The sequence below is a fragment of the Chelonoidis abingdonii genome, chromosome 7, assembly GCF_003597395.2.
Source record: "Chelonoidis abingdonii isolate Lonesome George chromosome 7, CheloAbing_2.0, whole genome shotgun sequence".
Taxonomy (NCBI): domain Eukaryota; kingdom Metazoa; phylum Chordata; order Testudines; family Testudinidae; genus Chelonoidis; species Chelonoidis abingdonii.
In genome coordinates, this window is record NC_133775.1 from 94,355,694 (window position 1) to 94,427,782 (window position 72,089).

The window sequence follows — 72,089 nt, forward strand, 5'->3', positions numbered from 1 at the left end:
ATGTAAAGGGCCTCGTTGTCTGGACAGGTGCAGCATTAAATCAGTTTAACTCTGCTAAAATCGGTATAAACACGTAGTGTAGACCAGGCCTAAGAAAGAAACACTGATTATTTAAAGTAAAGAGTAATATAGTTTGTATTTGTATATTTGCCTAAATCTATAACAATCATAACAGATATATAGAAATATATCACATTCCATCCTCTAGAACTGCTTTAAAGACAAATATACAAACTATATAGAGGAATCAGTCTATGTATCTATAGTGTGAAACGTGGAAGCTGTTTAACAGCACACAGCAACACTATGCAATAGTTTAAGATAGTAAGTGAAGAATATAGTTCCCAGCTGAAAATTAAGAATTTTGAGAAGGAGAATATAATAATCTGAGTTGGAATTTGGCTGGGACATTTGAGTGGGGAACTTTGATGACTACAAGTGATCAGGATCTAATTTTTATGCGATACCCAAAAGACAACACATTCCAGCAGCATAGTGCTCTCTAACATCACCGCTGATTCAGAAATGACTGGGAGGGAAAAGTGCCATATCCTGCAGTACTTGGTGTTCTTTGGCAGTTTCATATTTACATCCTGATCCAACCTGACCCAGCTTATATTATGAGAGAGGAGCAGATCACAGCATATGGTGCTATTCCTGGGGAACATTTACACTAAGCCTTATGTACATTTTAAGGCCCCTTTATACTACCAGAGCACTATAAAGGAGCCTTATTATAAATAAGAATCAGACACCAACTCCAGTAGACAAACTCTGGCTGTTGCAATCAAACCTCCAATCTAAACCTGTGACATTTTCTTTTCACAGAGAAGCAAAGGGGTACTTGAATGTGTGAGCTCCAAGCTGCTCCAGAGTAATGTACCTTTAAATCAAATAAGTTGTTCTAGAAATGTTTATCAAAAGCATAGTGCTCACTTTCTAGCACTCAGCAGTCTTCACATCACTCAGGGAGCTTTGGAAACTGAGAAAGAACTCCAAGTTCTGAATATGACAAGGAAAGGTACAGCAATGAGTTGAAATAATAAGTTGCCTATTGATACAACAGTATGAGTTACATATGGTAAAAGTCTCACCTGCTGAAACTCAGCAATTCTTGTGAATGAGAAGTCCTAATAAAATCTTTCACTTTGAAAAAGCTACATAAAGAAACATGAAATGGCAGACTTGTCCCAGAAAAGGGCTTGCCAGCCAATAAGCTTCAATACCATAAAGTACAATTCATAAAAAAAACATAGGCATTATGAAATTCTGCTGTAGATCTTTTATTCATATGCTGAGTGCATCATGTATGTCCATCAGAAGAGAGAGAATAAGAATGACTTTTACAGCTGCTCAGCATGTGGGCAAGGTGTAAGGGGAGAGAGCCTACAATTGAAATATGGGATGTGGGAAAACATTGTTTCGTCGCCATGTAAAATACAGGATGTGCACAGCTTCTGCAGAGAAAACTGCATGCTACCTTTATTAACCACCATCCAAAGGACAAACATATCACACAAGGCCCATGTTTTCAGAAACTGACCGCAAGGGGAGGCATGTTCAATCAAATTCAGTGACTGTCATTGCACATAAGACAATATTTCAACCAGGAACTGATGTATCCTTTGTTGGGAAACATGTTAGGATTGTCTTCATTTGTTTCTTCATTCTGTTCAATAGAACAGTGTAAAACCACAACTGTGGGCACAAATGGTCCTGTGTGTACGTGACACAACAGCATACCACTGCACAGACCAATGAGTAGACAGAGACCTCATCCACATTCACACAAACACCCACAGATTAATTGAAACTGTAAAAAATTGTCCTGTTTATCATCTAATTACCCTTTTATAAGGCAGTTTTATTTTATTTCTGTTCAAAAGTATTTCCTTATCATACCCCTTATCTGACAAATCCTCATCTGATTTCAAAGCCCTCTTAAGATGTGACATATTTATCCACAATAGAGCTAAGGGTGTTGTTCTGCCTTTGGTCCAAATTCTCCTTTAATTTACACTAGTGCACCTCACTGAAATCAATGTGGATTCAACTGATACACGGTATTGCAACTGAGTGAGAATTTAATCCTCAATGTATAGTAGATGTTTGTACAGTACATAATCTCATGTTAATAAAATAGAGCCCTTTTCTCCCAACATGGGAAAAAATCATGTGTAGCAATGAAAATGCCTTGAATGCTAATTCTTGCAGGGAGAAGGGCAAGCTTTTTTCTCCACTGCAGAAGTGACAGAGGGAAAGACCATGTCTCTTGGGAGATCATCTGTAGCTTATGGACCGCTCCTTGCTTCTGCTTGACTACCTGGTTCCTGACATCCTGTGGCTCATGGACACAGAGATTTCCCTATACTCCCTCCTCCCCATCCCCCAGAATTTCCCCAACACCTGCCCTCCTCAATTGTCAACTAGTTACATGCAGTGTTGTCAATTTAGCCATTGGTTAGAAAATTGAATTAAAATTGAAAACATTAATACACTTTCAAAGTATATACAGTATATGATAAAATACCTGTACTTGAAAGCATAACAGGTTTGAAAAGTATGAACAAAGACTAGCTTCCTCACACAGCTGTTTTTATGACAATGTTGGCACATTTGTTTTGGTGATGTTGGCCAACCTAATAATTTCAAATTATGATGTGTAAGTAATGTCTAAATGAGCTCTCCACTGACAGCTACTGATGAGCCAGGTGGTTGGGGGGAAAGGCTTCAGGACTAGACTGTATTTACATCAACACACCTCTTCTACCTAGGTATCCAGCAGACAGAGCTATGTTGCCCAAGTGATCAATTTTGTGTTGAATGTGACGGTAATGAAATGTTGTTATCCCTATTGTATGAGTAAAGAGCAGCAGAAATGTGCTTAGCCTCTCCTGATTGAGGGAGTCACCCTCAACTGAAATACTTGCTGAGCAGGGGGTTCAGATGCCATATTTTAGTGGAGAGCAACAGGGTGGGGACACGTGTTTGACTTGCCCCTTTCAACTGTTTAAAGATAGAGGTGATTAGGCTCCACAGAGATTTTTGTTGTGTTAAATGACCACTGGAATAGAAATCATTGATAATCAGGTCTAAGTGCATAGACCTGTTGTGGGACAGTGTTTCTGTAAAAGGGACTAGCAGTGATTTTTCCTCCACTGAGAGCTGAAATCACTGAGAGCTGGTTGGAACCTCAAGAGACTAACTCACAGAGCTCACAGTGGCTGGTGGCAGCAAGTGACAGTGCAGGGACTTTGGCAACACAGCAGTGGAATGAACAGTGGCACAACAAACAACAGTGGCCAGAATGAACGGTGAGTGGCTGGAGGAAAGAGCAAGGTGCCTTCTCCCTCCGCCCCCTCCCCCTGGAGGTGAACTCACGTGAAAGCACCTCTGAGTCTACACTGATCAAGGACAACAGTGAGTGGAGTGGGGTGGGATGGGGTGGGGTGGAGTGGAGGGAAAAGCAAGGGGCACATTAAAGGAACATTTGTGGCATTGGCCACTGTCGGAGGACAGGATACTGGGCAAGATGGACCTTTGGTTTGATCCAGTATGACCATTCTTATTTGTTTATTGGACTATGTTTTAGTGACTTTGCTCCAGAATGCTAGTTTTGTGACTGGGAAACTTATTTAAATACATGTTTCCTAGTAGGCCAAGATTTTTTAAATGCATTATTTGCCAAGGTCGTTATCGCACATCATTTCTATCTTGAGAGGTCATTATCTTGGGGAGTTTCTGAACTAAACACTTATTATTATAATAATGTTTACATAAGAATGGCCATAATGGGTCAGACCACCTCTTGCAAGAAAGCTTCCAAATGCTATAATTGGTAAAAGTGGAGGAGCTTGGTTTGCCAGACTGATCAGCAAAGCCAATGCTGATAAACTATGTGAAAAGGCTGCAAAACACCAAGCCTCTGGACTGCATCAACATGCAGAAATGAGGCTGTTAAGAATGCTAAAGACATAACACAGTTCATAAGAACAAACATGGCTGAGGCATTATACTTTCTATTTAAGCAAGAGATAGCACACTCTGCAAACTGGAGGGCAATGTTAAGCGCATGTCATTTGTTCATCCTATAGTTGGACACTGGTTCCAAACAAGACCAGCAAATGCTCACAATCTTACAGCAAGAAACTCAAGTGACTGGCTAGAAGCATGTGGTGCAACAGCAAAAGACTCAGCTGTTGAAAAAGTGAAAAACTCTCTCACAACATTCAAAAATTTTGCATATATGGCTGATGAATGCACCGATGCAAATAGGTGTCAAGTATTAAGTCATTGCATACATTACCTTGATGTCAGTGGTAGGCCAGTAGATGCATTTCTAGATGTTCACATTAGAGAAGACACATCGGCTGTATCTGTGACAACCCACATCTAAGAAGACTTAAATGCTTGTAAATTGGACCCCAAACAGATAACTGCTTGTGCATTTGATGGAACTGCAAACTTCTCTTGAAGACATGGAGGAGTACAAACTTTGCTCAGAGAAAAGTGTACCCTAATCTCTCTTACACACACTGCAGAGGCCATCTACTCCAACTAGCACTAGAACATGCTGCAGACTCTTCAAAAGACATTTTAAAAGCCATAAATTTAATGTCTTCATTATATTCTTTTTTCAGTAAGAGTCCAGAAAGACTTAGCATCTTGGAAAAAACAGAAGATACACTGAGATTGAAGTTCAGATTAGTCCAACCTGGAAAAACCCACTGGCCTTCTCATGAGCAATCCTTGGCTGTTGTCTTAAAATTACTGCAACCATTATTACTGGCTTTGGAAAGTATCTACCAAGCTGGGATGAAACTAAGTAGTGAGGCTGGTGGACTACTTTTGCTACCTCATTCAGAGAAGACCATCACCATTCTCTATCTTGTAAGTCTACTGTTAAAACTACTTGGGTCATTAAACAATACCATCTAGGCATCTGCTACAGCAGCAGTAGATCTTTGCCCAGCAATAGAAGCTATATTTGGATCAATCAGAGAGCTATCCGTTGAAAACATACTGAAAGAAGCAAAGACTTCAATCCAGAAGTTGACTAACAAAGGCATTTATATTGAATCCTTAAGTGAAGAGGACAAGTGTTTGTTAAGAGAGCTGAAAAAGTACACAAACTTGATTCTTACAAATCTACAATAGCGACTTCTAGATTCCACTCAACCTCTATATAGATTTTACAGAACCCAGTTGTGATGTTGCAGTCTATATGGTTTAATAAAAATATGCTAATAAGTAAATATAAGGTTATGCTTCGTGCAAAAGGTCTCTTGTAAGGTATTATTACAAAGCTTATAATCTAGTGAGTGTGATCATCCTATTTGCATAAATGTAACACTCTTGTATCTGAAACTAGAAATATGAAATATAACTCTGAGGGTCTATTGTAATTATGCAAAATGTGGGCCATTAATGGTGATTTGGAATCTTGATGATTCTCATTAATCAGGATAATTGACTGCAGATGGCTCTGTTTTACCTGTAAGTCTTCCTGTATACGTGTGTGCTGGCAAGTGGGCAATGAAGTCTTGCAGTGACATGTGATCATGTCACCTGCACGATCCATCTTTAACCTGGTGTCTTTCCATTGAGAAGGAGGGGATGGGAACCCAGAGAGGGACAAAGGATTCCCATCTTATGCAAAAGATATATAAAGGGGTGGAACAGAAGCAATCATGAAGAATCCCCTAGCTACCACCTGAGCTGGAACAAGAGCTGGACCAGGGGAAAGAATCGTGCACAGGCCTGGAAGGCGTCCAATCTGATGAAAAAAACTTACCGAAGCATCTCTGAGGGTGAGATTATCTGTGTTCAGTTTGATTAGACATAGATTTGCACATTTTATTTTATTTTGCTTGGTGACTTACTCTGTTCTGTCTGTTACTAATTGGAACCACTTAAATCCAACTTTCTGTATTTAATAAAATCACTTTTTACTTATTAACTCAGAGTATGTATTAATACCTGGGGGAGAAAACTACTGTGCATATCTCTCTAACAGTGTTATAGAGGGCGAACAATTTATGAATTTACCCTGTATAAGCTTTATCCAGGGTAAAACAGATTTATTTGGGTTTAGACCCCATTGGGAGTTGGGCATCTAACTGTTAAAGACAGGAACACTTCTGTTAGCGCTTTCAGGTAAACCTGTAGCTTTGGGGCAAGTAATTCAGACCCTGGGTCTTTATTGGAGCAGATGAGAGTGTCTGGCACAGCAAGACAGGGTGCTGGGGTCCTGAGCTAGCAGGGAAAGCAGGGGCAGAAGTAGTCTTGTCACATCGGGTGGCAGTTCCCAACAGGGGTTCTGTGATTTAACCCATTACACCGGTCCTATAGAATACCAACAGTTAAGTGGAGTGAGGCACTACCAGCAATGGGACTGCCATGTGATCAGGACAGAATAGAGAATTTGAACACAGAGTGGAATATCATGTGATGAATGAATGAAGATTTGACTTCAACTTCTCTTTTATCACCACTAGTGGCTCAACCCGATCTTTGTGCTATGTTTCCTGAGATGAAAGAAGTAGAAATTCATCTCTTGCTACTCCCAGTCACAACAGCTACAGTTGCATTTTTTGTCATTGAATAGAATTTTGTGTTAAGAAGTCACTTTCTGCCTGATCATGTGAATGAACTAATGCACATATCAATTGAAGGAATGGAAGTACTGGACACATGAGAAGCCACTGAAAATGAATGTAGTGCATTCTGTTGCCTGATTTATAAGGTTAATAATATTAATTTGAATAGTATGGGTTTTAGGCTCACCAGTCTGTTTGATTAGAAGATAATAAAGTTCTTGTCCTGAATCAGGCTCCACAGAATTTACAAAGGACCCTCGGGACAGGAAGCTCACACTGAGACAGATATAACCTTAAAGACTTTTTATTAAGATAAATGAAGTAGTAATTAAATGGTAAAATAATCAGAGTTACAAAGTTACAATTGTATTACTGCTACCCAAAAGATACATATGGTATTATGCATAAAAAAGCTTTGGTTAATATACTCACACCCTTCCTTGATAACCTGGTGATGAGAGAGACAGGACCAGCCTCACCTCTGGCAGTTCAGGTTCCTCAATCCTTGAGTGAGAGGTGCAGAGCTTAGAGGAAGCTAGAGTTAGGAGCTATCGAAGCTAACTTAGAGTTTACTTAACTAACACACTTAGGTTTTAATTTTAAGAACAAAAGCTTAGGGAAACCCAGCTTAGTCTAGTCCCCTTGGAACTTAGAAAGTTTAAGTCAGTCCTTAGCAAGATGGGTCACCTCTTTTATAGGGCTCGGGTGTCTGAAATCCTTCCTCCTATGCCCAAACTTCATTTCCCATCCACAAAAATGTTAGGGTACGCTTACTCCATAGGCTAGTATGTTTGTACGTATTGATGACATGTACATACATATTAATGATATTAGATCATACACACGTTATTTTTGTTCTCCCAGTTATTTTGGTTCTTCCCTTGTGATGTACTTGTTAAGTTTGAGGGTACAGACTTGGAAACCCCCTATGCCATTCTATCATTATCTGTCTATCTAGGTTAAAGGTCTCAGGCATGTGTGTGTGTTGACTTTGCTATCTGGGTGAAAGGTCCCAGACAGATATGCAAACTTTGTCTTAGCTCAACATACAGGATATGGCCTGTAGGTTCCTTGTATTACAGCCAGACTTACTTTAATATAAATCTTTAAACCTTTTACAATAAACCAAATGCTTAAACTATAAGAAAAGATATATATATATATATATATATGCAAGCAAGCAGGTTAATCTTATAGGCTACAATTCAAGAAGTTCATTAACAGAGTTGCGCAAAATTATAACAAGAAACCAAGAAGGATGTCGATGTAGTGCGTTATAGAAGGCTTGAGTAGCCAACTTTATTTGTGTGATGATTTTAAAACATGAGTTAAATCTAATAAAATGGTCATGAAACATTTTTCAGCTTTTACTATGGTGCCATACAGCCTTCACCCTCACAGTCTCACCCCTCATTCCTCCCCCATAAATTCAAATCCTCCTCCCCCACCCACCCAATTTCAATTCCCAGGAAAAATACTGCATTGACAGCATATGAGCCTTGTTATGTGTGGCTTATTCACAGGTGGAACAAGCAGAATTAGAGAAGAATGCCCAGTGGTTAAGGTCCTAGCCTGGGACTTGGAACACCCAGGTAAAATGCCCAGTCCACCACAGACGTTCTCTATGACCTTACGCAAGTCATTCAGTCTCTCTAGTCCAGATCCTCAAAGGTAATTGGGCACCTAACTCCCACTGATTATGGGAGTTAGGTGCCAAATGCCTTTGAGGATCCAGGCCTCAGTCTCCCATCCATAAAAGGGGACAGTAGTACTGCTCTACCTCTCAGGGGTATTATGAGGATAAATATATTAAAGATTGCGAGGTACTCAGATACTACAGTGATGTGTCACACTTATATAAGAGAGGGAAATAGTAGATTCTCTTTTAGCAGCCTTCTTTCAAAAGACTACTGACTGCTATTGCCCACATAAAGAAACAGTAGAGAAGGGGAAAACAAACTACTGCAGATTCTGTAGGGGTGTCCGTCCCTACTTCTAGAGCAGGTTCCTCAGGGAGACGTTTTGGGAAAAGAAAGGAGCATGTTGTGATCTGGCACGTCCCCATTCTGCAGCTGACTCTCCCCCAGCAAGAATTCAAGGACACATGATTTCCTTGACTGAGAGGAGCACAACAGTTTCTCTTTCATCCTCTGAGGTAAGAAAATTAATAGCTGCAATATGTTTTTAAAACACCAAAGTGGTCTGGTTGTGCAAGACAGGCTTTTGAAAAATCAAATACTTTATTCTGAAATAAGGTCAGAAAATCCCCAGAAAGACCATGTAAATGATGGCAACTTGAAAGCAAAGGCCTGCATTAGCTTTATACGATGGCAAATAAAAGCTACTTTCAACGGATGATATTTTTCATGCACCTTTGAGGAAATGATAGAATTAAAAGAAGAAAAAAGTCAGAGAGAAATGACAATCCATCAGTCAAAAATTAAGAGTATTGTCAAATCTGCCATTGAGATTTACTGATAAGTTGAACATCTCAGATTTGCTTTTAGGTAAGAAGCATCTGCATTGTATCATCCAAATTACCCAAATTAAAATCAGTATAAAATCTAAATTAGTCAACACAGAAAAAGAACTTTAACAATAGAGCCTATTCCTAATGAGCTTCTGAAATACGCACATGCAGCTGGGAAAAAAGAAACAGACTATTCATAACAACCTTCTTGAAATGTGTGTCCGCAGAAAGGGGTACAGAGCTGAGGTTTGCAGCACACAACTATCTGTCCTTTTATTTTAGAGACCAAAGGGGGAATTGTTTTGTTTGGAACTATGTTTTTGAGACAGAGCATTGTGTGTGCTTGGTAATAGTAACGAGAAAATATCCCAATTAAAATTCAATTTCTAATTCTCATGCATGGAGTCGGAGTGCATGGGGCTACTCCACTGCAGCTCTATAGCCCACTGGGAGGGCCCCTCCCCATCCAAGCACCTACAGAATTCCTAGCATACAACCCAACCACTTCAGCTGGCTGGATTCTAGGATTTGAACCACAATGCGGTGTGTTTACCAATTTTGGTGACTGTCATCATGGCTCTTGAAGTGGTGTGGTGCAGCAGCACTGCACCGCCATCTTACAGCAACAGAAAGTACCAATAAAGGACAAGAGAAGAAAAGTATCTGAAGGAGTTCATGTCCCCATGCAGATTTATGTACAATGGTAGTGTGTATGTGTGTGCATGCACATGTGCCTCCTTGGGTAGGGTCACATCCCTCATCACACCATTTCCTATAAAAGCATCAATTAGGCATGACCAGAACAGATAGATAGTCTATAGTGACAGAAAAACAAATAGATATAGTGATTCGGGGAAGGTCCGTCCTCAGAAATTTGTGAAATATCCAATGAAATGTCCTGTATTTTAGATTTAAAAACATTTCAAAATGAAAAAGCTATGCAAAGTCTCTATGTATTATGTATCATACTGGTTCTGTCTGCTGGTGTCTTTCCCCCATTGGAGAGAGGATACTGGTGGTGGCAGGTTTCCTCCTTCTCTCTCCTTTGTGGTGGATAGTTATTCCTGTGGAGGTGCACAGGGCCTGCAGATCATGCTGCTCCACCTACTGGCAGGCCCAGAAACTTCTTAACCTGGCATCAGCTCCCCCTGCTGCTCCCACTTCAGTAAATCCTCACCTCACTAGCCACGGAGGAAAAGGAACACTGGAGGAGATCAGCTCCACCATGTTAGGCAGAAGGGGAGAAGGGAGACATCTCCTACTGTTCCCGCCTACATTCTATTCTATTCAGGTTCATATACTGCTTTCATCGCTGTGATACCTTTCTAACGCCTGATACTGATCCATAATCCTTCTTTTGGCAATTGGCAATACCTGGTGCTTCATGAGATGGTGAAAACCTCTCCAATGCACCTAGCCAACTGTGCATTGCTGCACATAAGAATGAATTTCTCCCTAATCATTGCAGTGGCCAGGGTGCGCCCTGGAGTAATGTCATTCTGCCTAGTGCAAATTTATCGCGTCTAGTCTAGACGTGATAAATCGATCCCCGAGTGCTCTCCCGTCGACTCCTGTACTCCAGCTCAGCGAGAGGCACAGGCGCAGTCAGTGGGGGAGCAGCAGCATGGTAAGTCGATCTAAGTTCATCGACTTCAGCTACGTTATTCACATAGCTGAAGTTGCGTAACTTAGATCGATCTCCCCCCAGTGTGGACCAGGACCAAGATAATGAAAGCACTATCCTGACCTGCAACTGTAAGCAGAGCCTAATAATCTAAATTAATCCAAACAGATTTATGACCACAGCAAATTTAATCACCAAATCACAATTAAACGGTATGCAGACTGAGATTTGGGATTGGAGGCTCTTAGTTGACTGTCTAGTGAACTGTAACAATACAAAATTGAAAAAAGCAGCCTGCACTGTGGTTGCTGATCTGTCCCTATCTGTGGTTATAATTCCGGCACTGTTATTCCATTGTTTCCACAGACACAATGCATACTTGATACAGGACTGGTCTTAAGAGAGCCACCATTTAGATTTCATTGCAGGGCGTGTCGTATAAGGAAGATTTGATAAAAGACTTCAATAGAACTAAAATCTGAATACAGTAATCTCACCAAGAAATCATTACATAGAGGAGAGCTTCATAATAAAATAACTGAACATATTCCAAAAATGGAAACGCAAGGGCAAAGAAAAAGATGCACCTATTTCAAAAATAAAGGCTCACTTTTTCTAAAGCTCATGTGCCCAGCTGGCAAGTGTTTAATCCCAATGTGCATATACAAGTCAGACTCACATGCAGGGTAAGTGCTCAATTAACACATTTTCTGATCCTTATTACCATGCACTTATTCAGCAATAATAACAAACCTGCAATTATGATTCATATAATTATGAGTTCTCAGCTAAACTACCTCAGCTGGGGGTTTCCCTGTCTCTGCCCACATGGAAGCCCATCTTAGTCAGCAATGAATGCCTGCGTCCTCCTGTACTAAATAGCTTTACTGGAGAGCTCATAAAAACAAACCCTCATTTACACAGTCTGAGAATATGTCCCTTCCAGGGCCCTACAGTGAAAAGGAGGAGCAAATGATGACACTGGAAGAAGTAAACAGAGCAACTGGCGAAGGAATGCAAGATAAAGCTCTGAGGACAAATTAGCAGCAGGCCAGCTGCTATACAATTTGAGAGCACTGGAAACATACAGAACTATTCTACTGTTGTGTCTAACATTCATATATAATTACATACAAAAACTACTTTAAAAGAATGTTACAGTTGCAAAGTTCAGCACTCCAAAATTAAGGAATGGTAGAGATAAGATTTCCTGTGCAAATTCAGTCCCTTTGTGCATATGCATTATGATACAGTCTTTAACTGTATGATCACATACTTTTTTCTTCCACTAGACCATCTCTCCAAACTTGACCTCTTCTCTCCCTGGCCCTCCAGCCTGTCCATTTTCCTGCCTGTCTTCCTCCAAGCCTCTCTCAGCTCCTTGTCACAGACTGTCATACCCTTCCCCACCCCTCCACTGGCTCTTTGCCCCAGTCCCCCTACCCCTACGCACACCTTGTCTTCTTAGATCCACATCTCAGTTCCAGTCCCCCTACCCCCTCAGCCACTTGTCCCAGTCCCCACTCCCGACTCTTTGAGTCTCCCTCATCTACCCCAGGTCTGGCTCCTCACGGTCACAGTTTGGAGTAACTACACCTTCAGCAGCCCTGATCAAGATATTGTATCATAGCTTTATCCAGTAGATGAATTTGGAGGGAAGTAAATTTTGGTATATTTTAGGTAGCAATTTTAGCTTAACCTAATGGAGTTGCAGGAATAATATATACAGTTCTTTATGTGTTAGGACCTATAGATTTTTTTCTACTGACTCCAAACATTTATATCTAAGTTTAATAAGAAAACTGTGTATATCATACTGCAAATGGATATACGCTTATGTAGAAACTTAGTTATAATAGCTTGTATTTTATAGTGAGCGATTCATCCTCAAGGATCCTAAAGTATTTAACAACAACAAAACCAATTATCCATCAAAGAATTGCTCTCATTTCTGTGGCGGGATACAACAACTAATAAGTACTCAACAGCAACCCCGTAAGAAAGGAGGTGAAGGACAGAACTAATTGAAGCTGCAGAGAGAATTTAAGAAGGCAGAATGAAAACAAAATTGAATTTTGCCAGTACAAGAGCTAACAATGGAATTTTGCAAGTGGTGTGATATCTTCAATAACCAGAAGTGATTGGGATATAATTTTATCTACTCCAAAATATGTCACCTCTAACTGAGCATGGACATTATGTAGGAGCCTTGGTTCAGTGCTATCACACAAGGAGCAATGTCTCTTTTCCAACCACCACCTGCTACCACCCCCTTTCTGCAATGTACGGAGTTTCCTGAGAGATCACCGATCTAAGTGCTAAACAGATTTCACTCTACTTAATTTAGGTCAGCAGTTCTCCAATGATAAGGCATGCCTCCCAAGGGTGGTACAGGAATGTGTCAAGGAGGTGTGAGCTGTGTACTATTTTTTTTTTTTTTTTTTTTTAAAGAGCTTTGGCTGTCAGCTCTGGGTAGCTGGGGCTCATGCAGAAGGACTGTGCACACTCAGGAGGTGAGGATACAAGAGACAGCCAGCGCCCTGCCACCCAGGCTCTCCTCTCCTGCCCCTCCATGAATCCCTCACCAGGAGGCAGCCTGGGCTCAGGCTCTCCTCCCCACCCTGTCCACAAATCCCTAACCTGGAGGCAGTTGGGCTCCAGCGGTCAGTCCCAGGGTGGCAGCTGCAGTGCAGAAGTAAGGGTGGCAATGGGGCACTAAGTCTGCTCTGAAAAGTTATATTGACAAATATCACTTTTCACATTGCCACCCTTACTTCTGTGCTGCTGCTGGTGCGACACTGCCTTCAGAGCTGCGTGCCCGGCCAACAGTCACTGCTGTCCACTCAGTATTCAGAGCTGGGTAGCGCTGTATGTACTTTCTGGGGGGGAAGGAGGCAGTAAACAACTACAGACACAAAGAAGGGGGAGGGCACTGATCAAATAAATTTGAGAACCACGTATTTAGGTGCTCTAAGGCTAGGAGATCATAACCCAAGGTGGCACAGCTGTAGGTAAAACAGGTTCATGTTACTAAGCTGTGAACTTCAGGAAAAATATGTCAAATTAACATGTATTTATACAAAGTATACAAGCCGTAGGGCCAAATCCTGCTCTTCTACCTAAAAAAAATTCCCTTTTAAAGCCAATGAGAGTTCTATTTGACTAAGCAAGAGGGATTTTAGCCATACTTTCCCCCATAGTTACACAGGATGTAACACCACCATTCAAGTTTGGTTTGGTTTTCCATTTAATGAACAACAGAACAAATATCCTGGAGAAGCAGAGACTGTTCACAACAGAATAAAGTTACTTAAAAAAAAAAATCCACAGCAACCTCATATACCTTAACATTAAACTGGAAACCTTTCTCTCTTGTGCTGTTTGTGCTTATATTCCATAGATAAAACCAAATGATAAAAGTTGATTATTGCAATATAAATAAGCATAAGTAAGTAAACATGGTGAACTTGGCACATACTATAAACCTGACAGTCTGTGTATTTTAGCTTCAGAAATTAGATTAAAAATTAATAAAATCGTTGCCAAGAATTAAATTCACATCACCCACATAAAGCCTAAGCAAGCTGGCTTTACAATAGTAAAACAGAGCAGGAGAAGCATTAAGGAGGTAAGCCATTGCCAGGCCGTGAGGTTACAACACATGCTTCCAAAGCCTCTGCTCCAATACTCTAGACTATGGGCTGGAATAGCTATCCCAACCCTTCGACTCCAGTTGTGTAGTGTGGAAGAAACACTGGATTCATATAAAGCAGATCCCATGGTCCCCTCCCCCTGGTCTGCCCCAGACACACTGACCTACGCTCAGGCAGGGCTGACATGGATAACTCTTCCTGCACAGAGGAAGGTCCTCTTCCTGCTTAAACTGGCATATTCACTCTCCACCACCCCAGCAAGGGGCTTCATGGTTGTGGCAGGCTTGCGCTGACCCTCCACATCGGAGTAATACTACCGCATGGAATTACAGTTACCAACATTAAGCTTTACATTTTAATCCCAGCCCTAATTAAATAGGTCAGTAAAATAAAAAAACCAACACTTAACAACACTTTACAACTCCCCTTTCAGATAAGTGAGTATTATTATTATTATTATTCCCATTTTACAGATGGAAAATCTGAGGCCCAGAGAAGTTTATGATGCAAATCAATTAAGATTTCTAAAGGACATAAACCCAGATTCTCAAGGATATTTAAGTGCCTAACTCCCATTGAGGTGGGCCACAGAGACTATTAATTATTCTTTATTATTTTAAACAACTGTTGGAGCCTGGTCTTGCATTACTTGTGTATCCAAAACTTCCATGAACTTGGGTGAGATTATTATTTATTTGTACTGCAGCATTTCCTAAAGACCTCAACACCATTGTGCTAGGCACGTTACAAACACACAATGAATAACTAAAGCAGCGTTGGGTTCATAATGAGCAATAATTTTGCAACATATCATAATATATAAGATGCCTGCTTTCCATTGATGCATGGGAAACGGGGAAGACATAAAATTTCATTAATAGGAGTTATCTACAGTAGACTCATGCATCAGCAGAAAAACAGACAGCTTTGACTTCTTCATGCTATCAAGTATGAAAATGAATTATCAGTAAGTCGTGGGGAAAAACCGACCCAGCTCTGAGATCTCTGAAATGTAAAATAATTAACATTGACTATATGTTATATGTGTGCGTGCATGACATTCTGGAAACATGATGTAAAATTAATCTCCAAATGCTTTATTAAACCACTTTGTATTGTGTTTTCTATTTCTTTACTAGGTACCGAGACTTGACACTTTACCATATCTCTCTGTATGATTGCAAAAAACAAAAATTAAGTCCTGTAATTCAAACTGAAAGTTTAAAAAAATATATAAAAAATAGAAAGATTTTATCAGTTTGCAGTATCTGCTGTTCAAGATTATGTGATCCTTCTTACTGACACACTGAATTATGGGAAAGATGGTGTCTACACCACTATAAATCAGACATCTGCAAATCCCAAACTCATCCTCTGATGGAAAATGGAAGATTTAAACATGCAGTAAAAACAGGCAAGACATATTGATCAAAGAACACTCTGCAACATCCATCACACTGCATAAAACAGGAGGAAATAACAATTCCACATGAACACAAACATTCAGGTGTTTTAATGGATTCACAAAAAACTGTTCCAGGCAATGTCCCATACAAAGACTTAAATCTGGATACAAGTCTGTTCTTGGCACATTTTGATTAATAAACACTACCATTTCTGACAACCTCTTACTTCCATGAGCAGTAGCCTCACTGTTTTCAATAATGTTATTCACATGAAGAAAGGTTTGCAAGATTGAGTCCTTTAGTATCCACAGCAACATCAAAAGAAAACTGTATTCTTCACTCATGAGGAATGGGGGATCTTCTTTCAAAATACTGGCATAAAATATCACAGTAAGTCGCTAAAATCATTATTTAAAAAATCTTTAATACATGTATCGCCTGTTCATCCCTGAGATACTGCCCTTACATGTTATAAATCAGCTATTTCAGAAACTGAAGAAAAACTGAACCAAATACTACTCAGTAGAAAATATATTGACTAAAATTTTCTTTAAATTTCAGTCACTAACTATACACACAGAAAGAAAATCACAATGCCTCATTAGCGGATTAAGACAAGACTTGAAATGTATTACAGTGATACCATTCACAATACTGCACTTAAAAATCTCTCTGGCTTACTATAGACCAAAAAAATTTTGATCATATACCCAGTCAGTTCAATGGGAGTTTCAAAGGCAACCTCAATAGCAGCAGAGTAGGGGCCAAGAATATTGAAAGCATTATAATTCTGCATTAAAAGTCTCCACAGGATTAAATTTCCAAGCAATTCCTTAGTGCAGGAGGAGATTTGTGTATAAAATGTAAAGGGGAAAATGTCAGTTGTAGTTTTCCTGATGAGTTTTTTTTTTGTTTTGTTGGTTTTACCAGGTTAGTTTTTGCATCTACAACAGCAAAATAAAAAAATTATGCTTTATGAGGACAATTGTTCTTTTAATACCAAAACTTGTGATTCAGTAACCTAAAAAATTAATGAAATCTAAAACCAGGCCATTTCAAGCCATTACATTTTAAGAAAAACTCTCCATCGACTTCAGTGGGGTTCTGCTTATCAGTTGAAGGCACACTATTTCCCATGACTTCTTTTTAATATGAAATTGCCAATTATTGAAAAACACCACACTTACAGACAGACAGGATCTCTTAACCTGCAGGGTGATTTTTGTTGTTGTGGTTTGAGTTCTGTATAAAAAATGATTGGTGAATTTTTTTGTTTAAAGAAGGTCATGCATGAGGTCAGATACAAAAGATGATCAAAACAATCAATCTTATATATGATGCATTAGTAAGTAGAATGAGCCAGTGGTATAAGCACAGGCTTAAAAATAGACACTTCCGAGTTCTAATTCTGGTCCTGATGCTCACCTGTTTGCCTAAATTTCCCAGTCTGTCAAATGGAGATTAAAAAAAATTCATATACCTAGCAGGTTTCATATGAAGATTAACTAGTTACTGTTCTAACATTAGAATACATATTGTTATTAAGTGAAGGGTGAATTTGTTAAAGCTAGATGTCACTGTTATTTTTTGTCTCATTCAGAACAACTGCTCCTTACCATCTATTTAATGGCTGTTTTATAGCCTATTTGGAAGGAGTTAATGGCATAATATGGGAAAGAATTAACATAAAAAATATCACCACAGTTACTAATTGGTATGCTTATTGGCAGCCTCAGCAAAGATTCCAAAGAATGAACAGGCAAGGAAAATAAACTAATCTCTATTTCCTAGATGTGGTCCCACCATGTCAGGGTTGTGGCACATTGGTGGAGACATCATGTGGGGGAAGCTTGCTCTGCCACAACACATGCTATACCTTTGCACAAAGATAGGATTTCTGAGCCTGGTTCTGATCTCCTTGTGTAAGCCAACAATGCCAGTGTGGTTACACCAGTGTGAAAACAGCCTTGTGATCAGAATCAGGCTTTCAATTTCCAGTTATGTTAATTTTGTCAGCACTTGATTCACTTTGAAAAGTGAAAATAGCCACTAATATTGGCACTGTTGTTCTGGGTCTCCAGATTGCAATGTTTACATATTAAAAACATCTTTGTTTACAATATGTGACAAGACATTAGATGAAATGCCCACAATCCCATTGGTACAACCAACGTTTTCATTGTGTCTGTGAAAATCTCTTCCTAAAAAAAAACAAAAAAACTCTCTCCAGGGTTCCTATTATGGAGACTGTATTGGATCACCAGAAGCTGCAGTTAGTCCTGATAATATTGTATCATGTAAGACTAATACAAGCTGGCACTCTTAAAGGAAAATACTGAATCCTGTTAAATTCTAATGATAACCAGCAAAAATTTGTCTATAAGATAGCACTGTGGGAAGCAGTAGCAAAAAGAACACTGAGCAGTTCTGAGCAAACTGATATATATATATATACACACATACACACACAGTAGTGATAACATGTAGTGTTACCCTCCTGTGAAAGTTTACTGTAATTCACATTAACTAACATTGTATAAAACATTTTAGATCTGGAATCAATCTTTTTTTTTCAGCTATTAAATCTTGTTTTCTCCTATGCAGAAATACACAATGATTTTTCCATCCTACTATTTCATAAGTGCTACCATCTCATAATAAGTTAATATGTTCAGTCACTCATGGAAAAATACAAGCAGGTAAATGAAAAAAATAAAAGATTTTATAAAAATCAGCATGTTTTGAACCCAGAGAGTTAGATTATTAACCTTCTGAACCAATGACTCTTGTTATTCTTTTAAAATCATGGAAAGTACAAGAAGTTTGCAAAAAATATGATTAAAATGAAGAAAAAAAACCCAGAAACCTAGACTACTCCTCCCTGAAAAAATCAAGCAGAGGTGGGGGGTGAAGTCACATGCTTGCCCAGATTTCTGACAGGGTTCATATATATATATATATATATCTTTTTTCAAGGGGAGTGGGTTCAGAATTGTGCCCCCTCCCCCCAAACAGTTATGTGTAGCCTCTGCAATCACGTCAGCTACCATAGACAAATCTCATTCCAGTCATTAGTAAAATAATGAAACAATCACAGAGAAAGGAAAGGATACCAGAACAATAGTAAACCTCTCCAAACAGGGAGATCCATTGGGCGGTGGAACATTCTCAAGAGAAGTCCCAAAACTTCAGTAATGTAAAAACAAGGTGAGCAACTCATACCACAGGGAACAACCACCAAGAACTTTGTTTATGCAATATTGTCCCCCAAACAGTCGTGTATCTCAGCGCTCCCTTTCCCATTTGCAGACATACTTTTAGTACAGTGTGGAGCACTGGTTCAAGCTGGACGTTTCCATTCATTTTCGCACAGCTAGAAACCTGCGTGCGAGATGGGGAGCCGGGGTGCCGCAGAGAGCAGCGTTAGGTGAACGCCCAACCCTAGCACTAGAGCCTACTATGAACAGGAGCGAGCCCAGAGCCATGAGGAGCGGGACCCAGACGGTGCCTGGCGCCTCCCCGAGGTGAGTGCACTGACGAACTGAAGCCGGGCAGGAATCCCAACCCCCCGAGCTCCTGGGCAGCCTCCGCCCGCCCCCAGTCCCTGCTGAAATGTGTTTCCAACGAAAATACACCGAGGGGCAGCCAACGCCTCCTCACCCACCCTCCCTCCATCCCTCTTCCCGCCTTCCCCTGCTCCCCTCCAGAACCCCGCTCTCAACCCCAGCACCGTAACCCTGGCGGTGCCAAACACGCTCCACTGCGCATGCCCAGCCGGCGCCACCCGAGAGACGTTACGGTCCATGCTTAGTCACTCGAAGGGCTAGGGGAGAGCCGGAATCGCCGCTGCGCATGCTCTGTCCCGCTTGATCCGGAAGCGGTTCTTTTGTTTCGTGACACGTCGCACCGGAGGAGGGTGAGGGGCGGCAGCCAGGGGGATTCTCTCAGCGCTGCGAGGAGGGGTTGCCAGGTGAGTTTGCGGAAAGGTAGGGGCCGCCCCCCTGACCCCGAGCTGACAGCAACAAGCCCCTTCCCCCGCCCAACCCATTCTCCCTGGCGCTGCCCCGCTTCTCTCCTAAGGCTTCTCACCACAGCTCCGAGCCCCTGCCCCCCCCGCAGGAGATTGAGTCGGAGTCCCTGCTTTCCAGAAGGGGAAACCGAGGCACAGAGGCGTGAGCTGATTGGCCCCAGGTTACTGGGAGACAGTAGCAGGAACTGGGGATGGGGCCCGACTCCGAGCGTACGGGTTGGGGGGTCAGGACCGTGAACCTGCTGTGTGGGCAACACACATTTTGTTGTTACTCAAAGCTGCGCCTCGTACTTGTAATGTTGAAAACGCAGCGAGGTTTGTGGTGTAGCTCCCTGGCTGTATAGTGCCTGTTGTTGCTCGGCCCGTTTGTTAACACATCTCCACTGTAGCTATTAATCATACCGGTGACACATTTAATTTATGTATTAGTGACTGTGGAAGGAAAACACTAGTCCTATATCCATTATAATCTACATCTTTTGAGCTCTTACAGTGCTGTAAAATGTTATACATTTACACCCAGAGAGATGTAGACACAATTTTTAAAGTATTGCATATATCAGAGGGGAAGCTGTGTTAGTCTTATCCACAAAAACAAGGAGGAGTCTGCCACATCAACAATTTATTAGAGTTGTATGAACGCCAGAAGCCAAAGTGACCCTTTGTGGCTCATACAAGCTTTGATGTTCTTATTTTACAGATAATTTGCAATGTCTGGGTTTGACAACTTCCATACAGATTTCTACCAAACAAGTTATAGCATTGATGACCAGACACATTCCTATGATTACAGTGGAAGCGGAGAACCATACAATAAGTAATTTGTACATTTTTTTTTCCATTCTCTAACTTGTATAGTATTAGTTTATCCTGTGTATGATTGCATTTCTTTACATCTCTAACACTTAAACACACACTAACAACAAAATTGTTCCAGGTAAGAATGGCCATACTGGGTTAGACCAGTGGTCGGTCCATCTAGTCCAGTAACCTGTCTTCTGACAGTGACCAATGCCCAATGCTTCAGCGGGAATGAACAGAATAGCAATTATTGAGTAATCCATCCCCTGCCATCCTCTCCCAGTTTCTGGAAGTCAGAGGGTAGGGACACCCAAAGCATGGGGTTACGTCCCTGACCATCTTGGCTAATACCCATTGATGTACCTATCCTCCGTGAACTTATCTAATTCTTTTTTTAACTCAGTTATAGTTTTGACCTACACAACATCCCCTGGTAACATGTTCTACAGGTTGACTGTGGGTTGTATGAAGAACCAACTTCTTTTTGCTTTAAACCTGCTGCCTATTAATTACATTGGGTGACCCCTGGTTCTTGTGTTGTGTAAGAGTAAATAACACTTCCTTATTCACTTTCTTCACTTCCATTCATGATTTTATAGACCTCTATCATATCTGCTCTTCGTCATCTCTTTTTCAAGTTGAAAAGTTCCCATCTCCTTAATCTCCTCTCATACGGAAGCTCTTCCATACCCTTAATCATTTTTGTTATCTTTCTCTGCACCTTTTCCAGTTTTAATATGTTTTTTTGAGATAGGGTGATCAGAGCTGCACACAGTATTCAACATATGGCTGTACCATGGATTTATATAGTGGCATTGTGATATTTTCTGTCTTATTGCTCCGTTTCCAAATGGTTCCTAACATTCTGTTAGCCTTTTTTGACTGCCACTGTACATTGATCAGATGTTTTCAAAAAATGGGGGAAGCAGTAGATGTGGTATTTCTTGACTTTAGTAAAGCTTTTCATAGTGTCTTGCATGACCTCATAAACAAACTAGGCAAATATAACCTACATGGAGCTACTATAAGATGAGTGCAGAACTGGTTGGAAAACCATTCCCAGAGAGAATTTATTAATGTTCACAGTCAAGCTGGAAGGGCTTGTCAAGTGGGATCCCGCAGGGATCGGTTCTGGGTCCAGTTCTGTTCAATATCTTCATCAATGATTTCTATAATAGCGTAGAGAATACACTTATAAAGTTTGCAGATGATACCAAGATGAGAAGGGTTGCAAGTGCTTTGGAGGATAGGATTACAATTCAAAATGATCTGGACAAATGGTCTGAAGTAAATAGGATGAAATTCAGTAAGGACAAATGCAAAGTACTCCACCTAGGAAGGAAACAATCATTTGCACACATGTAAAATGAGAAATGACTGCCTAGGAAGGAACATTGCATAAAGGGATCTGGGAATCATAATGGATCACAAGCTAAATAGAAGACAACAGTGTAACACTGTTGCAAAAAAAAACAAAAAACCAAATATCATTCTGGGATGTATTAGCAGGAGTGTTGTAATCAAGACATGAGAAGTAATTCTTCCACTCTGCTCCACACTGATTAGGTCTCAAGTGGAGTATTGTGGCACCCAGAACTGGACACATTTCAGAAGAGATGTGGACAAACTGGAGAAAGTCCAGAGAAGAGCAACAAAAATGATTAAAGGTCTGGAAAACATGACCCATGAAGGAAGACTGAAAAAACTGTTTGTTTAGTCTGGAGAAGAAAAGACTGAAGGGGGACATAATAGTTTTCAAGTACATAACAGATTGTTAAAAGGAGGAGGGAGAAAAATTGTTTTCCTTAAACTCTGAGGATAGGACAAGAAGCAGTGCGCTTAAATTGCAGCAAAGGGCAGTTTAGGTTGGACATCAGGAAAAACCTTCCTAAATGTCAAGGTAGTTAAGCACTGGAATAAAGAGCCTAGGGAGGTTGTAGAATCGGTCAGTGGAGATTTTTAAGAAAACCTTTCAGGTATGGTCTAGATAATATGTAGTCCTGCCTTGAAGTGCAGAGGACTGAACTAGAAGACCTCTCAAGATTCCTTTTAGTCCTACAGTTCTATGATTCTATTAAGTAGCAGCAACGATTCTAAGATCCTTTTTTTTTTTTTCTTGAGTGGTAACAGCTAATTTAAATCTCATTATTTTGTATGTATAGTTGGGATTGTGTTTTCCACTGTGCATTTGTCAACAGTGAATTTCATCTGCCATTTTGTTGTCCAGTTATCCAGTTTTGTCAGATCCCTTTGTAACTCTTCATAATCTTCTTTGGATTTAACTATCTTGAATAATTATATATCATCTGTAAATTATACCACCTCACTGTTTTTATTCCTTTTTCCAAATCATTTATGAATATGTTGAACAGCACAGTCCCAGTACAGATCTCTGGGGGACAGTGCTATTTACCACTCTCCATTCTGAAAACTGATAATGTATTCCTACCCTGTTTCCTGTCTTTTAACCAGTTATTAATCCATGAAGAGGACCTTCCCTCTTATCCCATGAATGCTTACTTTGCTCAAGAGCCTTTGGCGAGAGATCTTGTCAAAGGCTTTCTGAAAGTCCAAGTGTACTATATCCACTGGATCACCCTTGTCCACATGTTTGTTGACCTCCCTACTCAAAAAATTCTAATAGATTGGTGACACATGATTTCTCTATACAAAAAGTCATATTGACTCTTCACCAGCAACTCGTGTTCATCCATGTGAGAAGGCATGTAGGCTTAGAAAGGGGAATTTCTGTGTGGGTGGGGGAAAGCAGGTAGGGAAGAGAAGTAAATGTATCAGTGCACCTTCAGGAGGGTCCAGAGGATCACAGTGCTGCAGAGATGTCTGAGTTTTCCTTCCATAGGAGTGGAAAAGGAAATTTGCTTGTTAGGGTCCCTTCTGGGCATGGGTTTTGAGCAGATGGAGAAAAGGAAAAATACAGACCATTGTGTCTCTACAGTCTTGGCAGTTTCTTTCATTGATGTGCAGAAATAACTTATTAGCATTAAATTAGATAATGTGCTTACACAATGAGTGGAGAAAGAGACCTACTGAGGAACAAGACTATTAGACATACAACATAACAGTATTTTCATGTAACATCTATAAGAGAAGGTTTCTCGGAAGTGATTAGGTACCCCTCTGGGTGTCACAGTAGTGATTCTTTGCAGGTGAAATTTTGCAGCACTAGTTTCAGGCCACCTGTGAGATAGTAAAGTGTTAATATCTTTTTGTTTTGAAGTGTGTGGGCACAACCACACAGTTCAAACAGCTTGTATTCAAAAGTCTTCTGTGACCAGAATTTGAGAAAATTTGAGTTAGAAACTGAAATATTACTAAGGTTGTCATCTGCATCAGGTCATGATGTTAGATGTCATAATGTGTGCTTACGCTCTGAATGTCATAATCCTCATCACATGTATGGTAAGAGCGGTGTCTGATACAATTGTTATATGGGAAGGGGGAAGATATTCAATTTGACTAGGTTGTCTTTTAACTCTATGAAAATATCACATGGGAAGCTTAAACAATATGAAGACTTTTGATCTTTCAAGATTGAGCACAGTTAAATATAGGATTTGAGTATAAATTCATGCTGTCATTTGATAAATTATAGGAATCAGATATACAACTGAAGGGGCTATATTTGAATTGACAGATACCTTTTGCTAGTCTTCTGTGGGCCCAGTCTTGTCATATTTTCAAATTAAATGGGCTTGGATTGGTTTTGGCCTGAAAATGCTACTGCACCTCTACCCTGATATAACATGACTGATATAACACGGGTTCGCATACAACGCAGTAAAGCAGTGCTCCAGCGGATCAGCGTGTCAGCTCTTAGCCGCGGCGCTCCGCTTCCCGCCGTTGGTGAATGCGGGGAGGTTGGGGAAAGGACGCCCCCCAGTACTCACCTGTGGCAGGAAGCGGAGCGCTGCAGCTGGGAGCTGGCGGAGTGGAGCGGGCTGGGGCCGGGCTGTTCTGCTTCCCACCGCTGCCAGTGAGTGCCTGTCAGGGGGCGAGGTAGGGTCCTGGGGTGATTAGAGACAGGGGTCTCTGGAAGGCGCAGTTAGGGGACAGGGAACAGGGGGGCCAAAGCAAGTTCAGTATAATGCTGTCTCACCTATAGTGCGGTAAGATTTTTTGTCTCTCGAGGACCGCGTTATATTGAGGTAGAGGTGTACTTGTAGGCTTCTAAATTTTCTTATCACTATGTGATATCTGGTGTAAAATCTTATAAACTAAGCAAGATTTGACCAGATTACTTAAATTAGAGACCTGGGGATAAGGAGTCCATAAACCCATATACCTTTTCAAGTCACACTTTACTCCTTGTGGTGGGTCGGGGTGGATGCATCTATGCAGCTACACATTTAGGGTGGGAGGAGCAATTAACTTCACTTAAAAAGTTAGCTAAACAAGATTGTATATTGTATACCAAGTTGTTATCAAAAATGTCTTATGTGACTGGGGAAAGGTTTAAAAAAAATCTGTTACTGCCAATAATATTATGTTATTCTCTACAGACAATATAGTGGCTATGACTACTCTCAGCAAAGTGGATTTGTCCCTCCAGAGATGATGCAGCAACAGCAGCCTTACACAGGGCAGATTTACCAGCCAACACAAACATACACTCCAACTACAGCACAGTCTTTCTATGGAAGCAATTTTGAGGATGAGCCGCCCTTACTAGAAGGTATAACTTGTTCTTTACTACTCATCTCCAAATCTGCCCCTAACTTGGGGGTAATCTGAGAAGTAAGGAATGTACTCTATAGTTAACTTAAAAAAAAAAAATTAGAAGTAATTGCATCTGTCATGCCTGTCTGAGTTCCCCTGCCAATTTCTCACTTTATAGTCACATTCTTTTTATTTCTTTCCCCTGTTGGTCTGTGAAAGTCACACAAATTAAATGGGAAATTGACTGTACATGACATTATGTCAAATGTGGGAATAAAAGCACAGATTTTTTTCCTCAGTCTGTTATAATAGGTGTTGTTTGCAACAACAAAAGGTTACTTTTTTTTTAAATTGATAGTGCCTCTTCAATTATAAATAACTGACTTTTTTTGACTTTTTAGAACCCAAATTCTAATTTCAGGAAGGGAGTAATAAACATGTAGGATATGTCCTCCATAGAATACAAGGTGCCGGAATTGATAGATATTGAGAATACTTGGACTGATGGCTGGATTTTTCACCTTCTCTATACATTGTTATGCTCTCAATCAGAGTTTAAGGCAAATTACCTTTCTTGTTACTTATGACAAGAGAAGTACACTTTGGGTGGAAGCAGATCATATACATTTTATTGCTAAGCAAAATTCATTTACTAATCTACATAGTGTCCCACTCCTTGAGTTGGTAAATCAAAGCTGTACCGTGCAGAGGGGCAGTCTTAGAAGCAATCCTGTCATTGGGTCTGCCCAAGGGGGTCTGATTGCAGAATGTGGGCCTTAGAGACTAGCAGTCCCTCACTCCTGAGTAGTTGAGAACTGGAGTGCCACAGAGCCAGTGCGCTCAACCCCCTAAAGGAGAGATGGAATGTCTTCTATCATTCTTTAGCCATCTAAAGAATGGCACTTGATAACCTTCATTGTCTTGCCTTCAGTCTGGAGCAGATTTAAAAGTGACGGGGCAGGAAAAAGAAATGGTGAAGAAAATGGGGGAAAAGGAGAAAAAGGGAAACAAATCTGCATAATTCTTTTCATGTAACCTGTAGAATTAGGGATCAATTTCGACCACATCTGGCAGAAGACACTAACAGTGCTACACCCATTAAAAGTAGCAGATGGCAGCATCATGAATGAGACTGATTTGGCAGGACCAATGGTCTTCTGTCTTGCCTTTGGAGCCACGTTATTGCTGGTAAGATACAGATTGCAAAATATTAATGTGTTAATCATAGTCCAAAAACACTGAGAAAAGCTAAATTATCCTTGGCCTGGAAGTCACAAAACAGGTCTTGACCAAGGATTTGTGGCTCATTAGTACATGATTTGAGGCCTGATTCAAAGCCTTTTGATGGAAGTCTTTCCATTGTCCTCACCATGCTTTGGGTCAGGCCCTTCAAGCTCAGTATGTAATGTGCAGTGTTGCTTTATGTAGTGACTTCTTTGCATATCTTCCTTTTGTGTAATATGGCTTCTATTGTCATGAAGACTGAGGACCATAGTCACTATTTTTGGGGGGGAAAAATCAGATGGCTCATTGTCCTTGGTTTTAAAAAGTTAAATCTACAATTTTAACCATATTTCAATTTCTTCTCTTTGTGCAAATCAAGATGTCTTTGATGCCAGAAACACAGTTTCAATAGAATGTAATTGTTTTATTTGCACAAAATATTTTAATTTGGTTGCTTTATCTATGGTTTTGGCTCTTGATACAGATTCCATTTATACATTTAGTAGATTTTTCTTTCATGCCAGTTTCTGATGCATTGAAATTTTACTTTGGGTTATTCTAGTATTTCTTTGTTAAGTATACTTAGACGTGGTCTATACTGGGGGTGGGGGGAGGACGGATCTATATAAGTTATGCAATTTCAACGTAGCTGAAGTCGATGTACTTAGATCTACTTACCATGGTGTCTTCACTGCGGTAAGTCGACAGCTGACACTTTCCCATCGACTCTGCTTGTGCCTCTCGCCCTGGTGGAGTACCGGAGTTGACAGAAGAGCGCTCGGCGGTTGATTTATTGCATCTAGACTAGATGCGATAAATTGACCCCCACTGGATCGATCGCTGCCTGTCAATCCAGCCAGTAATGTAGAAAAGTCCTTAGTTTATTGTTGGTGGTGGTCTTTTAGCTGATTCTGTTTAAGAAAAAAATTAAAGGAGGTTCACAATTATTCAATTACTTTTTAAAATTATATTGCTATGGTTGACATTAGACTTGATGGACACCATCAACAACATCAGCATTATTAGACATGATTTACCACCAAAATCAGCAAAACAATAGCCAAAACTGTTAATGTTTGCTGATTGACCTATAGGCTTCAGTGGGAACAGGCCTGTGGACTCCAATCTTTTTACACCCAGGATCACTTTTTGAATTTAATAGCACCCAAGATATACCCCGCCCCGCTCACTCACTCTCCCCCTCTCTGTCACTCGCTGTCCCCCACCCTCACTCACTTTCACCGGGTTGGGGGAGGGGGTTGGGGTTCAGCAGGGGGTACAGGCTCTGGCTGGGGCTGAGGGGTTTGCAGTGTGGGAGGGGGCTCTGGATTGAGCCTGGCACAGGGGTATGGAATGCAGGAGTGAGTGAGGGGTGGAGGCTCTGGGAGGGAGTTTGGATGCAGAGTGGGGGGGTTGAGGTGCTGGCTCTGGGAGGAGGCTCAGGATTGTGGTCAGCCTCCCAGCTGGTGGCACTCACCTTGGGCAGCTCCCTGTCAAAGGCGTAGTGAGGCTAGGGCAGGCTCACTGCCTACTCCAGACCCACACTGCTCCTGGAAGGGGCCTGCGGCCCCTGGGGGTAGGGGGCATGTGGCTACACACGGTGCCCCTCCCTGCAAGCACTGCCCCTGAAGCTCCCATTTGCCACAACTCCCCGTTCCGGGCCAATGGGAGCTTTGGGGGCAGTGCTCGCAGGCAGGAGCAGTGCACGGAGGGAGACCTCTGGCCCCTGGGGCTGGGCTGGCTGCTTCCGGGACAGGCAGGGAACCTACCTTAGTGGTAGCCCCTCTTCACTACCAGAGATCATGTTCAACTGGGAGATTCTCTAGAATCGACCAATCAGTCGCAGCCGACTGGTTGGTGACCACTGCTATAGGTGTTTTGCCAATTAAGCTTAATTGGAATAAGATTGACCTAAAGTTACTGCTTTTATCTACCGGGCTGAAAGCAAGCATAATTTTTCATCATTGGTATCTGTGAAGTATAAAGCAATATTTAGTTTTCTGAAGCTTAAATGATTTAGTATATGACAAAGTAGGAACAAGCCAACTTCCAAGTCATTGTACATTTCACCATTTTTAATAAATTTCAACTTTGCATGCTTATTTTTAAGGAAAATGGAGCCCTTAGGATTGAGGGCCCTCGTATTGTGAGGAACACGTTCTCTCTGTAATGGACAGTTCATGAGGTGTAATTTTATCTTATGAATGTCCCATTGTCTCCTTGCCATGCTCAGCTACATTTTATTCAATCAGTCATCAGCAAGAATATTTTAGTTACTTAAACTTATCTATTACGTTGCATTACCATTTGCTTTTATTTTATAATATTAACCAATTTAAGACTCAGACTTTAAGGTCAGAAGGGACCGTTGTGATAGTCTAGTCCTGCACATTGCAGGCCCCAGAACCTCACCCACCCACGCCTGTAATAGACCCCTAACCTCTGGGGTCACTGAAGTCCTCGAATCATGGTTTAAAGATGTCAAGTGACAGAGAATTTACCATTTACACTAGTTGAAACCTGAAAGTGACTCATGTGCCATGCTGAAGGAAAAAAAAAAAAACCAGGGTCCCTGCCAATCTGACTTGGGGAAAATTCCTTCCCGACCCCAAATATGGCCATCAGTTAGACCCTGACCATGTGGGCGAGACCCACCAGGGAAAGAATGCTCTGTAATAACTCAGAGCCCTCCTGCTCTAGAGTGAAGAAAATAACCACTTGTATGTGTTACCAGTTTGAGAGTGAATTGAAAACTGATCTGAAAATGGCCATGTGTACTGTAGGCATAACAGGTAGGGTTAAGACAATAGGAAATACACTGAAATGAAAACAGCTGAGAACATGGTATATGGGAGGATATTACAATGGTGTGTATATCAGTAAAACTCAGGATTCTGTTTATTGAATATCTTGAATTTTTGCAATATCAATCATTTGGCTGATACTGCCTCTGAACAGCACTGCTTTTGGGTCTAGAACTCAGCATGTCACAACAGCCTGCTTTTCCCAGCTATCTCACTATGTCTCTGTAGCACTCAATCATTTGGTACAGTTTTTTGCTCTGTCTAAAAGTTAAAAAATGACTTCCCAGTGCTTTGAACACTGGAGTTCAAACACTTTCCTATCTTCCAATCTAATGCAGTCACAAAGTTCTGTCCAAAGTGGATGCATTCTTAAGCTCTCTCTCCAAATCATACCCTGAGAGGATACATGCCTAAGTATCATGGAATCAGATTTTTAAATAGTGTATTAACACTATTTTACAAGACCAAAAATAATTCTAGATAGGAAACAAAAAACTTGAAATATTTTATGATGATGAATTTATGCTGTGCTGTAGCTGTGCCTGGCACTTCACAAAAAACAGTTTACCCCCTTGAGGCAAGAATCTGAATCATTGGTAGAGATGCAAAAAGTTGTGTCACATGCAACATTTTTCAGTGCATCGCTAATTTACATTTTTTATTTAGTAGTTGATCATTTCCGCAGTAAAGGTGCTGATAAAAAAAAACGTTCAGATAATCTTCAGAGTAATATCAATACGCAAATATAATGGAGTAAATCAAGCAGAGTTCTTAAGATTTTGTAGCCCAACTAGAACTACATTACCTAAGCACACTAAGTTTGCAGCTGGTTAGATGCACCACTTTTTGTAATTGAAAACTGATATGGTAAATACGCCTATTGGACATTTCAGTATACAAGTAGTCTGTTTGGATTGTTTGTGGGATGCCTTTCTTAATCCTCTTCATCTTTATCCCCTAAATTCTGCTTCAGATTCATCACTAGGTCAAAGATTGTGGTAATCTTATACTCTCATTATTATTTGTAAAATGCAGTATTTAGTCAGTTTTAAGACAAAACATGTTTAACTTGTGTTACTCCTCTCATCTTTAGGTTGGTAAAATTCAGTTTGGGTATGTGTATGGAATTAGTGCAATTGGATGTTTAGGAATGTTTTGCCTCCTGAACTTAATGAGCATGACGGGCGTCTCATTTGGCTGTGTTGCTAGTGTCCTGGGATACTGTCTTCTTCCTATGATCCTGCTTTCCAGTTTTGCAGTTATATTTTCTTTGCAGTAAGTATCAATACTAACTATTTACAATAAAATCCTGCTTCCATATATTGTGGATTTTTCTCCCATTGAGGGGAAGTTCTGTTAGATGGAATTTATACTATATTAATAATGGATTTGTCAAATGAAGTAATTGCTTATACAGCATGAACACTTATTCACACTGTCCAGTTTCAGTTATTACAAATTACTTTTAGATTCAAATTATAGCATACTTCAGAAATATTTACTTGTCAAACTCAAACAAGTTGTATATCAAGATATAGAAAGCTAAAATAATTTAAGAAATATAGATTAAATTTTAATTAATGTTGAGTCTGAAAAACTAAGTTAAATGCCCAGCATAAAAGAAAATCATTAACTTCATTACTCATCACAGAAAGCTACTTGTACAGAAATACAAAGGAACACTTTGTTTTGAGTTTACTCAGTTCTAAACCTTTTTGTACATAGAACTTAATTTGTCTCTCTTTTTAACTAGTGTCATTCTAAAATCTTTACTGAATAGTAATACTAATTTTATATTTACTGAAATTTCATGTACTTTTTATTTAAAAACTCTCAATGATAAAATTCAGTATAAAGTTTAAAAACAATCAACCTTTGAAACATATTTAACTTACTAGAAAATATTCTAATTCCTGCATTCGTCTAAGTGTACACACACACTCCTAACTTTTTAAACTGTTCTTTTCTTGTATGTTGCAGGGGAATGATGGGAATTATTCTCACTGCTGGAATTATTGGATGGTGCAGTTTTTCTGCTTCCAAAATCTTCATTTCTGCCTTAGCAATGGAAGGACAACAGCTTCTAGTAGCATATCCCTGTGCTTTATTATATGGAGTCTTTGCTCTTATTTCTGTGTTTTGAACTGACTTCTGATTACTGGACTTCAGTGGGCCAAACTGAAGAAAAAAAAAATCAACTTGGAACACTTAATTGGGCCAGCAAACATCTACGTCGCTGCTATCAAGCAAACTTAACTCTTGAATTGTCTGATGGAGCAATGGAAACAAACATGTCTCATTCACTTTTATAGGACTCTTGAATACTGTTTGAATTGACCTGCAGTGTCTATAGCTTTAAGTTTTCATGCTTATGCAGTTAAAAATGTAATGTTTCTTTACCATTTCTACAGCCTTTAGAAAAGTAACTTTGGGAGGGGGCGGGAAATGGGGTTGTAGTTATATTTGGTAGGTTTTTAATCAGCAGAAGTAAATGAAACTACAGACATTGCAGTCTTTATTCAAAAACAAAAAACAATCTTTGGCCAACCCAACTTCTGTCACCTCTATTGCAAAGAGTTTCTCAAGCAAATTGAAAATTGCATATTTTCTGTATTTTAACAAATACTCTTTAAGCTGTTATTTATACAATGTGTTGGTATTTCAGAATTTGATATGCAATTTAAATTGTTTAATTTGAAAACAAATCCTTTAGTCAAAAGTATACAAATAAATTTCAAACTTGAAATGTGTATGTGTTTAGATGTTAGCATCAGTTTAAGTGGCTATAACTTATCTTGGGTTTCTCAAGATTACTTGCAGGAGCTTGTTCTAATAATGCACATATTAATGGCTCAAGAGTAGACTACTTTTTTTTAAGTATTTACTTCTAGGGAAGCATATTAAAGTGTCATGGTTGTCAGTATTGTGGTTATTGTGAAGGTCATTTGATGCATATTGATTAAATTTTCCCCTAAATAATTTTGAGATGATACTGGAGTTCAGTTTCTAACCCTCTTTCTGCTTTATGGTTTTGAATGACCATGACGACTAGAGAATTTCAGCTATTAAAGTGAAATTGGAACTTTCACATTGGAATAAACCACGCTTAAATAAAAGAGCAATACTCTTCCCTTCTTCTGGTTACTCTTTTGATACATTTGAATTAGTTTTTTACTCTGCTTAATCTTACAGTAAAAGCTTAAACTTGTTTTTGGTGACAGTCAGCTCTCAAACTCAGCATTGTCATAATTTCATGGAAAAAATAAGTAGGAAAGGGAAGATGGGTAGTGTTAGCTTATACACTTTTTGTTTATTTTCAAACATGCGTGAAAGAAACCATTCTAATTTTGTTTTACACACTTGTGTTTACGAAATTCTTCTTTCTATGGGTAGAGTCTGGTTTAAAGATTTGAATTCTGTCCCTGTTTCGAAAATATTGGTGAAATGGTAAAAGCTCTTATCAAATACAAGTTCTTGGCTGAGATTTTGCTCTTATTGTGGTGTAAATCTAGAGTAACAGTTGACTGCATTTTAGTTACACTGGTATAAAACTGGAGTAACTATCAGATAGTATAATCTACTTGTACAGTTTTAGAGTTGAATTGCCAATCAGATACATGTAGTGTTAAATACTTTTTGATGGGACTAAAAGAGGGAGAATGAGTTACCATTCAACTAGCTCTTAATATTATAGAGAGAGGTTATAAACATACTTTACATAATTTGAAATTTTGCATGTCTGGAAACTACAGTTCACTGTTTTGAGTAGCCATTGTAAAAACTTGTGTAACTAAAATATTTTCTGGTATTCTTTCACTAGTCTTGCACAATGACTACGAAAAGGTCTTCCCAGAAGGACTGCTCTATGTAAACATCAAGGCCAAGTTACTTATATATTCCCTGGTGAGAAATATTAATGCTACTCCATCTAACATAAGCAAAGCTGTAATCTATTTTAATTTAAATGATTGTTCCACTTTTCCTTCTCTGCCCTAATAGTGTTTACATTTCAACAGTTAATGCTCAGGTGCCAAGGTAATGCAGTCATTCTGGAAGTGACTTCTTAACAAACTGGCTGCACTTTTGAACCTTTTTTTCTTAAATGCAGTTGTTGAATACACAAGGGACAGTAAGTTCTATGCTTGCAATTGGTCTTATTTTAAAGGGAGATTTAATAAAGCAATCAGGTACTAAAAGCTACTGCCATTTTCAATGCAAGCTCTGATCAGAACATTGCAAGTGTCTTTCTACTGTTGCATGGATGGTGAGTTTTAAAGGGACAGTACAAGAGACACTTATTAACCCTTCTCCCACTGTTATGGGAAAGTGAATATAGGTAACCATCTCACAGTAACATCCATGGAAGTTGGGCCTGCTCTTCAGAGGTGCTGAACATCCCCATATGCATATCCCACAATGGGAACTGGATGCTCCCATATCCACAAAAAGTAAGGAGAGAATTTTATCCTTAACTGATCACTTACTATTAATTCAGTGTGACAGACTTCTCAAAACTGAAGTGTCATATAATACAGTATACCTATATGCTATGAGCCATAGTAGATACATATGTACACCTCTACCTCGATATAACGCTGTCCTCGGGAGCCAAAAAAATCAAACCATGTTATAGGTGAAACTGCATTATATTGAACTTGCTTTGATCCGCCGGAGCACACAGCCCTGCCCCACCAGGAGCACATCTTTACCATGTTATATCCGAATTCATGTTATATCAGGTCGTGTTATATCAGGGAGAGGTATATATGCCTTAACTTTGAATTTCTTTTCATGAGAGTAGTTAAGATTGTCAACATAATCTTATCCTATCAGTGCCTTATTACAAATTATCCAAACCAATATTAGGAAAATCAGTTTTCTTTGTCAAAGTTAAAAACATTTTATTCAATATTTTCTAGTTGGTTTTCACCATAGATGGAAATACCACAGCTGCCCCAGTGCACAAAGTTCCTACTCTGTTTAATGAAGAACATTATCTGCTGATGGAGCACAATGTCCTGTGTTTCTGCAAATAAATTAAAGTGATTACCTTTTTAAATGAGAAGTAATTAATTACAGAACTGTTCCCCTAATAAATTTCAGAGCTCAAATACTTTGTGCACATTAGGTTCTAAAACTCATATTGCATTTTTGAGAGCTACACTAATTAGTCCTATCTTGAATACATAAATTGTTTAATGTTTTAAAACTAGCAGTAAATCTGCAGATAGCTGGCATGGTGATTAATTATGCATTAAACTGTTTTTAAATAGCTTTTCTGACACTGGCACAATAAGAAAATTAAGTGCGAAGAAAAACTCTCTTGTTCCAGTCTACTAGCTGTCTTCTTTTTATAGAAAGGGAAAACTTAAAAGCAATAGGAGAAAATATTTACAATTTCTATACCACATTTTTGTAGATTCATAAAACATAGGTTTTGACATTTAGAGGGACACTGTCGGAATAAAAGTCTCCACAAAAACTGTTTTACCAATAAAGTCTAATTCACTTTTTGCATTTTGCTAAGCTCAGACAGTGAAATTAGACTAGTTACATTCAATAGGTAGTTCCTGTGGACTAGTACTAGCAAATTGTGGTATCAGGGTTCATGTTGCTACAGAAGTGAATTTTTAAAGTGTGTACAATTTGAAAAAGGTTCAGTTAAAATTCAGTTTTAAAAGCCACACTTAAATTTTGGGCCTAAATTAGTTCGACAGGCATTACTCTTATTGTCATGAATTTCCAAAAAAGAGTAGGTATTATGACTCCATTGAGTTCATTTATGTAACTGTCCAAAATGAACTGTTTCCCATAGTCAGTTTCTCTGTCACCCCACCCCTGAATTCCTTCATATAGCTTATCTTAGGGTATCTTTCACAAATATATAGGAATGCATGTTCACACTAACATTTGAGGCCTAAATGTTTTAGCATAGTACTTTAAAACAACAAAAAAAGTTTAGATCTTATGTTTTCCCCATCTTTTCAAACTCAGACCTGGTCTACACTACAAGGTTAGGTCGACAAAGTGCCTTGCAGCACCCTACCAGGGGAAGTGGCTTCACTTAAATTTGTCATCTGCTGGCATAAGTGCCTCTCTATGTTGATTTAGTAACACCACCTCCCTGACCAGCATAGAGTCACGGTCACTGTAATTAGGTCAGTGCACTGTCAGTGTAGACACTGCATTGCTTACATCAACTGTTACTGGATTTCAGGAGCTGCCCTACAAAGCTCAGTGCTGAATAAAATCAGTACAAGTGCTGCCAACACCAGGAGCCAAATGTTCACACACACAAGCGATTTAATAAGTGTGGTGGCTGTATGCTGATCAGGGTTCCCTCTCATTTTTCCCACCCATGTGCGGAATGATTTTGTTATGTGCACCAATATGACACCACCTCCATGTTGGTGTGCATAACAAAATTTGTGGGGCCAATGGGCTCAGTGTGTGGGAAGGGGCTCAGGCCTGGGGCAGAGGGTTGGAGTGTAAGGGAGGGAAGGCTCCAGCTGGTGGGGTGGGCTCTGTGGTGGGGCTAGGGAGCAAGGATTCCCCCCAGCTCGCTCTCTCCCAGCAGGATCACCTGGGCTGTGGGGGAGGGGCGACAAGCCCTCAGTTATGTTACTTTTCTCTGGCTGGACCATTTAAAAGTGATATTTTGACAGCAACTTTGTTTTCAGGTCACTTGCTTTGAGGTACCTAGTGCCTGCAATTTGATTTGTTTCTATATGTAACAACCCTGGCAAGGGCTGAACTTCATGTTGTGCCAATATAAAATCTGTTCTGGATTTTGTCTTTGCCTATAATTAACAAACATCTTTAGAACAAATGTTTTAATCTACCACTAATTGATTTGGAACTTTTAAATAAATAGAGGCAACTGTTATTCCGGAGCCTTTGCTAGGACATAATTTTGCTGTCAACAGAGTCCTAATTACCTAGTAGACCCAGCCTAAGTGTCACAGCAGCACTGTAGACTATGCACTCTGGTCAGTTCAAATTGTTTGTTATCCATAAAGGCTTTGAATGGTTTGGGAGTCAGCTACTACAGAGACCACGTCTTTCCGTAGTATATGTTGTGATCATTTTGACCCTTTAGGAAGTTCCTGTGGTCATTCCTACTCCCCTCCCACACCACGCACACACACCCTGTTGAACTTCTGGAAACTACCATAAGATATTTTCAGAAGAGAATCTTGCACATGGTGGAATTCATTCCCTCTCACAGGCCACTGCAGACTGAGAAGTCATTTTAAGATGTGCAGTAAAATGCATATGGTTTGGCGTTAGAGGTGGAAGTGATCTTGTGGTTGAGGAAAGGATTCTGGGGTGCAGCTCCTAACAGCCTGAAGGTCTGTGGTGCTGGACTATAGGAAAGGGAGAAATGGGAAGATGTGTGTAAACTCCTACCCCTCCATCTCCCAGCTCTCCATCATATCTGAAACTGAAATGTAGCACTTCTGCAAATATGCTAGGAGAGCAACAGGCATCTGGTCATGACCCTGCTTCTCTGACGTTTCGTACTGTCCTACCTGGCCTTGAGCCGGTCCTGTACTTAAATAACATTTCCTTATGTCATACTGGTCTAGCATCCTTCTCTCAGAGTCTACCAGGTGTCCCCATAATACTAACTAATCATTGATTAAAATGATCATTTTTTATATTACATATGACAAGTAACTAGTACACAGACTATATAGAACAATCCAACACACTTGTTCCCATGTACTATAAACTTTGAGGTTAGCATAATAGCAGGCATGGAGTGGGCTTGTACAGATACCAACAGTTCTAACCAAAGACCTAACATTTTCTATGACTCTCGCAAATTAAACCTCATGGAGAATTTGCTCAAAGCACATTAGCTGGCTTCCCCCCCGCCCCCCAAGGGTTTGCCAAATGAAAGGTTTGAGAGAGACACCATGCTTTTCTTTTGCTGCATCTGTTTAAACTAACCCCCTTCCCAGAGCTCTTCAGGCATTGATTATGCTAGTACACAAACCAAGATGTTTTTGGCATAAGTGGAGCTGTAGAAATTGCTGAAGAAAAGCAGCCATCTATTCTGTTGCTAACATTCAGTAAGTCCTCTGGTCGAGATCCAATGATCCTCCTTGCTTATGCCTCCTAACAGCAACATAAAAACACATTTCTTGCTGCCTGCTCTGTGAACTAGATCAGGCCAAGGGAGGGCCTCCTCAGTTAGTGCCTTCTCTTGGACTTCCCCTTCCTCATTAATCATCTTCAGAACTATGGGCAAGGCCTTTATTTGGATCAACCTCCAGATATTTTTTCTCTCAGTTTTCAGTTCTTCCTGTTTGTTTTCCACCCTTCCCAACTCCTATTTGGTTTGCCCTAACAATGCCACAGTCTGCTGAAGGTGAGAGATCTGGAACCAAATATTGAAGAGGTTTAGAGGCAACCTGTATTTGCGTTAGTGTTTTAAAAGCATTTACAGCATGGCCCTGCTATGGAAAGCTTAATAAATAGATAGATTTCAATTCTATTCAAAAAAAGAAGAAAATGTATGTTTCCTACACCAGGGAGGAGGAAAAGCAGTATTTTCTGGTTTCCAAAAGACAGTCCAAAAGACATTCCTTTAAAGCCCTTTTATATTATCTTAAGATTAAAAGTTTGGCATAGACTTTCTTGATCTTTTATGGCCTCACTTTACCACATGAATTTTGTTATGTGTACCAATATGGAGGTGTTGTGTGACACATCACCTCCATATTGGTGCACATAAATTTTATTCTGCACATGGGTGGAAAAAATTAGAGGGAACACTGTACAACTTATTAAACAGCATACCACAGCCTCACAAAATTGTTTGGAAGTGTTACCAGCCCGGTCAACTCACCTGCACTCATCATGGTTATTGATGGTAATCGAAGAGAGTGATATTTTACTCACTCATCAAAAGACAGAGTGTTATTTACAAATGTACATAGGCACCTAAGTCCCAGTAGGTTTCCTCAAAGCTTGCCTACTGGATTGAGCCCCCCCGCCACAAAACAGCTGAGGGGAAGGCCTTTCCTTCTAACCTGTAGCCTAGCAGACAGGGTACCTACTCACCCAGGCCATGAAATACTCCTGCTTCAAGTCTTCTCAGCTTGAAGGGGAGAAGATATTTGATCAAGAATCAGCCAATTCAGGTGAGTACCCTGACCACTAGGATATAGAGTCATTCTAACATTCTCTGGCCCAATTCATATTTAAAGTAAAACAACTTTAACAGGAGAGATTGAGAGACACCCATGTCAGTGTATTCTATAACCTAGTTAGGCCAGTCACTTGAGACAAATATGGCCTTCACTAACATGTCTACACAAGTTAATAACATTTAAATCCCAGCTGACTGACTTTTAGTTAGTGGATGGTTCTAATTGCTTATGCCCTTTCCCTAAGAGCACAATGTCTGAACAAAGATTAATATCTGTTTTATGAAAGATATTAAACACAGAATTCACTGAAATAAAACCTACTTACTTAGATGTACTAGAGGGGAAACAATCCCCTGAAGTCAGTGATTTGATTTTTTACGATCAGCTTGTTAATGTGATCTAATTATTGTAACTTCCTCTTCTTTGATAACCACCCCAAGTGCCACAGCTAAAATGAAATCCTCATCTGGGGCTTGATCCAAAGTCCACTGAAATCTAAGTCTTTTCTTTGACTGCAACAAGCTTTGAATCAGGCAGTTGATCTCTCCACACTACTCAGTTCTTCAAATTCTCCCATCAGGACATCTTAGCCACCATAATATTGATTGAAAAATTTAGTTACAAAGAAGTTGTCCAAAAAAATGGCTTTTTAATTAAATGTATATATTGGGGGTGCATTTCGTTTTCATTACAAATAGGTTTTTTATAATAACCTGACAATTTCAAAGAAAATCTTTGACTAAAGGGTTACTATTTGTCAAAAATGTTGATGGTAAAAGTGTCCAGACCAGTTCTAATAAGTTTGAGGGTTTTTTTTCTTAATCTGCAAAGACATGCATTACTAACCGTGTCTTTGCCAAAAAGCTTGTGGAGCTGCAAGGGAAAAGTTTGCATAGCTGTTGCCTCTGCCTGTACTTCTTTTGTAGATTGCAGTCTCCAGGGCTATAAATCTTTCATCAACATGTATTCACAGCTATGTTACAACCATATCTCCCCATAAGCTGCTGAGCCAGAACGTGTCTAGAACCATAATTTAATTTCATACTATGCAACTTTTTATAAAAAGAAATTGAAAAGAAAACATAACCCACTTGATCCTTCACTGAGGGCTATACTAAACAAAAGCTCAGGGACACAGCTGTGGAGGTGCCTCAGCTGTTTAAGAGCCTAATTCTGATCCAGCAATGAAATAGTCTCCTTTTGTCACCATTTAGTATACCTGCTTTTAGATAGGTTACTCCTAGCTGAGACTGTGAAGACGCACTTTCACTATAACCCATACGTTAAGTTGTCCCATACAGGTGAAATCAGAAGAACATAACTGAGAACACAAGTGTGATTTCCAAATAGTATTGCACAAAAATACAGTGCAAAGCATATTTACAAAGAACATTGAGAAGGCTCTCAAGGAGCAAAGGGATTCTCAGAATATTTTTACTGGATAAACATCTTGGGTCAAAAACAGCTGGGCTGGAAATCTTATGAGAAAGCCCTTATGAGATTTCTAGTGCATTAATCTATTCAGAAAGAGAAATAACAATAGACACAAACTGTTGCCTAAAACTTGAACCAACTCCTTTTGGGGATTGGAAAGTATTAAATTCAATTTTTCTTCCTCTACTTTTTTGTGCACTTCTATACTTCCACATTTCTGCTGAAACACTGGAAAAGAGGTTGTTTTTCTGGTATCTCAGGCCCAGAGGAAAGCAAAATTACCAGAATCTTCCCAAGAAAGCCTAATCATGTAGGTTTGCAGCCCAGTTTTGCAGACTCCAGAAGGCTGGAGGGTTAAAGCCAGCCTCAAGTGTCCAATCTTAGAGTAGATTTTCAAAGGAACAAATGGCAATTGGGCACCTAGGGCAAGATTCACAAAAGGACTTAGCTGTTCCACTGTGGATAAATATATCTTAAAAGGTCACTGGAACAGGCATACTGGCTCTCCAGCTTCCCAGATGAGTGCTCTAACCACCAGGCTACCAAGTCATGCTTAAGTTTACTTTTCCCCTTGCTTTGCCCCAATCACTCTTTCATTATTAATTCAAACTGGAACAGCTTTTACAGGTGAGACTGAGGGAATCCCACATCACAATAGCCCATAGCCTAATGGTTAGGGCACCTCTCTTCGGAAATGACAAATCCCTTTTCCTCCTCAGGAGGAAGGGGGGCTCCTATATCTCAGATGAGTACCCCACCACTGGGCTAAAAAGATACAAAGGAGCAGGGTGACCAGATGTCCCGATTTTATAGGGACAGTCCTGATTTTGGGGTCTTTTTCTTATATAGGCTCCTATTACCCCCCAACCCCAGTCCTGATTTTTCACATTTGCTGTGGGTCACCCCACAAGGGAGATCCTCCTCCACTCCAGCTTCTTGCCACAACAGCCTAGCGCCTAACAGTGAGAGAGGGTTTGCAGCATTACATCCCAAAGACAGGCTTCCCAAAGTGCCTATCCCTGAGAAAGGGGTGGGGCTTAGCACACAACTTGGCACCTCCCATTGGCTGTCTTTTGTGAATCCTATTCTGAGGCACTTATCCCTCCCCCCTTCATTGTATAGGGAGCCAAGGTGTCTAACCCAGGCTTTGTGAATCCCAGTGATTTTCTAGGTGCCTAAAAGTTAGGCATGGCACTGTTCAGCATCGCCACCTCTAAATTCCCTTTTGAATCTAGCCCCGAATTCCCATTGAAGAAAATCACTGGGGGTTAGGCTCCTAACTGCTATTAGTGCCTTTGAAAATCTCCACCACTGGCTTTTTCCCTCCATTAGTTCAGAGGGTTTTTGTTTCAATTAAAATAGTATCTCTGTGATTTCTAAGGCCTTTTAAAGCTAACAGCACAGGTGATACATGTATAAATGGTACAGATTAAAAACTAAACCTAAACGGCATGGATGAAATTATTTTATTTAAAAGAAAGAAAAGAAAAAGAAGTTACTATGTTTTAGGCCTCCACTAGGTGGGCCTGCAGCACATCTGATGCAGTATTGCTCATTCTCAAGCTAAACTCTCATCTACCACAGCTGATCACAAGAAAAGCCTTTTGTCCTCCCTCTTCATCTGTACCCAGCTACATCAATAGGAATTCAATTACCAAGTAGTTAACTCACAACTTTACCAGTTCAGATTTCTATTTCCTGCAAAGAACAAGGGATTCATTTCAATTGCGGCCTTTCAAATAAGCACAGATGTTGGTGTAAGCCTCAGTGCACTGGGTAACCCTGGTGATGACTGAGAAAGCATTGCACTTCATATTGTACATTGAGTGCTCCAATTTTGCAGTCTGAACCAGTTTTTCCTCCCTTTCACACAGGAAGCCTCCTCATCTTCAGCAACCACAACAAAGTCAAGAAAGATTTTGACTGGGCTCAGGGTAATTCCCCCCTCCCAGAGTAACACATCAGATCAGGGCTTCTCAAACCTTTTCATAGTGTGGATCCCATTATAACAGACTTTCTTGTGGGCACCTCCCCCTCCATTCATAAAGACATATCATCCCCCCACCCTCTATTTGCAATTGCTAACATCCTTATGGCAAGCAATGGCTTACATGGAGAAGTGACACGAAAGAGTTTTTAGTTTGCAGTTTAGCAGCTATAAATAAGGCAGAGAAGCTATCTTGGGTTATTATCTGTTCCCATTATCATAGTATTTAAGCACCTTGTCTGTTACAGCTATCTCTCTATTCCATTTTGTTTCTTACAGCCATCCCCATACTCCATTTTGTTCTTGTTCTCCTCCTGTGGCCGCCCCTCCCTGGCTGTTAAGTTGTTTACCAGGGCCACTGCCCTTCTCAAAGGGAGGGCCCCTTAAGTTGTTTACCAAGAGCCACTGCCCTTCGCAAAGGGATGGCCACTTGTGCTAAGTGGGACCACTGCCCTGTTCAAAGGGTTAGTCCTGTTATCACCTTGTTAAACCTCGGTGTAGGGTAGGCAATGTCCAGAGCTGCAAGACCCATTGTGTTTTTAAGATCCTGGGCATGAGTCATAGGACCATTGCTTTGAGACTGTCACAAACCGCAGACAACCTGCTGTGCTTACCTACTTCCTATCTCCTCGCCTCCCTAAAAGGGACCAATCAAAAGTACTGGTTGTAAACTCCGAGTTGCCTTTAAAACCAAGAATATTTGAAAACTAACGAAAAGGTTCCTGCATTGCTGCCTGCGAATCAGCCGGTCTGGGGTCATTTCGTCGCCATTTATTTTGAGCGATCCCTGTTGAAACACCCCCCCACAAGAACGAATTGCTGCCTAAGAGATCTCCTGATTAGTGAACCGTACCTACTTCCGATGTCTGCTGCTGCTCTGCCTTTGCGCTACCTGGGGTGGAAAATCCTCTGTGAAACTTCTATATTTTTATTTTATATTTAGCTCGCTCGTCTCCCAGCACCAGACCAAGCCAGACTTGGTCTGTTTAAACTTCAAACTCGTGACTCTGCGAAAATAGTGTGGCTAGCTCGTTTTGCTCGGCCGCTTCCAGCGTATCCATGCTGGCATTGCCACACTCTGCTTCCCGACTGTATCTGCTGCCAGCTTCGGCCCACCCCCCACTGCTGCTAAGGTGCACCTATTAAAATCAGGTTCCTTAGTCTAGATAATTGTAATTTATTTTGCATAACTGTGGTTAAGTTAGGTTTAGAGAATTTGTATTGTCTCTGTAAGTTAGGTTTAAAAAATTGTTGCTTTGTGTTCTGTACTTGCTAATTTGTGAGTCTGGTTATGTTAGACATCACAGATAGATGTGCTGTGTTTATAATGTGGTTAATGTCTTCCGCTGCCCCCAAACCTCAATGTAGTACTGAAGTCAGTATAAAACCCCATTGGTACCCTTTTCTTCTAACACACCCATTACATTTACTACACTGTGACACATTTTACCCATAACTGTTAGTTGGCTAATGCTGCTGTGAATCACACCTTACATAGAAATGTGTATACCTGACATTTACGTCAGTGTTAATGGTTACCAAGTATGCCCCAATGAACCCATACTATTACACAAAAACACTCCCAGTCCTGCCTAAACAAACCCTATACCCCTCACTATTGAATTTTCCCTGTTTTTGCATTTTCTTAATAAAGTTTATTTTGCACCCCACCAGTGCAGTAGTTGTCCCCCAAGATCCCCTACCTGCTGGCAGGGTCACACCTCACAATCTTTAAATGTGTTTTTATCCTCACAACACTCCTGTGAAAAAGGGAAGTGCTATTATCCCCATTTTACAGATGGGGAACCTAAAGAAAAGTAGTGAGGAGACTTGCCCAAGGTCACCCAGGAAGTCTTTCAAGGAGCAGAGACTTGAAGCCAGGTCTTCCAAGTCCTTATTAGTCTAACCACAGGACTGCTCTAGCACCCTAGCTAGCATGCCAAGTATGAATTCTCCAGCCTGCTCTCTAGGACCCCCACATTAGAAAACTTTGCTATAGAATCTATTAACAGTTACCAACTCTTTTTTTACCCTGTGTTCTTTCCTACTTCCAGCTGTCAAGCCATTAACAAGACATCACTTCAATACTTTTGGAAAGGCTTAGGACCTGTGCTCTCATGTTTGTTTGTTTTTCTTACTTTTCCTCTGATTTCTTTGCTTCCAGTGTGGTAAATATTGAGGGAAGAAAGCAAGGATTTCCTGCTGTTCATTAATAAAGAAATGCTGATGAAGTGGAAACCTGTGTAACATGAGGCATTAGTGTCCTTGAATTGGCCTCCCACTGCAATTTCTCCTCTTTATTAAGAGATGCTTCACTCCATCCCTTCAAACACCCCCAACTCCACCACATCATTAATAGTAATAGCGCTCCTTTGCCAAATAATGCTCTACATCACCACTAATGATATTTGAATGTTGATTTCCCTAATTCCTCCCCCTTTGTAGCAACATAGGGAAATCTAGTTTTCTTCTTGGCGACCTGCCTTATTTTCTCATTTACCAGATCCACTTGCTTTCCCAGCCATGCATAAAAGCAGATCCACATTTCAAGAGCTGATGCCAGAAAATAAGTAGCATTGTGTGGTTCTATTGGAAAGACCATACCATTCCCCATGCTCCCACTTCTCTTCCGCTATACACAGTCTTTGTTTTGACATGAAGTTACCAGCACGCTCTGGACCAGATCAAGCTAAATAGTCTTTTAACCTGCCTGTGTCTTCTCCTGAGAGGAAGTCTATGAAACAGTGATTTATTGTTATGAGAAAGCCAGGAAAATTTTCCACCTCTAATCTTTCTGCTCTCTTGCCCAAAGCATTAAATAGCTCCCCATGCACAGGGTGTACTTTCCCTTCTCATGTGAGTTGCAAGCCACAGAAACGTTAGTTGCTAAATATATTACAACATGCTATTACACCTTGGCCAGCACCTCCAAGAACTTCACATAGATCTCCTCCCACCCAGCTTTTCTGCTCTGAGGAATTTCACAGATAAATCATTGGAGTAAAACATACTCCAGTGAATCAGCTGAGCTCTAATCCAGTTCTTTTATTTCACATGCTTTCCAGACCCACTGGCAAAGCAGCATGCATCAGCAAGGATTTTATTGCTGAAGTTCACTTTTAAATCAGCAGATTTCAATTCATGTGCACATCTTCAAAGCGATTTTTAATCAAGGAATCAAATCTTGAGGTTTTAACTTGGGGCCCAATCCAGCTCCTATAGAAGTCAAATGAAAGACTCCTATTGACTTCAGTAGGAATTGGATCAATATTCAGTTTTCACTCTGACAAAATTCCCTTTGAGATCAATGGGAGATTTACTTGAATCAGAAACCTCAGGATTTGGACCATTACTATAGCACTGTCAAATAAGTATGATTATCACAAAAAAAACCCTTTTCTCTGTAGATGAGGCATGCTGTACACTGCAGAAGAGGGAGGCAGGGGCTCGGGTGTCTTTTTATCCTGATCCTGACTCATGCTATAGTTTTGGCCCAGTTACTTAATCTGTCTGCCTAGGTTTGTCTCTGTGAAATGGAGATAGAGTAAAGCCAATCCCATACCCAACCTTTGAAGTGTTCCTATTCAATTTGAAAGGTATGTTGACACCAGAAATTCATTTTAATAAATAAACTATGTCCTGCCTACAGGAAAAAGAAAGAAAGACTTCTAATAACCTGTTAAATGATCCAAAAGGGTTGGAGCTCAGATTATTATAATCACACCATAGAGACAAACACTGAAGATTCCTGGCAGGTTATTGGGAACCTTAATGAATTTAGTGCCTTCTGCTTTGTTCAGTTAATATTCACTTTAGTAAAACAAATTAATTGTCTGATTTTTCAGTAGGTGGTTCAAATGTTAGTTGTCAACAAGAGAAGATAATCCAGCATCTTGGCAAAACTCTATTGATACTGTGGCTGCTTTATAAAATCACAGATGGAAACATTCAAATTCATGATAACTTAATTGGAACAAGAAAATCATCAGTTCAGATGAGGTTACAAGATATGAAAACTGCAGCATCCATGCTTTACTAAAGCCATCAACAGACATCACATTTCTTTCCATAGCTCTTTCCTGCTTTCCTGCCAGATTCATTTTACCATATTCTGCCAAGCACCCATTCGGTTCCTATTTACACAAGGCCCAGGCCTGACCTTGCAAGGTCTTCAATTTTCATTTATTTAAATAGGAGTTGAGAAAAAATTAGCATTTCTCAGGAGGAGCCCAAGAGAGGTTTGTGCCTTTTGGAATAGACAGTGCCCAAGAAGTTGCATGGGGGTACTGTAGAGAACAGATATAGGGAAAAATCAGAAATGTTTGTCTAATTCTCCTCTACCTCATCACTTCACCCACAGACTCAGCCTGAACAAAGTAGGATCCCAATTATCAAACATTTTGGTTTTGTAAAACCAAAATTCTGACACATTTTGAAAATCCAATACTCTCTCTCCACCCCCAATTTCATTTATCTTTTGTAGATATTGTAACTAATTCACAAAGGTGAAATGTATTTCTCTGCATAAAGCATGAGTGATTGGGAGGGTTTAGAGGATGTCAAATCCACCATCCAACCTGGACTGTAGGGTTAATACTGAAGCCCCATGCAGCCACTGTCAGAGTAGGAGCTGGAGTAACAACACAAAGTCCCTCTGCAGAGAAGTACTGGGATGCTGGATCAGCATAAATACAGATTATTTAGCTGTCCCCTTGTCTGCTTCTGTTGCTTACATTTGATGCAGCAAGCATCAGGTGTGGAGGCTAATGTGAATGGATACTCTGCCCTCAGTCCCACAGCACAGCCCCAAAGTAGGGTTTAACAATGTAGAGAGCTTGGGCTGGCTGGCCTTCTGAACTTCCTTGCACTTTAGGGCTTGATCTCTGGGAAATCTAGGTCCAATCTGGTCAAAAGTACCTGGTGGTGATCTGAAAACAGATGTGAACTGACTAGATGTTTGTTGATGCCTCTGAATCATCCCCCAATTCAGTGCGACTGGCACCCTCCACTCAGAAGAATCCTTTGCTTGGAACAGCAGGTAGCTCCACAAGTCAGACTGAAATGCATTAGCCAGATTTATTGGAGAAGGTTGCACAAGTCCCTAGATAAAGTACTAAAAAATTCCCAAATTCACTAAAAAAAAAAAATGCATTTTGTTACTACTCTAATCTTTATTTCCATACAGAAAATGCCCTGGGCAGAGTATTTTTATAGTTTATTTACTGAACAAAAATGTTAATAACTTGACCTACAAAATGTAAATGGGACCATAATTATAGAACAAATTGAAAACAAATGAAACAAATGAAAACAAATGAAGACAAGAAAAGGGAGAGACAACACAGAGAACATCAGTGAGTTCGAAGAGCTTACATTCAAACCACATGAAATAATCATCTGCATAAGAGAACTGTCTCAGAAATGCTAACTGTGAAATAATATTTTAAAGGTTAAAGAATAACTATTAAATTGGGGGCCCACTAATCTACACTTAATAAGACAGACATAAATGAGGACAAAATAAGAGGAATTTTTATTAACTAAATCTGTAGAAAAAATATCTATAATTTTCACCTATAAATCTGGATTTATTAAGTTAACAGTGAAGTTAGCATCAGGCTCCAGGATAGGAGCTTTTAGCAGAGAGTTTCTATTCAGTGAATATTTAGCATTGGTCTGTGGAAATACATCTTTCCCACTCAGAAGAATTCATGGTCAGATCGTTCCCACACCACCCACACCATAACTGCATATAGAGGAGCTCTCTCTTCTGAAGCAGGAACAAGCTCCTCCTCTGGCTTCCTCCAGGCCCCAGGGATGCTCAACCCCACACTCTGTACCAGGTCCCACCCCACCCCTTCCCCCAAGCTCCCCAACCCTGCCTCATCCCAGTTTAACTTTTGCCCCTTCCTGCCCCTAACCCGCCTCCAAGTGCATGATCCCCACTTCTCTCTCTGGCCCCCTCAGCAACTCCTGCACACCGCAGAACAGCAGATCACGGCAGGCATTAGGCCCTGGGCCAGAGAGGGAGGAGTTGATTGGCAGAGCCGATGACTGCCGGTGGCTGCTGAGCACCAGGGCTGGATTAACGCAGGGGCTTTAGGGGCTGCAGCCCAGCCCCACCCCACCCCACCCCACCCCTGGCTAAAGGAGGCCCTGGTGCAGCAGGGCTCAGGCTGCCTGCATGCCATGACCTCACGCTGCTCCTGGAAGCAGGCGGCTGCTGGCACATCTCCACACACTGCCCCCACCCCTAGCACTGTCCCTGCTGCGGGAGCAGTGCTTGCAGGCATGAGCAGTGCACAGAGACAAGCTGTCCCCTTCCTCCCAGGGGCACGCAGAGATGTGCCAGCAGCCTGCCACTTCCAAGGAGTGGCATGGGGTCATGACAGGCAGGCAGGCAACCTGCCTGAGCCCTGATGCACTGTTGGCCGGGAGCTGCCTGTTGAGTCTGCATCTCACAGCCCCTCCAGCCCCCTGACATCCCCAACCTCCTGCCCCAGGTCAGAATCCCTTCCTGCATCCAAACTCCCTTCCAGAGCTTGCACCCCTCACCTTCTCCTGCACCCCAACACTCTGCCCCAGCCTGGAGCCCGCTCCTGTACCCAAACTCCCTTCCAGGGACCCCACAAAATCTAATAGCCCCAGACCCACTAGAGATTTAATCCAGCTTTGCTGAGCACCCACTAATTTTTTTCCACAGGTGCTCCAGCCCTGGAGAATCCACGGAGTCGGTGCCTGTGGCATCACCCCCACCAGTTAGATCCAGTGAAAGAAGAGGGGAAGAGTATGGGCTGGGAGCTAACACATTCTATCCCCATGAGTTAACACCATGAGATTTACCCTTCTTTGTAGTTTCCTGGATGTCCTAATAGCACAGCTCCATTGGAACTATATTGCCAGAGAGCTGGAGGCCAGGTTCCAGGCACAGGGTCTCTACTCACATTGTTCTGACCTCCTGTGGATCAGAGAGTTTAAGATCAAAAGGGACTAACAAATCATCTAGTCTGATCTCTTGTATATCACAGACCACTGAACACCACCAAGCCCAGTAACTACAGTCAGACCAAAGTATTACAGTCCTTAGGAGACTGTGCACAGGCAGAAACTGGAGGGATAAAGGTGCACCAATGCCCAAGGCCCCTACCAGTGCAGGGAACTGATTAAGTGAGATATACCCAGATGGTCCCAGCATGTGACTGCACCCCATGCTTCAGAGAAAGGCAATCTTACCTCCCACACAAGAGGACAATACAGGAAAATCTCTGTACGAGACTCCTCCCACAAAGCCTCCTTCCACTGGTTTTAATACAGGAGTGGACTCTCTGCTCTATATATGTGTTAGTAGGGAAAAAATGCAGCAACATTTGCATCACTCTGTGAAAATTTTCTTTTTTTCTTTTTTTAAATAAAGTTGCTTCCATCTTTGGTCTGTCACCTGGAACAGATCCAGTAACATGTAGCATTTTTCCTGGATGAAATAATGTTTTGTTCCATTTCTGTCTTGATTTGAAACATGTTTAAACAACATCATGCAAACAGGTAGTGACATAAAATAGAACTGGTAAAGCCACCATTTGATTGTTTTTCTTCCCGCTTTGGGCAACACAGGACTGGATTTTAACGTGTCTAAGGGTGCCATACATATTTACATCTCGATTCTTCCCTAAATAAAGATTTTTCAAGGGAAAATCCAATGTTCTACTACGGCCCATGGGCTGGATCTGGCCTGTCAGGGCTTTCAATCTGGCCCACGGGATTGCCAGCTCTGTGGTGCAGTGGGGCTAAGGCAGGCTCCTTGGCCTCACACTGGTCCCACAAGTGGCTGGCACCACATCCCTGTGGCTCTTGAGGGGGTGGGGGTGCAGAGGGCTCCATGCGCTGCCTTCACCTACAGGCACCGCCCCCACCTCCCCGCAGCTCCCATTGGCTGGGAATGGGGAACTGCAGCCAATGGGAGCTTCGGGGGTGGTACCAACAGGCAAGGGCAGCAGGAGCCACTGCTGGACATGCTGGCCACTTTCGGGAGCAGCGTGGTGCCAGGGCAGACAGGGAGCCTGCCTTAGCCCCACTGTGTGCCACTGCCACCCCAGAGCTGCTTGAGGTAAGTGGTGCCAGGCTGGAACCCACATCTTTCCTGCACCCTATCATAAGCATAAGTCCCAATTCTGAACCTTAGCGTCCAAAATGTGGGTGTCTGCCTGAACCTCCAAGCTTAATTACCAGCTTAGATCTGATATCGCTGCCACCAGACAGGAATTCCAGTGCCTGCCTCACTCTGGTCTCCCCAAAACCTTCCCTGGGCCCAGACTCAAATGCCCTGGTCTTACAACAAAGGAAATAACCATTCCCTTCCCCTCTTTATTTCCCCCAGATTTCCCGCCTTGGGTACACTGGAGATTACCGTGTTTCAAGTCCTTGAAATGCAACACAGAGAGATCAAGTTTCTTTCACCTCAGTCAGAATCCTGCAAAGATAAGCTTTGCAACTCTGACAGAAAGAGATTTTCCCTTCCCCCCACCAATTCCCTGGTGAGTTCTAACTAGGGAAAAAATCCAACAGGTCTTAAAAAGAAGAAAGACATAAAATGATCTCTGTATCAGTTGACATATACAGGGTAATCTGGCTTAAAGAAAATGAATAAACAGCCTTATCCAAAAGAAATCAATTTAAACATTCAGAAACTACACACATGTAATACAAAAAAACCAATCAGCCTATTGTTTTTTACCTTTGACTCACAACTTGGAAACGAAGATTAGAACTGAGATAGAAAGATTACTCTCAGACCCGAGACAGCACAAGAGAGACCAGACAAAAGACCACACCCCAAAAATTCCTCTCTGAGTTTGAAAAATCGGTTTCCTGATTGGTCCTCTGGTCAGGTTCTGGTTCCCTTGTTAACCCTTTACAGGTAAAGAAATATTACCCCTTAGCTATCTGTTTATGAAAACCCACACCCCAACCCCCTGCCTGAGCCCCTTAACCCCTGCCCTGAGCCCCTGCACTCTGCACCCTCCTGCACCCCTACCCCCTGCCCTGAGCCCCCCACCACACACCACACCTCTCATGCACCCAACCTCCTGCCCTTAGCCCCCTCCTGCACCCCGCACCTCTCCTGCAGCCCAACCTCTTCCCCTGAGCCCCCTCCTGCACCCCTCATGCATCCCAAACCCTTTCCCTGAGCCCTTTCCTGCACATCATACCCCTCCCACACCCACACTCCCTCCTGCACCCCAACCCCCTGCCCCCGCCCTACATTCATGACCCTGCATACAATTTCTCCACCTAGATGTGGCCCTTGGGCCAAAAACTTTGCCCACCCCTGTTCTAAAGGTTTCTCCTTATATTTATGGTAACGTGATGTCTGATTCTTCTTTCTGGAAAGATATGTTGCGATGGTTTGAGGAATCCATATACAATTTACAGACAGTTCATGCAAACTGGAATTCATATTCTTCTGTCCTATGTTATGACTGTCTTTTATTGTGTTCTACCTCAGCTGCCTGATGCTCAGGAGACAGGCAAGGTGTTAATGCTCGGTCTTAAAAGTTACAGATCCTGAAAAGCTCAGAATAAACTCAGAGACCGAGAACATTTGGGTAGGAAAGAAAAATAGAGGGGCCCTTTTTTAATTGCATCCTGTATATTTTAGGGCAAAGATCTGCAGTAAAATGGATTCCTTTTTAATAGTGCTAGACATATGGCATAAGAAACATGCCATCCACCCAGTTGGTTTGAAACCATCACTCCACTTCATTTCAGAAAGTCACTTCTCTCTTTACCTTGCTGTCACTTCATTTTTTCCTGAATATTCAGGAAAAGAACATCAGATGGAACAGAAGGTGGTCAAATAAGATATTGATGAACATTGTCAATGTAAAAAGAACAGGAATACTTGTGGCACCTTAAAGACTAACAAATTTATTTGAACATAAGCTTTTGTGGGCTAAAGCCCACTTCATTGGATGCATAGAATGGAATATATAGTGAGGAGATATATATGTATACATACAGAGAACGTGAAAAGGTGGGAGTTGTCCCACCAACTCTAAGAGAAATTGTCAGTGTACTTATAGGTATGCGTGAAAGTAATTAGAGGGCTAAGATTCAAGGGACTAAGTCCTGCAGTCTTCATTTATGAGGACAATACTAATTTGATTGCTACAGTTGAAGGCTGATGTTTTAAGAACTGTACAAACACAGTGTTGTTCATAGTTAATTTAATCTTGATCTAATCTGCTGAATAAGTTTCCAAGAATTGTGGTGGGCTTCCCAGTCACTATTCTGAATAATATTGCAACCTAAACGAGGTTGTAGTGTGCTCTGATAGTTAGATGCAGATAAACTTGCATTGCTCATTATTAGAATCCATGCTATATTTGTCCTACGACAAGTTGTATAGGCAGTTCTATCTCTTCAGGGATCAGAAATGCCAATATGGCCAAAACTGGCCAACTTGGATGCTTAAAGTTATTTGTTTATACACATTTAGGTAGCTGAATAAAAGTTGCCTGATTTTCAGAGCACAGTTCCCATTGAGTTGTTATTGTTTGAAGTCAGAGCTGAACACTTCTGAAAACCAGGAAATTTATTTAAAAGCCTAGTTTTAGGCAAAGTTTGCCTTTTTTCAGTTCAGTTCATCAATTACAAAACTAGATCATTTTAGAATGGGCACACAGCAATGTTATATACATCTGTAGTGGGCTGGGAATGGTTTCTTTCAAGGAAGTTGTAGACAACACTGACCGAAGCAAAGCAAAGTAATTTCATTTTTGACTATATGAGGCAAAAGCCAGGTACTGTGATACAAACAGAATCAATTTCAGCAATTTGTCTCTTCAGTACTTTTTTACTAAATTTATGCACTTTAATGAAAATATGAATATGATGTAAGCAGAGTCAGGATGAGCTCTACCCTGACATCTGGTGGTGAGTTATGGCGAGTGTGGAAAAGAATTTCAGAGGCTGATCTTGTTTGCATAGGCACACCCACCCCGCCTAGCATAGCCCACGGCAGTCTAAAATGGTTACTTTCACAGCTGAGGGATCCCCAATTTCTTTGTTATTGGGGCAGGAGGAATAAAGTGTTGTCACCCTGATTATGTAAATGAGGAACTATGAAACTGTTTTATGACAGAGTCTCACCATCAACTAAGTAGCACTTGCTAGACAAGGGACATGGGTTCCAAAACCCAGTGAACTGAGAGAGGCTGTGGACAGGTATTTGTACCTGGTGGTGTGGGCCTCTTGTGTGAGCCAGAAGCATCAATTGCACTTCCTCCCCTCTCTCTACTGTTAACTATCAGAGCTGATTTTTGATTCCCTTAAGAATCTAGTTGCAGGTTACTGAGCTGAACTCACTTTGGGCTAATGGTGCACTAGCACTAGGGTTCCCCAACTATGAGCTGAAATCACTAAAGAGCTAAAATTACTGAGCTGAGAGCACTGAGTGCTGTGCTAATTAGTAGGAGAGCCTGAAGCTATATTGCAGAGCAGAGCAGATCAGTTTGTGGGGACAGTTGGAGTGCCCACGGAGCGAGTGGAGCCGAACAGTTTGCGGGGACGGCTGGAGCGGATCACGGGACGGCTAGTGGAGCAGAGCAGCTAGCAAAGCGGAGCTGAGCAGTTTGCGGGGATGGCTGGAGGAGCAGAGTGGAGTGACTGGTAGGACAGAGCAGTTTGTGGTGAAGGCGGAAACAGAATCCCACGCAGAGGCAGGGCAGTCGGCCCCGGACCACGTAAGGTGCCCCTTTCTACCCAGGCGGGGCGGGGGAGAAACCCTGCAGATAGACTCTTGAACTCTGGGGCTGCACTGACCCGGGACAGGGACTTTTGGGTTGCGAAACTTTTGGGACTGTGGGTGATCTTTAGGTTGCTGGACTCTAGGTACATTTGGCATATTGGACTTTGGAGTCTTGGGGTGATTTTGGGGTTGCTGGACTCAAGAGCCCAGGGAAAAGGACACGGCCCAATTTCCAGGGGTGGGTCTTTGCTCATGGTTTGGTCTATGAACTCTAGTTGAGGTGTTTTCCCAATTTAATGCTATGTTGTTTATCTCATGTTATTAAACATTTTCTGCTACACCGAGACTCTGTGCTTGCAAAAGGGGAAGTATTGCCTCTTTGAGGTGCCCAGGGGTGTGTGTAAGATTTTCCCAGGTCACTGGGTGGGGGCTCGAGCTGGTTTTGCATTCCATTGTAGGGAAGGGACCCCTATGTATTGAACCTGGCCCTTGCTGCTCTCAGTTCGGCCTGGCAGAAGGGCTACAACAGCGCACTTAGTGTTTGATTTCTATAACTGTGAATATACATATAATAATTTACAGCAGTTGACCCCTTTCATAACTATACTGCCCTTTGCTTATGGTTAAGAAATACATAGGGACCTTTGAACATATTGTGGAGTGGAAACAAGAGAGCCTAAATATGATTTTCAATAGGAATGGTCCATATCACTTGATTAGCGACGCTTGGTTTTAAAAATCAGCCTCTTTCTATTTTATAATTTCCAGGAATTCTGCTTATTTAATGGTGTTACCTAAACTAAACGCATTTATCTGCACTAGATTTGATATGGTGGTCAAAAAATAAAGAAATCCAGTATAGCATTACCAACCCCTGGAGCCATCCAGCTATTTCTCGTTAACTTGTTCCCAGTATCTCTCAATAGTTTCATTATATTGCATCCTTTTTCAATTTATTCAAATTTATATACAATCTGGATCCCAATTTTGAAGCCCTGGTCCTTCAACAGAAAAGAACTAACAAACAAACAAAAAACCCAGACAAGTTAAAAAAGCATAATCTTACCACTGAAGGCCAATTATTTTAAAGAAGAATCTTTTCTTCTCATTCAACTCCTGCCTACCAGCCTGATATTCTGTTGTGATGGGATCCACAAAGGGACTTGGGTGTTGCAACACCAAGTGTCACAATGCCTAACATTTAGGTGCCTATAAAAAAAAAACAAACACAGGAAGAACACTGCCTATACAGTGAATGGGGAGAGATAAGTGCCTTAGAACATGATCCACAAAGGCCAGTATGCCCAATGAGTATTTAAGTATTTATCCACTCTGTACCAGAAAGAAAAAAAATGACTCTGTAGTCCAGTGGTTAGGGCACTCACCGACTTGGGAGGTGGGAGACCCCAGGTCCAATCCCTCTTTCATTATTTATCCTCTTCAGAATATCCCATAGCTCAGTAGTTAGAGCACTCTCCGGAAAGGTGCGAGACTCTATTTAAATCCTTAGTGCCCCTCTGGCTGGCATGTGTTCTAATCACCATCTCCTCCTCCTTTTGAATGGGACCCAATCTAGCAGGTGTGTTCAGAGGCTGCCTACCAGATTGGGCTCACTTATGATTTAGGTATCTGAAAGCCTATCTTTCCCCAGTTCATGAATCACTCTGGGAGGTAGCAGTGCATGTACCCAGGTTCTAAAACTTAGGTGCCTACCTAGGGAACTTTTACAATGGAGAGTTAGGTGCCAAGTGAGCGTAGGGACCTTCAGAGTTGGGACAGACAAGCAGGAGTTTTGAGGATTGCAACAGTACTGCATATGGGGATGTAGGCTCCTAACTCTGAGGGTTAGATGCCTTAGAATATGTCTACACGGAGTTAAAAACCCATGGCTGGCCCCAGTCAGCTGACTCAGGCTTGTGGGGCTGAAAAATTGCAGCGTAGATGTTTGCGGTTGGGCTGGAGCCTGAACCCTGGGACCCTACAAGGGTGGAGGTGTCCCACTGCCTCCCTTCCAGAGCCTTTCACTGCTGGTGTGTAGCCACATGCTGCAGTGTGGATGCAGCCTGTTTTTCACTGTGGCATGTAGCTGCATGTACCCTACACGCCACCACAAACATAGACAAGATCTTAGACTAACTTTGTTATCCTGGATTTGTTATTTGAATTTGAATTACTACAGCACCTAGGAGCCCCAATCCTGAACAAAGACCCTATTGTGCTAGGAACTGTATAAACTCGGAGAGCTTACAATTTAAGTACCGACCAAACAGAAGTGGTCTAAAGCCTCTAAATTCAACTCCTCTGAAATTATCTGCACACACATCCACGAGAACGATGATAATAAAAGCTACTTTTTCTTCATTCTTACATGACCCCCATTTTTAGAACTCAGTTTAACTCTCACCAAGCTTCTTTGCTCTGACAGTTACCTCAGGATCTAAACACACCAAGGATGGACACACATTAAATAACTTTTTCCATTAGTAGACACAGATTTTAATGGAATTAAGATATAGACTAGGCCCTTCCGTTTCCCCTTTACCTGCTAATGTACTTCACTGCAGATTATTTAAACAGATGCCTATGTGGAAAACTATTACATTTTGCATGTGTTAGCCTTTTTCTTCTTCATAAGATTTATTGCAAATATACAGTGACATATTTGAGGAATTCCAGGCGTGGGTAAGCCACAAAAGGTCTCAAAGTTTCAGAGTGCGGTAAATAGTAAGTCATAATATATTTAGCAAATGACAATGTAAAACACAGGAAAAGAGACAGAGGAAAAATATGTTCCCGGGCTGCAAAATTATTAATATTGAAAGTCAGGGAACAGTTCTGAAAGTATACTTTTTTAGCTTTCCTAGTTACAAATAAATCAGAACTACACACATATATAGTGTATAACACTCCTGGGGGAATTCTGCGCCAAAAAAATCCAACATTCTGCATATTTTTTTGTCAAATAATGAAAATAATCACACCAGTTTCATTTATTTTGGTAATTTATTTAAACTACCATGCAGGGGGGACGGAAATCACAATGACTTCAGCATTTCCTAAACAGATGAAAGTTAAATTATAAATACTTGGTAACCAATACCCTGCATTCCAGTTTTAATCCTGGATTTTCATTTAAATTACATTACTTTTATTTTGGTGTTTGGTGTTCTGTAAAATAGAATGTTGCTTTAAATTCTCAGACTTTCACACATGAAAGTCATACAGTTTTGCTAATCATTGTCATGCATTTTTTTTTAATGGAAAAGTAAAATAGATCCTGGGCTGTAATCTAACCCCATTGTACCTGTCTGGCACCAGAAAAAAAGTCAGAAAGCACATAGACCTTCCTAGCTGAGGATTCTGTTACTGTCATTTTCACACCCCTGAGCGGGAAAGTTGCTGCACAGTAAAGTGTCAGTGTAGACAAGCCCTCAGCAACAGCCAGTGAGAAGGAGAGAGTGAGTCTCTCTCACTCGTTCGCATGCAGGCAGGCACCCATTCCTACCCCCTTAACATCCTTCCATGGACACACATAGGCACCCCCTTCCCCCTCCCTCTCCCCTCCCCTCCCCTTCTCCCTGCAGTAATCTGCTTTCTGCTGCCAGCTGCTCCCAGCAGATGTGCCCGGGCTGCTGGGGAAGGGGGGGCGGGGTGCCCCACAGATTTCTTTGCTCCTCCATTCTTCTGCATGAGAGCCAAGAAATCTGTGGAAGGTTTGAATTGGGGTGCAGATTCCCCAGTAGTATGATCCTATATAGCAAGTTTCTTTCCTAAAGGCATTCCCCTTGGCTACCTTCCATCCCATCCCATCAACCTACATCTTAAGACAATTTGTTTATGGACATGTAGACTCCTATATGACTATTAGGAATTACAGCCTGTTTGGGGGCTTTCAGCCTGCAAACAGTTACACCCACAAATACCCTTATTAAGCTCAGTAGGACTACTTTTGTGCATGAGGTTACTCACATGGAGGCGTGGTTTCAGGATCAGGACCTTAGCGATGAAATGGAACAAAGAAATTCCACACATGGAAAGAATCCAGCTATTACACTGAGGCCTGAGAAAACCTACCCTTGTTTTTGGGGTGGAACTAGGGACATGCACAGCTCTATTCTTAAAAATAGCTGTTCCTTCCCTTCCCATTAATATATAGGAGTGAGAGGTAGACTCAGAGAGGCACTTTGCCCAGAACACACCTAAGCCTGCTTGTGCCTGTGAGTTGTTATAAAAGATCAGTTAGCAAAGAAACCATTATTGTTCTTTGTGTAACGTTTATTTCAGCGCAGTTGATGTGAGGGAGTTGAAAAGGTTGCTTTGTAAAGAAAGAATGGGCTTAATTGAGAAATATTTCCTATCACAGAGAAGTGAAAGAAACATAAATGCCATGCTCCATTTTTCACATGCATAAAGGAAAAACATGGTTTTATTACAGATTTAAAAAAAAAAACAGGTAATAAAGAAAATATAGAAATCTCTGTGAAAGAGACAAGTAAACTAATGCTTTGATTCTGCTAGGAGCTCCACATAGGTGGACCCCTACTCAGGGCCGTCCAGGGGACAGGGGTCTTCCCAGGGACTTCGGCAGCGGGTCTCAGGGTGGAAGGACCCCCCACCACAGGTCTTCAGGGCACTTCAGTGGCAGGTCCCGCGACAGAAGGACCCCGCCCCCCCGCCACTGAATTGCCACTGAAAACCTAGAGTGGAAGAAGTTCCGGGGACCCAGGCCCTGCAAGAGTTTTCCAAGGCCCCGGAGCGAGTGAAGGACCCTGCTCCAAGGGCCCCAAAAAACTCGTGGGGGCCCCTGCGGGGCCCAGGTCCTGGGGCAAATTGCCCCACTTGCCCCCCCAGGCGGCCCTGCCCCTACTGAAGTCCAATGAAACTCTGTATGAGTAAATACAGGGCTCATTGCAGGATTGGGGCCTGAGCAACATTTTGCCATTGAATTGCAATACAGTTGCCCCTGAACAGACAAGGAAACTCCTCTACATTTAAAAGGTGCAGTAGACAATGACATAGACCACTTAAAAAATATAAAGAATTTTAAAAAGAAGCTACTTGTTTTATAAGCCTAAGCCTTTCAAAGTATAATTCTGTGTGTAACAAACCCTCACAATGCATAGCCTTGCTCTAGTACTCATTAACACAGAACTAACTATTGTCATTTTTTCATCCACTAAAAATAAAGCAATGTGCATCACTAGTGATAAGTACAGTGCTAGGAAGCAGCCCAGAGCAATTGTTTTGCCTTATAAATCAGATCTGAGTTGTGGACAGGCTAGCTACAGTAAGCTGTAGATCACACAAGATGGACGGGAAGCTAAGAAAGATGGAGGGACATGAGAAGCAGCATTAAGTCACTTGGAGAACTCGGAGAAAGATTATATCTGACTTTGCTTGTGAGAATCGTTTAAAAAAATAACTTATTACTTGGAAGGCTTTCAAGTTAAACTGATACTGTTCTACTTCTAGGGGAAGGTTTGAACATTGGCAATATAAGCATCCCGTATTGTCTCTCCTCCTGACCTCCTAAGAAAACAGGATGTAGCAGGATAGACTGACTGAATAAATACTGAGCATGACGTTTTAAAATCTGAGAGTCACGAAAATACATATATCCCTGTTGCACTCCAGGAGCTCTCATTTGCCTGCCCACAGCCTCATTCTCCTTTCACGCATGTAAATCAGGAATAATTCCCCTGAAGTCAATGTAGTTACGTAGGTGGAGAATCACTGCAAGCAAAAAGAGACAAGTCCACTGATGGGAACACAAATAAGGTAACTGCATGCAAAAGGTAGTGTTTACATCCAATTCTGCAATGGGCTCCATGTGGGCGGAGCCCTTTGCAAAATCAGAAGCCAAATGCAAGCAGTTGCAGGCCCCCATACTATGCTCATAGTTGACTATGTGAGCGTGTGCTTAAAAAGATTAACAGTAATGAATGTCATTTTTGCAAGATGAGGAAGGGTGCTGAATATGTCTGGGTGTGACAGAAAGCTACTGAGACAATCATTATCAAAAAATAAAAACAATACAAATGTTCATAAACCTAATTTTTGCAACTGTCAGGTCATTAAACCAGATATTCATCTTTTACTCATAATCAAATAGATGTTATTACAACAATCTACTATTCACCATGAATAATATATGAATAAGATAAGTAACTATTCAAATTGTGTTAAAAATCACCCAATGTTCATGCTATAATATATTTTGAATACTGGGTCGTGCTTTTAAAAGGTCATAAGATTGACTAATTTTATCATTAAAAATAAATCCCATTCATTCTGTACATTATGTGCAATATACTGTCAGAAATACTGACAAGTCAATATGCAAAATTATTATTTGTTCCACAGTTGCAATAACTGCAAACTGCTCTTACTATGTGTTCTTCAAATCACAGGCACCCAGTCCTCCACAGACTTATGTACTTGACTTACTTTACCAACATGCAGACACTCATTGATTTCAGTTGGCTTATGCTCATGAGGGAAACTAAGCATGCATTTGGTGGCTTGGTTTTAAAACATTGGCAATTTAAAATAATGCTTTTTTTAAAGTCACATTATCTATCTCCCTGCTAATGCAGGATTGTTCTTTCACTCTGCTTTGTCCAGTTTACTTTTCAATATGCTAAACCATGAATTTCTACCACTTCCTTTGGGGCAGAAAGGAAAGGTAATTCATCTCTATTGATGCATCTCCTGTAGATATCCAGAAGTTCCCTATTACCATAGTATCTGAAAGTTTTCTGTATCTGTATAAAGAGAGAGATTATTATTTTTTGTTCTCTTTCTTCTGTACCCTGTAAGAGAAATAGAGTTATTGATTTATAAGGTTTTGTTTGTTTGGGGTTTTTTTTGTGTTCATTTGTTTATATGTGTAAATGGGTATATTGTGTGTGTGAATAATTCATTGATAATTCTTTTGTGCCTTAAGTGGCTCTGAAATAGTCTTATTTGGTTCTCTCCACACACACACCCCCTTCCCCCCCCGCCCCCGAAAATATGTTTGAGGCATTTTGGGGGGATTTTTTTTTTTTTAACTTGGATCTCTAAACAGTTCCTAGAATAATCACATTTGGCCATTTCTTGTTCCTTACTTTCTTAATTTCAAAGGAATCATTGCAGAATCCCAGAACCTGGAGGGAAATACAGACTGGATAGAATCTTGAAGTCAGGAGGCTTTGTATAATAATAACTAGAGCATTGATATAGAATCTGTAACTTTCCTATCCTTAATACCCTTCACGGTAAAGCTCTAAACCCCATCCCCTTGAGTTTTCATAGTAATTCAACAGGAAGTTAGTTTCATGAGGATATCTTCCCTGGAAAACTTGCCGTGTGATCTTGCAGAAAACTTGTTTCCTTCTAATACACACAGGGCTGATGTCTGGATGCCGTTCAGCCATGTTAGTCTGTTGCTGTGGCCATATTTCCTATAACCTTATATTGAAGCACTAACAGTCAAGAAGGGTTGGGTTATTTTGGTATATGAAAGTGGTTAGAGAGAGGTTAAATACATGCAGATGTTATACAAGTTTTCTCCAAAGGAATATAAGCAGACTAGGCCTGAACACATGTGCTACTAATTTAGTCACCTCTACAGCTTTGCCAAAGCGATTCTCTGCTGATTTTCAAACCCTGACCCCTCCCCACCATTACTGCACTCCTGTCCCCCACCCACCCACAACTCAGCTAATATATCTTAAGTTAATTGGGACCTATAGCATATCCTGCTCCCTCCATTGTCAACCTCTCTCACACCAGAGGTGAACAATTCTGGTGAATTGGGGGGTGATTTTATGCAACAGGCAAATGGCCATTCCCGGTGCAAATCCAGGTAATCGGAAGTGGAAAATTAGTGTATTTAACCTACCCAGGCCCTTTCAGTATTTTCACATTAAACACCAAAGTTCTTATATTTAAAGCTAATAAAGGTATCAAACTCTGTGAGAAATCATGGCAAACATTTTAACTTTCAAGCACTATAATAATCAGAAGCACAGAGATTGGATTTGCAAGCTTAGAGAGTCAACGAAAAAACATGAACTTCAGTGACATTATACTTACATGATATTTCTCCTAATGTTTTAAAAAATAAACTTCCTAGATTTTATCTTTGTTAAGCCATTGGATATTCCTCAAAGTGCACATGCATTATCATCCCCATATCATGTATGGGGAAACAGACATAAGGTTTGTCCCAAGGACACCAAAGAGGTATGCTAGAATTAGAAGTCAGTTCTCCCGGTCCAAGCTCCTATTCCCTGGTTATACTGCCTCCTCCTCACTTCAGGCTGTGATGCTTCTTCCTTTGGGTATTGTCTTACTGAGAAAATACAATGACAGTAAAATAAGGGTGCCTTCATCCTATTGCTTATCCAATATTGTGATTAATTCATAAACATCCGCATAGCTCTTTGAACAAATAAAGACCAAGTGCTATGGCCTGGATACGCAAAGGGATTTAGCAGGCATTGCAATGGAACCTTACTTGTAAGTGCTTAGAAAAAATCACTGGAACAACAACGTGATTCCCAGAACCTAAGTTAGGTGCCTAGGCTCCCTATACAATGAATGGGGAGAGAGAAGTGCCTTCCAATATCATTCACATAAGTCAGCACTCTAGGTAGGAAGCTTCCTAAGCTCCACCCTTCTCAACTTAGCAATCCATGAATGGGGACCTATCTCCTGGAGTCAGGTGGGTTAGGCACCTAAGTAGTTTCTTGTGGGAATGAGTTAGGCACCTGTCTCGCCCTACAAAAAGCCCTGTGGTTAGAGCACTCACCTGAGCCGTGGGAGATCCAGGTTCAATTCCCTTCTCTCCCAAAGAGAGAAAGATGTTAACAGAGGTCTCTCACCACTCAGGAGAGGGATCTAACCACTAAGCCATTGTGTTGTGCATGGGAGGAGACCCCCAGTGTCTTCGGTTGAATCTGTTCCCCTGTTGATAAGTGAAAGTAACTGAAGGAGGGGGACTGGACCCTGGGTCTCCCACCTCCTAGATGAGTGTTCTAAACCACCAGACTAGAGTGTCATTCTCACTGTCTGACCCAATGACTGTTCCACAGTGGATAAATACTTAAATAGTCACTGGATCTGAGAGAGAGAGAGAGAACTATGCCTCTGTAGTCCAGCGATTAGGCATTAGGGCATCCACCTAGGAGATGGGAGACCCAGGGTGGAAGCATCCCTGCTCAATTAACGGTTTCATTATTTATCTACAGTGAAACAGCTTAAAAAGGAGAGACTGAGGGAGGCCCCCACCAGAATATCCCATAGCTCTGTGGTAAGAGCACTCTCTACTAGGTTAAAAGTTATAATGTGAGCCAAACTGCAACCACCACTTCCTCTGGCCAGATTTTGAATGGGACCTGATCTGGCAGACATGCTCAGAAGCTGCCTACCACATTGGGCACTGCACACATCTTAGGCAGAGGAACACCTGTCTTCCTGCACTTTGTGAATCACTCTGGGGCTTCAATGGGAGATAGGCATCTGGGTGCATACAGGGAGGCAGCCAAGTGCATGCCTAGAGGCAGAAACTTAGGGTACGTCTACACTACAGGATAAGTCCGATTTTACATAAACCAGTTTTGTAAAACAGATTGTATAAAGTCAAGTGCACGTGGCCACACTAAGCACATTAATTTGGTGGTGTGCGTCCATGGTCCAAGCCTTGCGTCGATTTCTGGAGAGTTGCACTGTAGGTAGCTATTCCATAGCTATCCCATAGTTCCCGCAGTCTCCCCCGCCCCTTGGAATTCTGAGTTGAGATCCCAGTGCTTGATGGGGCAAAAATCATTGTTGCGGGTGGTTCTGGGTAAATGTCATCAGTCATTCCTTCCTCCAGGAAAGCAATGGCAGACAATCATTTCGTGCCCTTTTTCCCTGGATTGCCCTGGCAGATGCCATAGCATGACAACCATGGAGCCTGTTTTGCCTTTTGTCACTGTCACCGTATGTGTACTGGATGCCACTGACAGAGGCGATACTGCAGCACTACACAGCAGCATTCATTTGCCTTTGCATGATAGTAGAGATGGTTATCAGTTGTTCTGTACTATCTGCTGTGCCATTGTAAATTGGCAATGAGATGACGGTTATCTGTCATTCTGTACTGTCTGCTGCTGTCATAGGTGCCCTGGCTGAGATTGGCTAGGGATGCAAAGACAAAAATGGGAATGACTCCCCGAATCAACCCCTCCTAATATCTAAAAATAGAATCAGTCCTGCCTAGAATATGGGGCAAGGGTAATAGAGAACCAGTGTACCAGAGAGCACAGCTGCTCCGTGTCAGATCCCGCAGAAATGATGAGCTGCATGCCATTCACAGGGGGTGCCCCTGCAACAACCCCACCCGTTGCTTCCCTCCTCCCCCAACCTTCCTGGGCTACCATGGCAGTGTCCCCCCATTTGTGTGATGAGTAATAAAGAAATGCAGGAATAAGAACAGAGACTTGTTAGTGAGATAAAAAGTGGGGGCAGCCTCCAGCGTAGGATAGTCCAGGCAGGACATTAGCGGTGTGGGGAGAGGAGCCCCAGCATCCCGCTGCTATGATGTCCACGCAGTACAAAATCTTTTCTTACACATGAAAGGGGGGGGCTGATGGAGCTCAGCCCCCAGTTGCTATGATGAGGATAGTACAGCCGTTCTGTACCATCTACTGGGAATGACCGGGATCATTCCTATTTTTACCCAGGCGTCCCTGCTGGCCTCACTGAGGCCAGCCAGGAGCATCACGGCTCATGACGAGGACAGCTTCAGTCCTACTGCACTGTACCATCTGCCACCGGGGAGGGGAGGAGAGAGGTGCACTGTTTACTGCTGCACACCGTGTCTACTAGCAGCTGCAGTATACATAGGGTGACATATAAAAAAGTCAAGAAACGATTTTTCCCCTTTTCTATCACTGAGGGGGAAGGGCTAAATTGACGAGAAGACCCTGAACCACCCCAGACAATGTGTTTGACCTACAGGCATTGGGAGCTCAGCCAAGAATGCAAATGATTTTCAGAGACTGCGGGACTGTGGATAGCTGGAGTCCTCGGTACCCCCTCCCTCCCTCCCTCATGAGTGTCCATTTGATTCTTTGGCTTTCTGTTACGCATGTCACGTAGTACTGTCTGTGGACTCTGTATCATAGCCTGGGATCATTTTTAAATGTTTTGGCATTTCGTTTTCTGTAATGGAGCTCTGATAGAACAGATTTGTCTCCCCATACAGCAATCAGATCCAGTATCTCCCGTACAGGCCATGCTGGAGCTCTTTTTGGATTTGGGACTGCATCACCATCGTGCTGATCAGAGCTCCACGCTGGACAAACAGGAAATGAAATTCAAAAGTTCGCGGGGCTTTTTCTGTCTACCTGGCCACTGCATCTGAGTTCAGATTGCTGTCCAGAGCGGTTACAGTGGTACACTGTGGGATACCGCCCGGAGGCCAATGCCGTCTATTTGCGGCGACTCTAACCCTAATCCGATATGGTAATACCAATTTTAGCGCTACTCCTCTTGTTGGGGAGGAGTACAGAAACCGATTAAAGAGCTCTTTATATCGATATAAAAGGCCTTGTTGTGTGGACAGGTACAGCGTTAAATTGGTTTAATACTGCTAAAATCAGTTTAAACACGTAGTGTAGACCAGGCCTTAGGCACTGAAGGAATTTCAATGCTGATTACTTGGGCATGGAGTGAATGTAAGAACCTACAGGGTTCAGTGGGAGTTTTGTGGATGGCAGTGGAGCCTAGACCTGAGACTTGAGTCCAAAGTACCTTTATGGATTCCACTCTATATATTCATTGTTGTTGCAGTGGTTGGCCCATTTTTTTCACTACTCCCAGCCTTTATTTTAACAAACCAGGTAACTCTTCCATGCGTATGGACCGTCTCTTCAGCGGACCAGACTTGTGTCGTGCGCCTGTGTGTAGTTCCTGGTAGAAAGGGCTTCAAAGCAGGCAATTCAGTGAAGAGCCTGACTGACAGACACAAAGGAGAACAGACACTTTCAGGCCTCAGTGAGTACATACCCAGCTAATGCAAATCATATAGCCCCACATAAAACGCTGACCTAGAGCCATCACGGTGTTTAAAATAGATGAAGTAGAGAACACAATTACTTACAGGCTCACTACCATGGGCTTTGACACCACCCAGACCCATTGCCAGCCTCAGGTCCTGTGCTTTCTTCATTCAAATTGGCCTGGGATGTGAGCATTATCACAGGGAGTCAAAACTAACTGAAAAAGTATTCGGGTGAAGCATGCACAATTGTTTCGATTTGAAAGCAATCTTTGTTCCATTAACTGAAAGCAAACAGAGCCCTGCAAAGCAACAGGCAATTTTCTTACACCTTCATAGTGCCTCATCTGCATGAATCACAATCACCTCCTAGCATTACAAGCACTGCACTCCCAAGCATAGCAACCAATATTAGTGGCTTTCAGCTTCAAATTGCTGCCTTAAGGCCGCTGTGATCCTTATGGCCCTGCACAGTGCCCCTCTAATAGCCCTGGTCTCTTTCTGTTCAAGTTCAGCCTCCAGGTGCTGAGCTACAGAGGTCCAGCCCTGAGTGAAGCTTTCACCCTTCCCTTCACAAATATTGTGGCGCATACAGCACATGGCTATAAGCACAGGAATACTGTCGTCAGCCAGGACCAGCCTCCCATATAGGCAGTGCCAGCAGGACTTTAAATGGCCAAAAGAACACTCAACAGATATTCTTCATTTGCTCAGCCTGTTGAACCGCTCCTTGTGGCTGTTAAGGTACTCCATGTACGGCTTCAAAAGCCATGGCATTAAGGGGTAGACAGGGTCTCCCAGGATCACAATGGGCATTTTGACTTCCCCTACAAAGATCTTCTGGTCTGGGAAGGAAGTCCCGGCTTGCAGCTTCCTGAACAGGCCAGTGTTCCAAAAGATGCGTGAGTCATGCACCTTTCCAGACCAGCTTACTTTAATGTCAATGAAACGCCCATGGTGATTGCTGCTGAGGGTGAGCAGGGAATCAAGGGAGGTCTTCTCCAAGACTGTGGTTCCCACTCTGGTCCTTATATAGCTCACCTGTGCACAGCAATGGTCCCCCACCCCATGACAGCAGAGTGGCGTGGGAAAGTTACCATTAATGGGGCAAGAAATAAAGCAGCTCTGCCAAAGAACCTGCAGCAGCGATTGCCCAGTGTCTCCGTGAGAGTTTTGTGGAGATCTGGAAGGCAGATTCCCGTGAAGTGAGGGAGTCAATCAACATCCAGGAGTGGCGCCAGGGTTTTTGGCACCCTAGGCGGGGGTCCTTTCGTGCTCCCTGTCGTTGGCAGCAATTCTGCAGCAGGGGGATCCTTCTGCGGCTCCCAGTCTTCGGGGCACTTTGGCGGCGGATCCCAGAGCAAGTGAAAGACCCACCGCAGAATTGTCACCGAAGACCCAGAGCACGGAAGGACCCCCCGCCACCGAATTGCCGCTGAGGGTGGCAAAATGCCACCCTCCCAAATCCTAGTGCCCTAGGCGACTGCCTAGATCGCCTAAATGGAAGCGCTGGCCCTGTCAACACCCTGTTCTTCTGCTCAGACTAGATATGTGGTGGTATGCGGATCATACAGACACAAGCCTGCTTTCTGCAACCCTCCTGCCCCCAACATCTTGCTTCAGCAATTCCCAAAATCAAAGCCACTTACTAGGGTTCTCCTCTCCTGTTTGCGCTTTGCCAAGCTCCGACAGCTGTGACTGGCTACCCTCCTCTGGGGTAGAGAAGAGCTCCTGGCTGCATGCATCTCTGACCTCTGAGTTGTCCTCTGCCTCTGCGTCCTCCAACCCCTCCACATCCTCATCCAAGATTTCCTCCTCTTGGTTCGGTCTACTCTCGACTGGCAGGTGAGCCACCGAAGTATCCACAGTGGCCTTTGCAGTGGAGGTGGGGTCGCCACCGAGTATTACGTCCAGCTCTTTGTAGAACTGGCAGCTCGTGGGTGCAGCACTGGAGCAGCGGTTTGCCTCCCGCACCTTGTGGTAGCCTAATGGTAGCCTTTTGGGTAACGAAGTCTGTGTTCACAAAACCCTGCATTTATGCATTAAAGGCTCTGTCAGTCTCTAGTAGAAGAAAAAAAAGAGAGATGTCTTTAAAAAAAAAGAAGAAGAAGAGGGGAATAATGATTCTCTGGCCACATTCCCCCCATGTAATAAATGTTGGACTGATTTTAATAGCTGCTACTTCTGCCTGAACAATAACTGAATTCATTTAACTACTATACCTTGTTATCCTGAGCATGATAAATATGCTCTCAAACCAAAATCTTTTCTGCTCTATAAAAAGCAGGAATTCAGTGAGGGCACTGCCTGTGTATGATAGCTCTGTCTATTTTCAACTGAGTTCCCGCACCTTCTTTCTTGAGGAATAACATTTCTCTGCTACTTCTGGCCATAATTAATATGCCATACAAGAACTGACTCAAAGGTAGCAGCTTTAAAAAAAAAATGCAGTGGATTCTTAAAGTTAGTCTTCAAACAAAAACCCAACAATTACAGAGCAAACCATCAAGATGCTTTCCATAATTTTAAAGAATTTTCTTTTCACTCTTAATAATAGCCCCTCAGTTGCCTGAAACTGAAATCTATTTAAATTTCAATTGCATATTGGTTTGTTAGGAGCACTCAGGAGTCTTAAGCTGTGTATGCTGTTGACTTTTATTATGAAATGGTTGTGTGCGCTCATTTCCAATTGCAGGGTTGCCCAGGAGAACTGGGCTGCTGCCACTGACTTTTTATTTATTTATTTATTTTTTAGAATAAAACATTAGAACGTCAGGAGACAGAAAAATATGCAGAAGGGATCAGATAGGCCAGAACTAAACAGGCAGCACATTGGTTTTGAATGTCTGTTTGCAAGCCCAACCACCTACAGTTGGTGAGTTTCATTTTAAACCATGCACTCTTTTTGAGCTAAATCCTGCCGGATGCTGAGCACCCTCAACTTCCACTAAATTAATAAGGGGTGAGGGTTTAACACCTTACAAAAGGCAGATAGCACTTTGCATGATCAGGCACTTAATTTTACATACAGCATTTCAAGGACTCTGAATTGAGACCCTACTGATTACTAAGGATGCCAATTTTAGTTGGATGTATTTCTGTTAGTTTCATCACATAACATAATCTTTAAATTAAATATTAATCTTTAATTCCTGGAAGCCCCAGAACAATCCTGGAGGGTTGACAACCCCACTGGTTACATGGCCTCTTTTGGCTTGCAGTTTCTCTAATCTATTTATTCTCAGCATATCCAGCATTCCATTGGGCTCTGCTACCCCTGTAATGTTGCTAGTCAGGAGACGGTGTGTTTAACCCTGACTTCTGTTTCTTGCATTTCCTTCTATCCCTGACCTCACATTACACTTTCTCTTTGATTCTGGTACCAGGTACATCTAAAGATAAATCAGAATATGCAACACACATCTCCTTCAATGCATAGCGTTAGGCCTATGGTCTCCAACATACTCTAAACACTCAAGAACAAACTCATTAAAACAGGTTTTCTATATGATAAAATGTATTATGTTGTTATGGTAACAGGAGTTCTAAATATAGGGCAAAAAATAAGAGACACCACTTAAAGATGTGCATCAAATTACAACAAATGAAATTTTAAAAGTAAATCAATGATGGATTTTTTTACCTTTCCTTTGAATAGCACTTTGTAAAATCTTATTTGAAACTCATTTTTATAATTTCCCTGTCATCCTCGTATATCCACACTCCATAACAAGTCAGACATTTGACGTCCAGTGACTGTCAGCCATATCTTCAGAATTTTAATCTCCTGACCAATTCAAACTGGTACCCAGATACCATGATGATGGTTGTCATATGAGAGAACCTAGATAAATAGAAAAACTACAATGACACAAATGCTAGATTCGGATTTTCACCTTTTGGATGCACTGTGCCACCTCTAAATAAAATAAATTAATTAAAGAAAATTATAAATGAAGATCAATGGTCATCAGGAGGAGAGCATTTGCCAATAGGAGCAGCTGGAGCTCCATAATGGGGATCATTTAAAATCTAGCTGGACAAAGAACTAAAATTATATTGTAGGGTACTGCCAGGGCGTGGACTATAGTAGTAGTTGCTGTATTATGGTAGTAGCTAGTAACCCCAGTGAAGGATCAGGACCCCATTGTACTAGCTCCTGTACAGACAAATAATAACATCTGCCCCACCTCCCCCCCAAAAAACAAACCAAACCAAAAAAACCCAGCATCTTATAATGGTAATGGACATGAAGACTTAACAGGTCTTTTCGATCAAATTTTTAGAATTGTGTGTGTTGTGGCTGTCCTTACCTATTGTGTGGCGAGAGAGAGAGAGAGAAACTAGCTATTTTACTTAATTGTATTTTTCTCTCTATCTCTTTTGCTAGTTTTTGTCTAGAAAAAGAATGTGCCTGAAATGGTGGGTTTTGTTTTTTTTTAAAGAAGAAAGTTGTTGTGTAGGTTGAGAACACAGAATTTAGCAACAGTATGCTGCAAATCTTAGAGTTGTGCTGAATCACAAATACTGAGTTGCAACTAACCTGCTGTATGGCTTACCACTGGGTGCTGCTTTTGAACTTAAGTCAGATTAATGAAATACTATAACTCAAAACATACTTGAAACAAGTTTTAAAAAAAAAAGAGTCTTGTCAAAATCCCAGCTGCCGCTGTTGTCCTATAATTCTTCATAGTTAAACTGCCATGGATGTGAAGACTTTGAATGTGCTTCTAGGCAAGACAAATCAATTCCCCTCAGCTGTACTGATCTGAGCTAGCAGTAATGATCACTGAAGATGACAGGCTGCAGCAAGGATATCATTCAGTGGAGCAACAAATTAGCAAAACCTTGAGAAAACTGTTTGTTCCCACCCTCATCTAACTAGATTATGATATGAAGTGGTCCTGCTAGGAAATTGCACAGCTAACACTCTCATCACTCCAATTAGTGAGGATTATAGCACTGCTTTAGGGCTTGGTCCTGCAAGGTGCTCATCATTTTGTCTCTGATCCAGCAAAACACTTAAATACTTGCTTAATTTTGAGCACTTGATAGTCCCATTGACTTCAATAGGACTCTGCACATGCATGAAGTTAAGCACATACTTAAGTGCATTGCTGGACACAGCAATCAGGCCTTGCAGAATCAAGCTGCTAATAATCTTGCTAGGGAATGAGAACAAGCAAGTGATGTTCTTGAATGGCCTAATGAGGACTATTTAACAATAACATGCAAGTGGAGACTAACACCATTAGTATTTGTAAGAGTATTTGTATTACAATAACACTGAGCCCCAAAGAGATCAGGACCCCATTGTGGTAGGTGCTATATGTCCATATAGCAAGAGTTTATAGTCAGCTCAAAGGATGGGAGAGGGGAAGTATTATCTGTAATTTACAGATGGGCAGATGAGGCCCAGAGATTAAGTAATTTGCCCAGGGTCACATGGGAAGCCTATGCCAGAAATGGAACACGAGATCTCACAAGTCCTAGTCTAGGTGATAATTCTCTTCTTGAAGAGGCCAAACATTCTTACAGGTATGACGAACATATCTGAGGATTCATCTCTAAGGAATGAGGGCAGCCATTAATTTCAATTTTAAGTTTGTTTTTGTTAAAATCAGCTTCCAAGGCTGTTGAATGGCAAAATCTTTATATAATCCAGCACAATAGAATTTGTATAACAACCCCTATGTTTTTCTCTCTCCCTACACTGTATTAGAACTCAGGGTCACAGCCACTCTTGCTCACCCAATGGCTTTCCAATAAAAGTTTCCTTTTGTGCTACTTCTAAAGGTGCCCTTTATTTCAGTATTCCTAGTAGCTTGAAAATGTCAGTACTAATGGATTAAAGTTGGAAGAAGGGGCAATATTCATGAGCAGCACACATATGTCTTTATAAATTGGACTCTCTCTCTGTACGGGCAGGTCATGGTAATAAATTGATGGTGAGATTCATTGTTCTATTCATTGCCTGTTTCCACATGAAGGTGGTGTTCTTGCATTTTATTTTCTTCGATGTCAAAGTGACTGAGTAGGAATACTTAAGTTTAAGAAGCTCTCCTTCCTTCTAGCCTACATCTATCAGGCCAGGTCTACACTGCGACTTTAAATCGGTTTAATGGCTGATATACCGATTAACGCTTTATCCGTTCACACGGACTTCGTCCTTAATATCGAGTTAACCGCCTCCTTAAATTGATTTGGAAACTCCTCGCAACGAGAGGAAGTTAGCGCATTTAAAATCGATAGTGATAACTCGGGATTAGGGTTCGTGTGGACGGAAATCGACCGTTATTGGCCTCCCGGGCGATCCCAGAGTGCTTGCAGTGACCGCTCTGAGACAGCAATCTGGAACTCGGATGCAGAGTGCAGGTAACAGGGAAAAGCCCGCGAACTTTTGAATTGCATTCCTGCATTCGTCCGCGTGGAGCGCTCTGAT

At 41.5% G+C, this 72,089-nt stretch overlaps 1 protein-coding gene across 1 annotated transcript; it reads left to right on the plus strand.

Moving 5' to 3' along the window:
- The first annotated feature begins 19,600 nt into the window (after positions 1-19,600).
- On the plus strand, positions 19,601-33,101 carry YIPF5 (Yip1 domain family member 5). Its single transcript, XM_032801449.2, has 6 exons — positions 19,601-19,722; positions 20,483-20,599; positions 25,104-25,276; positions 26,303-26,448; positions 30,382-30,563; positions 31,269-33,101. Exons 2-6 carry the CDS (start codon positions 20,493-20,495, stop codon positions 31,429-31,431), a joined length of 771 nt encoding a protein of 256 aa, XP_032657340.1. The 5' UTR covers positions 19,601-19,722; positions 20,483-20,492; the 3' UTR covers positions 31,432-33,101.
- The last annotated feature ends 38,988 nt before the right edge of the window (positions 33,102-72,089 follow it).

Bases quoted from the DNA above. Each gene is read 5' to 3' on its own strand.
- YIPF5 (XM_032801449.2), top strand. From the start codon at position 20,493: ATGTCTGGGTTTGACAACTTCCATACAGATTTCTACCAAACAAGTTAT. The intron at 25,277-26,302 runs GTATAACTTGTT...TGTAACCTGTAG, and splicing joins TGAGCCGCCCTTACTAGAAG to AATTAGGGATCAATTTCGAC. The intron at 30,564-31,268 runs GTAAGTATCAAT...TGTATGTTGCAG, and splicing joins GCAGTTATATTTTCTTTGCA to GGGAATGATGGGAATTATTC.